General features: G+C 45.1%; 1 protein-coding gene across 2 annotated transcripts; it reads right to left on the bottom strand.

Moving 5' to 3' along the window:
• Window positions 1-33,765: 33,765 nt before the first annotated feature.
• On the bottom strand, window positions 33,766-71,506 carry LOC147683579 (myosin light polypeptide 6-like). 2 transcript variants are annotated; one of them, XM_086944876.1, is made up of 5 exons: window positions 71,392-71,506; window positions 54,920-55,109; window positions 39,563-39,736; window positions 36,906-37,001; window positions 33,766-34,377 (listed from the first exon to the last, which is right to left on the bottom strand). In XM_086944876.1, the coding sequence occupies exons 2-4, from the start codon at window positions 55,095-55,097 to the stop codon at window positions 36,919-36,921; spliced, it is 435 nt and encodes a 144-aa protein (XP_086801002.1). In that variant the 5' UTR covers window positions 55,098-55,109; window positions 71,392-71,506; the 3' UTR covers window positions 33,766-34,377; window positions 36,906-36,918. The 2 variants fall into 2 exon arrangements, with proteins under 2 accessions (XP_086801002.1, XP_086801003.1); XM_086944877.1 differs by having other exon boundaries at window positions 71,437-71,494.
• Window positions 71,507-72,089: the final 583 nt, after the last annotated feature.

Genomic DNA, 72,089 nt, shown 5'->3' with positions numbered 1-72,089 from the left:
GTAGCTATATCAGTAACTATATGGGTTATTGAATGGTTGCCCAAGTATTTGTATGGGAGACTGAGTATGTGTGTGGGTGGCTGGGAGGTGTATAACTCTGTGCATAGATGTGTGAGCAGTTGATTCCCTAGGTGTATGGGTTCAAAAGTGCATGTAGAAACAGCTGTATGGACAGTTGACTGTGTGCATGAGTATATTGGTGAGTGAATGGATATCTCAGTGCTACATGTCAAAGTAAGTACATATGTAAAACACACTCCATGTGAGAGTTGACATATATAAATAACTGAACATAAGAGCCAGTGAATGTGTGAGTGGCTGTATGAATCATTGTGAACTTGTATCAAGGATTGTATAAGAGAGTAAATATGTGTTACTATATGTTTGAATAAGTAAGGTGTGTATAACTGTATAGTTGAGGAAATGGAGATGTGATTGATTCTTTGCATGACTGACTAGGTGTGTGAGTAACTCCATGGATGTGTGACAGTCTGTGAGTGCCTGTTTACACTGAGTGTATCTAAGGTTATATTAGAGTCTGAAGATGTATTATCACATAAATGATATCATCAGTGATGTAATCAGTAATGTCAAATGAGATGTCAGTGATGTCATCAGTGATGTCATTTGAGATGTCATCAGTGATGTCATCAGTGATGTCATTTGAGATGTCATCAGTGATGTCATCAGTGATGTCACTGACCATGTCATGAATGATGTAATATGTGACATCATTAGCAGTGGATTGCGGGTCCGCGATATATAGTTAGTGCAACTAACTATATATGGAATTTCAATGGTTTTGTGCAAATAAAATAAGGTTTTTTAAATGCTAATCCCTAACTATATATGATCTATAACCTATGGTTTTTTCAGTGAATTTTCAAGGTTTTGTAAATGCAAATTCCTAACTATATATGGTCTATAACCTATGGTTTTTTCTGTGAATTTCATTGGTTTTTTAAAAGCTAATATCTATAGCTGTAAAATATATTCTTTATTAAGTGACGTATCACGTAGCCCGTGAGACGCCTCATGATGCATCGCATAACCGTGACGTATCGTCTCTGCAGCGCAAACCAAACCCAAAACGTAAGCGCGCCAGAACACGCTTAAAGATATATATATTTTTTTTTAACCTTAATTAGACAAAATCCACACGTGCACATATCACAAACGTTCAAAAAACACAATATGTCGGACTCCCGTTACGCTGCCGGTTAGCTGCCCGGTTAACGTACAAGGAAGCACCTTTACCGCGAAAAATCGCAATTTTTTTTTCTTTTGCCCCGCAGGGAACTTTAATAGCCCCCTCATCAATCCTAGGGGTTCAGGAGGGGTCTGCCTTACCCCTTTCATTCATTTACACCTTTTTTTTTCCACCTCTTGTCTCTCGATCCTACCGAGAGACAAGATGGCGGCCGCTCTGGACTGTTTACAATGTTGACAGCCAATCAGCTACTCCTCAGGATTTTTTTTTTTTTGGGCCCCGCGTGGTTTTATAATATCCCCCTCATCAATCCTATGGGGTCAGAAGGGGTCTACCTTGCCCTCTTTCCTTCATTTCCCCCTTTGTTTTGGTCTCCTCTTGTCTCTTGATCCTACCGAGAGACAAGATGGCGGCCGCTCCGGACTGTTTACAATGTTGACAGCCAATCAGCTACTCCTCAGACTCCCGTTACACTGCCGGTTAGCTTCCCGGTTAGCTGCCCAGTTAGCTGCCCGGTTCGCTTACCAAGACGCGTCTCTACGGCGAAAAAATCGGATTTTTTTTTTTTTTTTTTGGGCCCGGCGTGGCTCTATAATATCCCCCTCATCAATCCTAGGGGGTCAGGAGGGGTCTACCTTGCCCCCTTTCCTTCATTTCCCCCTTTGTTTTGGCCTCCTCTTGTCTCTCGATCCTACCGAGAGACAAGATGGCGGCCGCACCGGACTGTTTAGAATGTTGACAGACACCGGAGAGCCAATCAGCTTCGCTTTGCAAAGTTCCGATACGCGAAAGGTTCGCTAACCGGATAGCTGCCCGGAGCGCTGTTACAGATATATATCTTGATTTAAACGTTAATTTCTCAAAATCCACTGAAGCACATATATTGAGACCTAGCAAAGGCACATCGGGCTAACAGTCCCTACAATTTTGCCAAGTTTTGTGGAAATCCATTCAGCCGTTCGGGCTAAAAGTGAGTCCAACCGCCCTATGGAAATTAACATGGGAAAAACGCGTTTTGGGACCCCCCTTTTTTCTCGGCCCCCCCTTGACGAACCCCCCCCAAATTTTCAGGAGCTGCTCAGAAACAAAATGTGCCATTTTCCTGAAAATTTCAGCCGATTCCGTCCACAAACGCCAAAGTTATTAGACATAGAATTTTCAAAAGTCCCATAGGAAAAAAATCCTAACTATATATACCTACTGGCTATCGCCAGTAGGTAATATATATATATATATATATATATATATATATATATATATATATATATTCACTGAAAAAAACATGGGTTATAGACCATATATAGTTAGGAATTAGCTTTTACAAAACCTTATTTTACTCACACAAAACCATTGAAATTTCATATATAGTTAGTTGCACTAACTATATAACGCGCACCCGCAATCCACTGCTGATCATGTCACATATTACATCATTCATGACATGATCAGTGACATCACTGATGACATCACTGATGACATCACTGATGACATCTCAAATGACATCACTGATGACATCACTGATGACATCTCAAATGACATCACTGATGACATCACTGATGACAACATCCAGTGACTGTATGTTTCTGAAAAGTCAAAATATGTCTTACATATTGAAGAATGAGTGGATGTATAAGTGTCTGGATGAAGGATTTAGTAGGTGCATGACTGACTGTATGAGTGAGTGATTAAATGTGTCTCACTGAGTGCATGGGTTAGTGACTAAACTGTTTTAATTTGTGCATCATTATATCTGTTGTTCTGTAAACTGCTGCATGTGTTGATCAGTAGCTTTATGATTAAGTATATGGGTTATTGATTGGTTGCCCAAGTATTTGTATGGGAGAGTGAGTGTGTGTGTGGGTGGCTGTGAGGTGTGTGACAATGTGCATAGATGTGTGAGCAGTTGATTCACTAGATGTATGGGTTCAAACGTGCATGTGGAAACAGCTGTATGGGCAGTTGACTGTGTGCATTAGTGTATTAGTGAGTGAATGGATATCTCAGTGCTACATGTCAAAGTAAGTACATATGTAAAACACAGTACATGTGAGAGTTGACATATATAAATAACTGTGCATAAGAGCCAGTGAATGTGTGAGTGGCTGTATGGATCATTGTGAACTTGTATCAGGGATTGTATAACAGAGTAAATATGTGTTAGTATATGTTTGAATAAGTAAGGTGTGTATAACTGTATAGTTGAGGAAATGGAAGTGTGATTGATTCTTTGCATGACTGACTAGGTGTGTGAGTAACTCCATGGATGAGTGACAGTCTGTGAGTGTCTGTTTACTCTGAGTGTATCTAAGATTATATTAGAGTCTGAAGAGGTTCACCGTATTATCACATGAATGATGTCATCAGTGATGTGATCAGTAATGTCAAATTAGATGTCATCAGTGATGTCATCAGTGATGTCATTTGAGATGTCATCAGTGATGTCATCAGTGATGCCATTTGAGATGTCATCAGTGATGTCATCAGTGATGTCACTGATCATATCATGAATGATGTAATATGTGACATGATCAGCAGTGGATTGCGGGTGCGCGATATATAGTTACTGCAACTAACTATATATGCGAATTTCAATGGTTTTGTGTGAGTAAAATAAGGTTTTGTAAATGCTAATTCCTAACTATATATGGTCTATAACCCATGGTTTTTTCAGTGAATTTTCAAGGTTTTGTAAATGCTAATTCCTAACTATATATGGTCCATAACCTATGGTTTTTTCAGTGAATTACAATGGTTTTTTAATAGCAAATATCAAAAGCTTTAAAATGTCAAGTACGTGGTAGGTAAAAACATTTTCGTGTTTATGCACGCTGATGTGCTTTGAACGCTGCCCCCCCCTCCTCTTTCCTTTTAGGAGTATTCTCTCTTTGCAGATAGTGAAGGGTAGGTAACGCAGGCCTTTGCCCCCGTTGTAATCCGTCGTGCCTGCTTCCCTCTCCATTTGATTGATTGTTATCCTAGCATTTATTGTTTTGGAATTGGTTCTCTTTGGTTCATTCTCTATTTACAAACAAGCACAGAGTCGCAATACTCTGTTTAGTCTTTGCAGATAGTGAAAAATCGTTAAAAAAACAAAAGGAATCAAGCAAAATCAGTAGGCCACTAATGGGATCTCTTTTTGACCTCGCTAAAATAGAAACATTATGAACAACCCCTCATGAGAAATACGAAACTAGTGAGAGGAACTGAGCTCGACACCATGATGGCTGCAAGACAGCTCGGCTCCGCCGCCCACCCCACAAAAAATAACGACAAACCCTATGCATATATTATAAATATATACAACACACCAGCAAAGTAACAGGGTAAAACGTTTTATTAAATAACTATTTACATGGCAGCCTGCTGCAACATCGATCCAAACAAGCCTTTGTATTTGGGGCTCAAAATCAACCATCAATAGTAAGATTTTCATAGGTGAGTGTAGATTCATGGTTTTCCATCCACAGACTAAAAGCCTGGAGTGGGAGTGAAAGAACAATAACTAGGTAAGAAGGAAGGCAGAGGCTGTGGGAAGGACTCTGGATATGGTATGTTGCTTGGTCCCTGAGATGCTTCGATGTCACTGCCTTGCACAAATGGCATAAGTCCTGGATGTTGGGTGCCATAGTTGAGGGTTCCGAGCAGCGCTTGTAACACTCTCTGAAGCTTATTTGCACCTGCTGCAGCTTCACTATTCTCAAAGTAAGTGGGGGCTGTTTGTGGACCTGACTGCATTGGAAAACAATGTGATGCGGTGCCTCCCTGAACCGCTTGACGAAGGCCCCCGAGGGGCGGTGTGATGGCGCGGACTCGGAGGGGGCGTTTGGCTCCTGCCCCCTCTCCAAGTCTTGTTGCCCTGGTGTGGCCTAAGATCGCCCCCGACATAGGCGGCCGGCTCCCGGGGTCAGGCGGAACTTTTTGCCTTTTAGTGACTCTTCCATTCTGGACCTTGTCCCACAATCCGTTTGACCTGAAGACACGTCCTGCGGTGCTCCAGTCCGACCATCACATATTCCTGCGCCAGGAGACGGTGTGGGGTGCACTAGAAGGGAGAGGCGGCGCGAACGAGCCTCCCCCACCTCCCCAGGTGGAGGTTTCTCAGCTACACCCCAGCGCTTCACGCAACCAGCTGACTTGCACCCGCTCTTCCGGAACAGTGCCTCCCTCAGCCAGCTAAATTGCGCCTGCTCCACACCTTGTCCCACAATCCGTTTGACCTGAAGACACGTCCTGCGGTGCCCTTGTCCGACCATCACATATACCTGCGCCAGGAGACGGCGTGGGGTGCACTAGAAGGGAGAGGCGGCGCGAACGAGCCTCCCCCACCTCCCCAGGTGGAGGTTTCTCAGCTACACCCCAGCGCTTCAGTCGACTTGCTGACTTGCGCCCGCTCTTGCGACACAGTGCCTCGCTCGGCCAGCTGAATTGCGCCTGCTCTTGCTATTACAATGTCTCACCCGCCATCCAACGGAATTGCACCCAATCTTGCGGTACAGCGACAGACGGCTGCTACGGAGCTCACGAAATGGCGGTCGGCTCCACAGACTTGGGCCTGGCCTGCAAGGATGGCTCTGGGCAACCGTGGAACTCGGACGCTTGACTGCTAGGGCATGGGCCCATTCCCAAAAGAGTCCCCTCAGCCTTAAAGATTCTACAACAGTCACCGGGACCCCCGACTCCCGCAGACTTCCGGTGGGGAGCGACTGCCATGATTGCTCGCGGAATGGCCACGACGTAGCCAAGGGGTGCTCTCATGCTGACTAGAAAAAGAGAGAGTTTTCCCTAACAGACCCAGAAAGGACTGGGAAATATTATGACAATAAAAGGGGGTTCCTTTCTGTGGTTCTTAGATAGAAGCTTGAGTATAATTCATAAAGCAAAACACCAGCCTATACAACTTTTCTGTCCTCAATTGCATATATACTAAACATAACATAAATTATATCAAAAGAGATCATATTCATTAAAAGCCATATTTATTAAAAAACAATATCCTTTATCAAATAACATAATATAGACAAAGTATTGTACTTAAAATTTCCTACATATATCATAAATCACAAGCACATTTCAATATATTTCAATATATCAACATGTAGAGAAACAGTTAAAAATAGCCAGTATTGTTGACGCGTTTCGGTGCTTTGATCGATGAAACACCTTCCTCAGGACTACATTAAAATTTGTTCAATCTAAAAAGGTATATGGAAAATAGATTAGTATACATCAAGTGAGGAGTTCTAGGTTTTATACAGAAAAGTTATTTTTTACTTTAAGGAACTTTCGGTGTCTAAGCTACAAGAAATAGTTTTCTTACATTTTTCGCGTATTTCAATTTGCGGTACCAGTCTTGATCCTGGAGATGGAGTAACCTTATATACTGTTCTACGTCTCTGCAATTTCGTCAAAGGACCTATATATGAAGTAATACTCAGTATAAATTTCTCATTCAACTACTGCTCTGTTGCTTTAGATAAACATAATGATATCACGCTTACTTTATATCTTGCGCGTAGAGTCATATGTCATAAAACATTTACTTCAAGAGGCTTTGCATATTGCCGGTTTTTCTGGTTTAAGGCGTCTTCCCTCTTCTTGGTTTGTGTAGGGAAAGTGGAGGTTGTCACTTCTTTTTTAATTGAAGCCGAACCTCTTTATCTAGATAGACAGTAAATGCAAATTGCAGGGTTTAGACAATGCTTTATTGTATTCTATTTCAAACAAAAAAAGGGGGGGTTTGTTTTTAAGCCATTAAAAAACGCATAAGGAGCAAAAATGCGATTTTGGGCATTTAGAAGGAACAATGTGTTTGGTTCCCTCTTTTAAGGAACACTAAGCTCCAGCAGAGGCTATGGGTAGTTCACAGTTAAAAGTTAAAAGGTGCTTTTCAATGCACTCACAAGCTTATCTTATCTCAATTAGTGGAAGATAGTCTTGCCACTACCATTTGCCTCGCATTTCTTACCTTCAATATCGTAAGGACGAGCTGCCTGCCTGGTCTCCCCGGTCTCCAGCGTCAGTATGGAGACTGTGGCATAGCGGTTCTATTTATATGAGGGACGATTGTATGTAGTTAAACGATTGTCAGCACCTGAATCGGATTTGGCAACAATACATGGTTTCGGAGCGCCATTTTAGTAGTTTTTCACGTCCCTTCGTTACTAGTTCTTTACACATCCGAAGACGGACTAAACATGTAGAACAGCGTATCTACATGCTGATATGCAATAGTTACATATTTAGTCAGTTTAAAGATCCCTTAGGTAAAGTTAATAAGATGGGTAATTGTTAAGAGACCCTGTATTATATTTCATTGTGTCGAGGTGCCCCTAAAATGTCGGCCCATCACTCGCACTCGAACATTTGAACATTAAATTTCTCCATTACAGTTGGAACATTGTGCGTATTTGGCATATTAGCTAGTGTTAATAATTCCCAGATAAAAATAGGCTTCAGTGCAGTGCCCACATGTGTATCTTCATTTGCACCGTTCTGTATATTGTGTCACCTGCCAAAATGGCGACCACGCTTTTGGCAGGTGACACAATATACAGAACGGTTCAAATGAAGATACACATGTGGGTACTGCACTGAAGCCTATTTTTATCTGGGAATTGTTAACACTAGCCAATATGCCAAATACGCACAATGTTCCAACTGTAATGAAGAAATTTAATGTTCAAATGTTCGAGTGCGAGTGATGGGCCGGCATTTTAGGGGCACCTCGACACGATGAAATATAATACAGGGTCTCTTAACAATTACCCATCTTATTAACTTTACCTAAGGGATCTTTAAACTGACTAAATCTGTAACTATTGCATATCAGCATGTAGATACGCTGTTCTACATGTTTAGTCCGTCTTAGGATGTGTACAGAACTAGTAACGAAGGGACTTGAAAAAATACTAAAATGGCGCTCCGAAACCATGTATTGTTGCCAAATCCGATTCAGGTGCCGACAATCGTTTAACTACATACAATCGTCCCTCATATAAATAGAACCGCTATCCCACAGTCTCCATACTGACGCTGGAGACCGGGGAGACCAGGCAGGCGGCTCGTCCTTACGATATTGAAGGTAAGAAATGCGAGGCAAATGGTAGTGGCAAGACTATCTTCCACTAATTGAGATAAGATAAGCTCATGAGTGCATTGAAAAGCACCTTTTAACTTTTAACTGTGAACTACCCATAGCCTCTGCTGGAGCTTAGTGTTCCTTAAAAGAGGGAACCAAACACATTGTTCCTTCTAAATGCCCAAAATCGCATTTTTGCTCCTTATACGTTTTTTAATGGCTTAAAAACACCCCCCCCCCTTTTTTTTGTTTGAAATAGAATACAATAAAGCATTGTCTAAACCCTGCAATTTGCATTTACTGTCTATCTAGATAAAGAGGTTCGGCTTCAATTAAAAAAGAAGTGACAACCTCCACTTTCCCTATACAAACCAAGAAGAGGGAAGACGCCTTAAACCAGAAAAACCGACAATATACAAAGCCTCTTGAAGTAAATGTTTTATGACATATGACTCTACGCGCAAGATATAAAGTAAGCGTGATATCATTATGTTTATCTAAAGCAACAGAGCAGTAGCTTAATGAGAAATTTATACTGAGTATTACTTCATATATAGGTCCTTTGACGAAATTGCAGAGACGTAGAACAGTATATAAGGTTACTCCATCTCCAGGATCAAGACTGGTACCGCAAATTGAAATACGCGAAAAATGTAAGAAAACTATTTCTTGTAGCTTAGACACCGAAAGTTCCTTAAAGTAAAAAATAACTTTTCTGTAATAAAACCTAGAACTCCTCACTTGATGTATACTAATCTATTTTCCATATACCTTTTTAGATTGAACGAATTTTAATGTAGTCCTGAGGAAGGTTCTTGTTGCCTGTCCCTTCTGTTGTCATTTAACAGAACTTTTTGGACTGCTGAAAGGGGTTGTGTTCCGACCGCTGGTTGGTGGAGACATTTTGACTATATTCTGGACCTGCGTTGTCGCGTAATGCATCATATGACGCGCCGCGTTAGCGCACCCGGAAATGCTCCGGTGCGCGAGGCGCAGCTTCCCGGAAGCGATCCAGGGCGCGGCGCGCAGCGCGTAACGTAAGCATAACAGGTCATGTGACTTGTTAATAAAACTTTTCATTGGTTCATTCTACTTTTGTTTTTCTAATGATGGAAGGCTTGGTCAAATGACCTAAAAATAACACTTTTCATTGGTTTAGAACATTTTTTTTCCCAAATGATGAAAGCCCCACCTTTTTTTTTCTCACTCTGACTTGTAAAGAAAAGGACCCAGATGCATTTACAGTTTATCACTAACAATGTTCCAGGCTATTGTATTTTCCCGGGAAATTTACAACTGTCCTGCAAGTAAAATATTCCTATTTCGAGAAAAAGGGCGTTTCTTCGTCCCATGAGGGAGCCGTTGAACAAAAGAGGCTCGATCTGCTGTCTTAGTCGCTGATAGGCATGAATATCGGATTCTTATCGATCACTTTATGTTGCAGGAGTGGAAAACACAACAGCCCTTGACCATTTATCTTTACTGCTTTCCTGCGTATTATACCTTTTAACCGTCATGTAATCCGGCTGCTTTATTTCACTTGCCTTTTACTGATTCGAAAACAGTGGCTATTATTCAAAACTTTACCAATCTAGGTACTACTACCATGTTTTGTTTTAAAAACCTTTATTGTGAAAATGTCAGTATACAAAATACGGGCCTATAACCACTTGGGCCGGCCACGGAGCAAACTGTAATAGTATATGATGAGGGGACATTTACACTGTAGAAGAACGTAACGGGCGGGCCATTAGTTTGCAAGAACTAAGGTGTCTAACAGTTGCGGAATCGGTAGACGTACATTTTATAATTAAAGTACGACAGGGCCAGTTACAATAAAAATATCTAGATATACATTTGCGGGCAAGTACCATGGGTGACGTTAATTCGAACTTTCAATAGTACAGTAATCAATAACACATCAGAACTTAATATCAATAGGGATGTCCAAATGTTCAATCAGTACTCGTCCCCGCCCGCCATGGTCTTCAAAACTGCATACGTATCTCGTGTTATCAAGGCTGGGCAACCAGTACACAACAAGGAGTTACGAGTAGGGGTGGGCGGCCAGCTACGCTCCGTGCACGGAGTGTGCGTAGTTCCGCCCACTCCGCATTTTGCGGAGCTGGCGGAGCCAGGCGGCACTACGCACGCTCCGCAGACGGAGCGTAGCTGGCCGCCACCCGCCTCCCTCCCGCCCTCCCTAAATACTTTAAAATAAAAGAATGCTATAATTTAAAAAGCACTTACCTTGCCGCCGCTGGCCGCCGCGTTCCCCGGGGCTCGTTATCTTCCGTCTTCCGTCTTTATCAGTAATGCGCATGCGCGGGCGGCCGCGCATGCGCATTTTCACGAGAAAATGCGCATGCGCGGCCGCCCGCGCATGCGCATTACTGATAAAGACAGAAGACGGAAGATAACGAGCCCCGGGGAACGCGGCGGCCAGCGGCGGCAAGGTAAGTGCTTTTTAAATTATAGCATTCCTTTATTTTAAAGTATTTAGGGAGGGCGGGAGGGAGGCGGGTGGCGGGGCTGGCGGCCAGTGGTTTTGCGGAGTGGGGCTACGCGGAGTGCGGAGGTGGGCGTAGTTTCTCGCCCACTTCGCGTAGCTCCGCGAAGCCCCACTCCGCGAACTCCGCCCAGGGTTAGTTACGAGTCCCATTTATACCGGCGCCATTTTGGGCGAGGCCGGGCAGGTCCAGGATATAGTCAAAATGTCTCCACCAACCAGCGGTCGAACCAGAACCCCTTTCGGCAGTCCAAAAATGTTCCGTTAAATGACAACAGAAGAGATAGGCAACAAGAACCATCAGTCAAAAGAGGGGACGCTTTCGGGAATGGGGCCCATGCCCTAGCAGGCAAGCGTCCGAGTTCCAAGGTGTCCCAGGGCCATTTTAGTGGACCAGGCCCAAATCCAAAGAGCCGGCCGCCATTTTGAGAGTCCTGTTGCAGCCGCCTATCGCTGCACCGCAAGAGTGGGCGCAATTCAGCTGGATGGTGGGCGAGACGCTGTATCCGCAAGAGCGGGCGCAACTCAGCTGGATGGCGGGTGAGGCACTGTGCCGCAAGAGCGGGCGCAATTCAGCTGGATGGTGGGTGAGGCACTGTGCCGCAAGAGCGGGCGGAACTCAGCTGGAAGGAGGGTGAGGCACTGTGCCGCAAGAGCAAGCGGAACTCAGCCGGATGGCGGGTGAGGCACTGTAGCCGCAAGTGCGGGTGCAACTCAGCTGGATAGCGAGTGAAACGCCAAGGGGCGCCCCACTGCAGCTGAGGAGCCTCCACCTGGGGAGGCGGGAGAGGCCCGTTCGCGTCGCCCCCCCCCCCCCCCGGGGCACCCCACGCCGTCTTTCGGCGCAGCATTGTAGGATGGCCACACCAGTGCAACTTGCTGGACACCACCTCGGTGCCATCTGGATCTCGGCGCGTTGTGCTGCCTTCGGCCTATTCGCACATAGGTCCGCTACTGACGCCGCCTCACAGGCCAACGGATTTTGTAGGCTTTTTATAGCCCAAAGCCGCATAACAGGTCATGTGACTTGTTTATAAAACTTTTCATTGGTTCATTTTACTTTTGGTTTCCTAATGATGGAAGGCTTTATCATATGACCTAAAAATAACACTTTTCATTGGATTGGAACATTTTTTTTTCCCAAATGATGAAAGCCCCACCTTTTTTTTTCTCACTCGGCAGTCCAAAAAGGTTCCGTTAGATGACAACAGAGGGGACAGGCAACAAGAACCATCAGTCAAAAGAGGGGAGGGCAAGTTCTTCCCTACCGGGTCACGTTGGGGCTCCACCAGAAGTCTTCGAATTGGTAGTCTACCGTGTTTCTGGATGTTTCAGACTGAAGCTGGCGTCAGCATGAGAGCACCACCATCTCGTGGCTCCGTCGTGGCCATTCTGCAAGCAATCATGGCAGCCGCTTCCCACCGGAAGTCGTTGGGGCCCGATGACTTTTGTAGAATCTTCAAGGCTGAGGGGACGCTTTCGGGAATGGGGCCCATGCCCTAGCAGGCAAATGTCCGAGTTCAAACGTGTCCCAGGGCCATTTTAGTGGACCAGGCCCAAATCCGAAGAGCCGGCCGCCATTTTGAGAGTCCTGTGGCAGCCGCCTATCGCTGCACCGCAAGAGTGGGCGCAATTCAACTGGATGGTGGGCGAGACGCTGTAGCCGCAAGAGCGGGCGCAACTCAGCTGAATGGCGGATTAGGCACTGTGCCGCAAGAGCGGGTGCAATTCAGCTGGATGGCGACTGAAACGCCAAGGGGCGCCCCACTACAGCTGAGGAGCCTCCACCTGGGGAGGCGGGGGAGGCCCGTTCGCGCCGCCTCCCCCCCTGGGGCGCCCCACGCCGTTTTTCGGCGCAGCACTGTAGGATGGCCAGACCAGTGCGGCAACTTGCTGGACACCACCTGGTTGTCGTCTGGATCTCGGCGCGTTGTGCTGCCTTTGGCCTATTCGCACAACGGTCCGCTACTGACGCCACCTCACAGGCCGATGGATTTTGTAGGCTTTTTATAACCCAAAGCCGACTAAAAGACAGACCAAAGCAGCCCATTGTTGCTACTCCGGGGAAGGAGGGGCAAGGACGATATCAAGCGGACGGTAAATGCTTTGAGATGGATGTTGCAGCAGGCTGCCATGTAAATAGTTGTTTAAAATGTTTTTTTTTAACGTGTTTACTTTGTTGGAGCGTTGTATATATTTATAAGTTATTAAAGTGTTATAATCCTACTACTTTGTTGGAGTGCTATATATTTTTAATGTGACACATAATTGTGAAGACTTTGATGTACAAAAAGGCATCCCTGGAATCTTCCGCTTCAGGCTCGGTCCCACACACCCTTACAGTGAGAATCCCCTCCCCAATCACAATACAGGATCGTTATCAGATAGTAGGAACGCGTGTGGTGTGACGGATCTCATGGGGTGGGGGCCTTGATCTACTGTAACTCCTTTGAAGAGGGGTGATTCTTTACAGTTGGGGCCATAAACTACATCCGCAGGGCTAGGTGATAGCCTGGGACCGGCCTGGACAATCGGACACAGAGGAAAAGGAGTGTCAGAGGGTGCGGTAGTGAATAGGGTGAAAGGGAGGTGTCGGGCGGGCACAGGGTGTGATTCTCAGGGAAGAGCAGCGCAGATGGGGGGAGGTTTATGGCCCATGCATGAGAGAGAGAGCGTGGGTGACCAGTGCGTGGGGGAGATGCTTGCGAGGGTGGGGAGCCATGCTGAGGATCGGCGGCGTGCAGAGAGTGGGTCTGGTCAAGGCATCTAAAATGGCTGCCGTGCACGACAAAAGTGTGGCATTGGAAAAAAGGCAAGATGGTGCAGACAATGTTTATCAATACGGATTAATTTATAACAATTATTTTTAACAATATATTTACTCGCAGTGACAAAATGGCGGTCAACACTTCCTGATTTCCTTCGAATCGAACGTTAACAGACGTCACGCAGCAAAAAAAAAAAATCCGCTCACGCGCAGCCGCTGGAAGACATGTATCAACATATATGAGGAAACGCGTCAGCCAATAAAATAATTCTGGATTACAGTCATCATGGAGTGCGAGTCTCACTCTCCTGTGGATAAACTGAACACAGGGGATTTTCCTTTCATTTTCAGCCGGGATCCGGTGTTCCGAGAAGCGCTGCACCCCCATGCCGCTTTGTACCCCCTACGTCACTGGGGAGGAGCTGTTCAGGTGCTTTAGTGTACTAGAAGAATTGCCGTAATTTCTTGAGACAGCGCTCGCGAGCGCTATTGATTTTTATGGTTATTTAGGGTGGAGCGGCCCCCACTGAGAGCAGTGTATTTTATGTTTATTAAGCTATTGCTTTGTCTATGTATGCACGCGCGACATGTTCCCTGCACGCGCTACCTGCCGGTGCATTGTGACGTCAGGGTTTTCTACCTGACCACCGGCAGGTTGACAGTTACAATGACAGTTGCTCGTTAGTGGCGATTGCAAGCAGATGTACTGTGGTGTCAGGTATTTACTTGAATAAAGTCTTTACCACTTACCTGCATCCTGGTCATCTTTACAAGTGGCGACGAGGCGGAGAATCCACAAGAAGCCACCTAATCTGCTGTTGGGTACGTCTTGAACTGCAATGTTTTGCGTTAAGTAAGTAACAACAAACCTCGCAAAATGCTCGGGTGAAAACTCGCAGAGCGCTTACTTAAAATTGCCTTGTATTAACGTTGCAGTAACCGGCCAAACCATAGAGGCAGCGCCCCTGAGACAATGATGGCGTCCCGTTAAATAAAGCAAAGCCAGAAGTAAGTAAAGCAGTTTATTGCCCAAAATGCTGCACACGCTAAACATTGTGAGCCCCTTTACTAAACTTGCGCTGTTATAACATTACAGCACCTGACGAGCTTTCTAACTGGTTAAACCTGCACTGGATCAGCAGAAAGGACATGAGGTGGCAAAAATACGAGTCATTCATAAATGTAAGTTACCCTAATCATTTTGAACAAACTAACATCAGTAGCAACATAGTTTTTTTCCCCCACACTAAAGAGACACATCTTTTGTCACTTTATTTGCAGAGTAAAATTTAACCGCCAGTCAAGAGTCTTAGACAAAAACAACAGACTCGACCATACAGCATAAGAAGGTAAAAAGCACACGCTAAATAACGTAGTTGTAGGTGACAACATATGTGAAGGTCAGACATTAAAACATGTCCTCCCCTTACTCCAACACAGGTACCCAGCCATTAAGCCCTGAAGAAAAGTCCAACAAATGAATGACGGACTTGGAAACGCGTCGGCTTAGAGACATTCGTAAATAACGAATGCGTTTTTTCGCAAAAGGCTTTGACAAACATCTCCATGAGTCCAATGGTTTATAAATAATACACATTTAACATACAGCCTTTTGTGTTACCAGGTACACAATAAATTCAAAAGGTTCTTTTCAAAACCTGGTGGAACTATTAAGCAGGGTACAACCTTGAAGCCAGAAATATTTGTTTGTGTTAAATGTTTTGTAGAAATTGTGAAAAATGTATTTACTTATAATTTCCTATTGTGTTTATTGTGAATGAGGTTCGAGTATATGTAAATATATGTTCTGTGCACGACAACGTAACCTCAGACTTGGTTTCAAATTTTCTAAAAAAATGTGAAAAAAATTGTAACTACTTGAAAGTTAAAACATCCAAGGATTAATCACCTTAGGGTGTGATTCTGCGTAAAATAAAATATAGGCAGAACAAAACAGTGATCGGGTCCTTCTCATTTTTAAGCGTTGAAAAACTTGGCACTTACTTGTAGATTTGGGGCATTACATGACGAACTAGTTCGTGACCAGGTCGTTATGAGATACTCAAATAAACATGTACAGGAGAAATTGTGGGCAAAGGGTGAATTGCCTTTGGAAGAAGTAGTAGAAATAGTAAAATGTACTGAATTAGCTGGAAGGTGTTCAAAGGCTGTTTTACTAGAAGAAAAATCCTCAGTTGAGGAAAAATCTATGGTGGCGAAAGTCATAATTTCTTGGAAAAGTTATAATAAACCTAAATCTGGATATGTACAGAATAGAGATGCTAGCCATAAAAATAAGCTTTCAGATGACAGGAAATGTTATAGATGTGGCAGTAGATACCATTTAGCCAACAACAGATCGTGTCCAGCGGTGAGACAAAAATGTTCTAATTGCAGTATGGTAGGACATTTCAGTGCTATGTGTCCAAAGAAACAAAAAGGGAGTAGAAATGTAAAAGCTGTAATTTCTGAAGAAGAATAAAGATTTGCATCTTCAGATGAAGATGATACGAACTTTTTTGTGTTGAATGTGGAAGATGGGGTAAACAAAAAGAAGAAACCGATTTGTGACATGAACATTGGTGGGGTGGATATGTCAATTGTGGCAGATTCAGGCTCGCCATATACAATAGTAAATGAAGAAGTATGGTTGGAGAAATTTGGACCTGTCATAGGAAAAAATTTGAAGAACCCAGATATTTTCCCTAAGTCATTTAATTATGAACCTATTGAAACGTTAGGTTACAGGGAACTTCAGTTCCAGTTTAAATCCCGTCAAACTGTTGGCAAACTGTATGTCTCCAAGGTCGGTCCATCTGTGTTAGGGTGGATTGACCAGGGGGAACTAGGTATAATTCTAGATCCAAACAGTCTGGACCCCGTCCTCATTTTGCAAACAGAGGAAGAATGTAACAATTTTTACAAAAAAATGTATCCCATGGTATTTTCAGAGAACATTGGGAAACTAAAAGGTTTTGTCCATGAAATTAAACTTAAAAGGGACGCTGTGCCCTGCATACAGAAGTCCAGAAACATACCGTTTTCCATCATTGGTGAAGTGGAAAATGAACTTAAAAAATTGCAGAGGGAGGGCATCATTGAGCCGGTGGAATCAGCAGAGTGGGTTTCGCCTTTGGTTGTCGCGAAGAAGCCAAATGGCAAGTTCCGTCTATGCATTGATCTACGCGATCTAAATAAAAACATTCTAGTGGATCAATTCCCTTTGCCCAAGATTAGTGAGATACTGTCCCTGACTAATGGTGCCAAATGGTTTTCAACCATTGACCTAAGCTCTGCCTACCACCAAGTAGCTTTACATCCCAAAAGCAGAAGCCTTACCACATCTGTAACCCGCTGGGGTGTTTTAGGTTCAAGAGAGTACCTTTTGGACTGGCCTCTGCCGCGGCCATGTTTCAGAGGTTGATGAGTGAACTCTTCAAAGGCGAAAAAAATCTCTTAATTTTCCAAGATGACATCATGGTAACAGGCAAAAGCAGAGGTGAACATGATGCAAAACTCAACAGAGTCCTAGGGTTGCTAGAACATCATGGGCTTACAGCAGATCTGCGCAAATGCAAATTTGCTGCAAATAAAGTCACCTATTTGGGACATGAAATTGATGGGAAGGGTATAAAACCAAAAAAAGTGCTGCTGTCAGCTATTAGGGAAGCCCCTTCACCCAAGAATAAGGAAGAGGTCAGAGCATTCCTAGGCCTCTCAGAATTTTATGCTAAATTCGTAAAGAACTTCTCTTCTAAAACCTTACACTTAAGAGAACTCATTAAACAAAAGAATAAATTTGAGTGGAATGCTACCTGTCAAGAGGCATTGAACAGGATAAAAGAGGACATTTGTGATGCCCCAACCCTTCAAGGGTTTAACCCCTCTTTGAAAAGCATAGTAACCTCTCTCGCAAGCAACAAGGGTTTGGGCGCAGTACTCTCGCAGGTCAATGGGGAAGGTAAAGTGGTAACTATTGCTTTTGCCTCACGATCAATCACGCCCACCGAAGTAAAGTATTCGGTGATTGAGAGGGAGGCACTAGCATGTGCATGGGCGTTGAACCATTTCAAACAATAAATTTGGGGATACAAAATCACCCTTAGAAGCGATCACAAACCTTTAGTAAAAGTGCTTTCCACAAAGGGTCTCCAAGTTGCTTCCCCCAGATTATCACGGATTTCAATGAAACTGTTAGAATATAACTATGAGGTTGAATACCTTCCTGGGGTGAAAAACAAGGTGGCGGACCGCCTAAGCCGTCTACCTCTACCTAATGATGAAGATCAGGTTTCAGAAATAGACACTTTCTGTATAGCTAATGTCATAGAAGAAGTGCAATGTATTTTTGGTGCAGAATGGTCAGAAAATATGGAAAAAGATGAGGTTCTACATGAGGTAAAAAAATACATAAGAGCGGGCTGGCCTGATAAGAAAAAAATACCTGCTCCGTTACGTCCTTTTTGGGAACTAAGAGACGAAATGTCAATTGAAGGTGATTTAATTTTAAGAAATGGGAAGGTTGTTCCACCAAAAGGTTTACGTTCTAAACTCCTTGATATTTGCCATGAAGGGCACCTTGGGATTGGTAAAACCAAGAGTAGAGTAAGAAATTCATACTGGTGGCCAGGGTATGACCTAGATATTGAAAGAAGTGTCAGAAATTGTACAGCCTGTGAAAATTCGGATAAGACAAAACAAACATTGAGACCACCTCTTCAACCCCTGTCTTGTTCAAACATGCCATGGGTCAGACTAGGAATTGACTTTTGTGGGCCCATCAGAGAAAATGGAGAACTGTTGTATCTTATTGTACTGGTAGACCATTTCTCAAAATGGCCAGAAGTTGAAGTAGTGCAAGATGCTGATACCAAAAGTGTTGTAGGTTTTTTGCGCAAACTTTTCCTAAGAGAGGGCTTTCCAAAATGCATTGTGTCGGACAATGGCCCACAGTTCACATCAAAGGTGTTCAAAGAGTTTCCGAAGAAACATGGGATAGAGCACAAAACTACGTCTGTCTACCATCCTGCAGGAAATGGTGCAGTTGAAAGGTTTAATCGGGTGGTTAAAGGAATAATCCAACTTGCCAATCAGAATAACATGTCATGGAGAAAACAAATAATCAAGAATCTTTTTTTTTATTTTTTTTTATTTTTTATTGAACCAGCATTCAACAGAGGGTAATACAAATTACAAACTTAATGTGATACATCGATTGTTTACATTTAAATTCAGAGGGAAAAAAAAAAGCAACACATTTCAGAAATAACATATGAGGCCAGAAAAATTTCCATTAACCAATTCCACTGGGACAAAGCTCTTCTTTCCATAGTAATATAGGGTACCACAATTCTTTACCACGTATTTTTGCATTAATTCCTCTAGTTGCATATATTGCCGATTCAAAAGAATAAACTGCGAGAAGTCGAGCTAGCCACATTTGAAAGGTAGGAGGAAGAGTATCCTTCCAGCGCGTGGACAAGATTAGTCTCAATACAGCTGTACCTATAAATAACAGTCTTTTTTCAGATTTATTTAGCTTCAGCGAGCTATCATATCCCAACACAAATAAGGTATCGGACTCTGGAAGTTTGCGATGGAAGACTTTCTCCCAAAATGTAGCAATCATGTTTTTTAATATACGTAGCTCGGGGCAGCTACTGAAGAGGTGAATTAAAGTCGCTGGGCCTTGTGAACAGCGTGGGCAATGATCATTTTCCCCTTTCCCCCATGCAAAAAGTTTAGCAGGGGTAAAATATAGATCATAAATGGTTTTGTATAGTTGTGCCTTTAAATTACTAGCCATAAATAATTTGCTACTCATTTCCAATGATTTATCTATATCGACGTCGGGATTATTTAATTTTACCATCCATTTAGTTTCTGTTTTCTCGAGATCATCGTTGACATTAGTTAATAAAATATTGTATAATGTTCCAATCTTAGTTTTTGCAAGATGACTTACTTCTATTAGATCGTTCTTCTGAAGATTAATAACATCTTTTTTAGCTTTTAGTTTTGCCTGTAATTGTGCTAATTTAAGAAAATCACCTTCTGGGAGACCAAATCTTAGTTTAACATCATGAAATGTAGTTTGTGGCCCATTTATCCACACTTCGTTAATTGTTTTTATGCCTAGACTATACCATTTCTTAGCTGTATGTTCAAAGTCAAGGTCAGATGTAATGGTAGAATGGAAAATGGGCGTATATCGGTTGAATTTGCCAATCTGTGTATGTTTAAGTATCTTATTCCAGATCAGCCAGGCACTTTTAATAATTTCACTCTTAGTTCTATTATAATAGGCTTTCTCAGTTTTTCTTAATAACAAGCCTTTCGCTTCTTGCCCTAGCATTAATTCGTAGATTGTTGGTATATTTATGTTAGAAGTGTCAGAGACTAAGGGTGTTCCTAGAATCATGGGTTTTAGATGTTTTAAAAAGGCTGCCCAGTAGTATAGAATTAAATTTGGAGCAGTAAGCCCACCTCTGTTAAGTGTGATAGATAGAGTAAAGATCGTCTGATCTTCCCATTTTGCCAAACAAATTTGGAAGTAAGCTTATTAATTAAATTAATTATGTTAGGATCTATAAATAAAGGAATGGAGCGAAAAAGATACAAACATTTCGGTAATATATTCATCTTTAAATAGTTCACTCTGCCTATGATGGAAAGATGCAAACCGTTTACCCTATCCAAGTCTGCCTTAATATTTTCTATTAAAGGATCCAAATTATTTTTGAGTAATATCTTTATGTCAGCAGATAATATCACTCCCAGATATATCGCGTTATTTGCTCTTCTTGCATCTGAACAGATAGTATTGTCTGTGCACAGCACAATGGTCTTTCCCCTATTCAAAGAATAACCCGAATATTTACCGTATTGTAATGCGAGTAATTCAATTTCGCGTATAGCTTCGATCGGGTGGGATGTTAGTACCGCGATGTCATCAGCATATGCTAAAACTTTGGTCTCATGGTGATTATATACAATTGGCTTAATCTTGTTACTTTCTAATAGTTTTAAAATAAGAGGATTAATATAAAGGGCGAAAAGTAAAGGAGAACAGGGACATCCTTGCCTTGTGCCTCTTGTTATATTAATAAAATCTGATTCCAGTCCTGAAATTAAGACTTTTGCTTTGGGTTGATGGTACATAGATTTTATAGATTTAAGAAATTTGGGGCCGAAATTAAGACGTGTCATGGCAGCCCACAGAAAATTCCATGAGACACGGTCGAAGGCTTTCTCAGCGTCAAGCAGGATCATAGACATCTGATCCCCCGTGACCGACATGGCATCGAACAGAGCGATGGTGCGACGAATATGATCCGTTGTCCCCTTGCCTGGAACGAAACCATGCTGCCACGGAGAGGCCAGATGCCCAATGACCCCGCTGAGTCTGAGAGCCATCACTTTGGCATATAATTTGGAGTCCGAATTTATCAATGAAATGGGACGGTACGACGTTAGCTGTTCGGGCGATTTTCCCTACTTGGGAAATACTATAATACTATAATACTATAATACTAGCCTCATCCCAAGCCTCATCCCAAGAAGGTGGGGGAATGCCATTGTACTGTACACCCAAAAATAAATCTAGTAATAAAGGGCTTAGTAGGGGGCTTAGAATCTTATAGATCTCAATTGGCAATTTATCCGGGCCCGCAGCTTTACCCGAGGATAAAAGTAATAATCAAGTATTTCTCTCATTTCATCATCCAGTAGGTTAGTAGTTGCCGTGTTGTTAAGGAATCCCGCCAAAAACATATCTATATCTTGTTCGGAATTAGTCCCTTCTTCAGAATATAATTTTTGATAGTACTGTTGAAACTGGGCAATAATATCTGTAGATTGAACATAAGTATGTCCACCTTCTATAATAGAAGTAATATTATTATGCACGTTTTTTTGACGTGTGCGCAAGGCCAATTGTTTACCAATTTTCTCACCTGTTTCGTAAACCTTCTTCCAATGGCCCACAGTTCACATCAAAGGTGTTCAAAGAGTTTCCGAAGAAACATGGGATAGAGCACAAAACTATGTCTGTCTACCATCCTGCAGGAAATGGTGCAGTTGAAAGGTTTAATCGGGTGGTTAAAGGAATAATCCAACTTGCCAATCAGAATAACATGTCATGGAGAAAACAAATAATCAAGAATATTTGGTCATTCCGAGTTACACCCTGTGTATCTCCTGGAACTAGTCCCTTTGTACTTTTGAGAGGGAGGACTCCTATCACAAAGTATAATGTAAGTTGGGCTACAACAGAAAGAGTGATGTGGTCCTCAGAGGAGATACAAGAGAATGTACGAAGGTCGCAAACCATAAGTAAGAAATACCATGACAATAGGCATGCTAGTAAAAGGGTTAACATCAAGGAAGGTGACAATGTGACAGTGAAAAATGCCAGAAGCACCAGCAAGGGAAAAAATCAATACTCTCAACCAATGGGAGTAAAGAAAGTGTTCTGTAATTCTGCCCTTTTAAGCGATGGAAAGACTTGTCATTTTTCTGCTTTATCTTTATGCAAGGAGGGGAAAGGAATGTGTGATTATAAATCCACTCTGGAAAATAATGAAGTTTCCTGTTCTCAGGACTACGATTGGATTCTGGACTGTGATGGAATTGTGGAGTCTCGGCCAGAGGGTACCAACGTTGTATCTTTAGGTACAAACGAGGTGTCTTCTGAGAGTGAGAACACTTCAGATGCCTCATGGTTGGAAGACAGTAGTAGTAGGCAGAGCAAGGTAACATTGGAAGAGTACAGTATCAGACCAACAGTGATACAGATTCTGATTCTGATGATTCTGTTTATGAAGATGTTACGTCACAGGACGTCAGTTGTGAGGATGAACCTACGGTGAGCAGATATGGAAGAGTAGTAAAACCTCCAGCTAAATTACAAGATTTCATTTGTGATTAGCTGTGGTTTCCCCTCCTCATCCGTAATCTTCTGCTGTGCACCCTTGGGCTCCCTGGTTGTTTTAGGAAGGGAGATGTGTTATGTTTATTAAGCTATTGCTTTGTCTATGTATGCACGCGCGACATTTTCCCTGCACGCGCTACCTGCCGGTGCATAGTGACGTCAGGGTGTTCTACCTAACCACCGGCAGGTTGACAGTTACAATGACAGTTGCTCGTTAGTGGCGATTGCAAGCAGACGTACTTTGGTGTCAGGTATTTACTTGAATAAAGTCTTTACCACTTACCTGCATCCTGGTCATCTTTACAAGTGATGACGAGGTCATCTTTACAGTGTACTCCGCGGAGCTTTGCCTACATTAACAGTGCGGTTTAACTCCCCCGATGGCCTGCGGGCATGGTAGTTTTTTCCGGTTATTTGGGGCGGAGCGGACCCGCTGCGAGCGGTGTACTCTGCAGAAGCTTCAATTAATTATCAGTGCGGCCCCTCCGGCCAGGTTTGCCTTCCCTCGATGGCCTGCTTGCATGGTGGAGTGCTCCGGGGAAGCGGCGTACTGGTGTTGCGCCTTCTCCCGCTGCAGAGCCTGTGGATGGCTCGGTGCACGAGGCTTCATGGCGCAGTCAGACAAAAGGGCAGGTGCACGTCGCTTTGCGTCAAGCAAGCTTCAATAGCTCAGTTGGGAGAGCGTTCGACTGCAGAGCTAGAGGACCCTGGTTCAATCCCGGGTTTCGGCACAGTTGCAACTTCTGCTTTTATTTTATTTATTTATTTATTTGTGCGATTTTATATAGCGCGGACTTTACCCGAAGGTGTCAGAGCGCTTCACAATAGGACCAGTAATGATACAAGAGGAAACAATTACAAATGAACAAATTACAAAAGCAAACGTTAAGTTACATGGATCAAAAGTGACAATAGGGAGCAACCAAAATACATGAGGTAGCAATCGGTACATTACAGGAGAAAAAAGTGATATGTGTGCAGGTTACAAAAACATACAAAGTACAAGTAGAGGTATAATACTGCAATAAATGGCAGACAAACGTTACGTAGGCAATGGTGGCACTTGTGCAAGTATCTAAAGCAAAAGAATGTGAGAGGTAGCAAACAGTGTGTATTCAAGAGAAAAGTGACATGTGTAAGTTACAAAAGGGTACCATAACAGGTACAAGGATAATACTGGAAAAAATGGTAAACATTCAAACTATCAGAACACACTCGGAAGGAACTTCCATAGTCCTGGACAATGGACTTTTCAATAATGGGAGGTCTTCCTTCAGATGATAGCGAGGGTGTGAATTAGATTTGGAGGTGTCTTTGGAGGAGGAGTCAGTCTTAAGTCCAAATCAAAATCAAATTAAGATCAAAATACGGCGGTCTATCTGCAACCCGGGTGGCCTTATTAGACTTATTTTTTATACCCGTTTTACACCTCTTTTACAATAAAGGCCTCACGGATCTCTGTTATATGTGTTCATATGTATTTCCACTTGTTATAGAAGGGACCTTGCAGCTTTTCTGTGTTATTTACTGTCCCTTGGCTTCTCACGCTTACTAAGTGTTCCTGCCAGGAATTGTTTTCGCCCACGGGCGGGATACTTGAAATGTTCCTTGACCGGTGGGGTTTTACCAATGTGCGCTTCTAGTTGCAATGCCTGTGCAATTTGCTTTATAAGCTTCATGCCTCAACTGCCTAGACAATGTCTTTGTGTCATAACACGAAATGGTTAACACTTCCGGTCACGCAGCCTTAAGACGCTTACATTGGTGTGGAGATGGCGTGCTCTCATTTTATAGATTGACTCTACATACGTTGGCCCAACTGGACGCTAAATCCAGACGCGGCTGGGAGAGCTTGGCCCCGCTCTGGGGTTCCAGCGTTACTACTACGCCACTGTCGGGTGATGGTAAGGTATCTTACTAATGCCAAGGGTTACGTATTCAGTGCAGGTAGGTACTATATATTGTCCCGAACTAGTACCTTCACAATGTACTTCCATGGGTACGTCGAGGACTACTTCCTATCATGGCGCAGTTTCGCGCTTATCCGCTACAGGCCTTCCCTAGTGGCTGAGTGCGGATTAGAGCCGATTACGAGCAGGGGGGCGTAACCCAATCAGGTTCCACTTATACCAGTTTGGATTACGCCCTTCGCTCGTGTTCCCAAATTGCTCCTAGGCTCCTAATGCCTCAAGTTCAGACGGAGCAATTTTTTTACTTACGCCTTACCAGCTGTAACAACAGGAGGGCCGTCGGAGTGCGCACACGCTCCTTATAACTAGACATGGCTCTTACTCCCTTGTGGGCTGCAATGATTTGGACTACAGCTCTGCTGAGGAGCCGGTTATATTATTAATTTCACTTCTGGTGTGCAAAGGGTTGGCTCCCCCTCTTACTCCTCCGTGATTGGTGCCTTGCACTACAATATTACATTATGACACCCTTACACGGGCGTGATTGGTGCTTGGCACTACAATATTACATTCGGACACCCTTACACAGGCTGGGTGAGTTACAAGGAGGATGAAACGTACATTAAAGGAGCATTCGCCCCAGAATGCACTCGGTGCCAATCGGGATTTTTCCGTCCCAGTGTAGGTCACCAGGGCCCCAGGTATACAGTCCTCAACACAGTGTGGTAAGCCCCATGACCGCCCATCATTATTATTTACGCATATCCTTTGTGCGTTGTTGTTTTGTCTTGTTTCTTATCCTTTTTCTTTTTTCCTATTTCATTTCTCCTACCGCCAAGGTCGGTCTTCTTCCTACCCTTGACATCCACTCCCGCCTGATTCTACATCTTAAATACGATGGATTTTTCCAGCACTGTCGTACGAGATAGTTCAGTCTCTCTAGGGACTCCACGGGTTGCAGGGTCCACGATACGGTTTTGGGTACGTCTTTCGCCCCTTCTCCTCCAAGAGATGTAAATCCCTTTTCTGGAAAATGGATGATTTATCCATGTCACATGGGGGGTTGTTCACCATTAACTTTGTGGCAAGGTATCTGGAGTTTTTGGGGCAAGTTTAGCCTTCCCCTAGACCCCCGGGGATACGTCATAATAACGGTCCTTTACATTTGCACCTTCTTATGGCCATTTTCGCCTATAATCCCTTATGCTTCAGGGTTTCTGCTTCCGGTTCCTTTTTTGGGAATACACAATATCAGGGCCGGTTCCAGCTGCACACCCTTTCCCCTATGCCTCAGGGGGTTCGTCCAGTATCTCGTTCTCTGGCATTCTCTGAGGGTGCAATCCTTCACATACTTCCCCTTGAAGCTCACTCTGGAGCTCTCCGTGCAAGGGTTCCTTCGGGCGCTTTGGTGTGCTGGTATTATTACCTTTGTTCCCATTAGCCTCTTTGGCTCTTTACAATATATTGTAAACGGAGCTACCGCCAACTTAGGAGGTTCCTGTTCCTCCTACTAAAGGAGGGGTTGACTCCTTTTCCCTTAGACACCCTTCTAAGGCCATATATTGGCAAGGGGTGTGGCGTTAAGGCGACTGACGCTGGAATCTGGGCCAGATTAGCCCGGCACCATGTGACTCTGGCAATAGCTTGCTTAATCTTCCCGACGACCCCTACAGCTCGAGACCCTTACAGGTGATCGTTTGCGCTTTGCCAATGTGAATTATTACACCTTCACTGTCAGCAGAAACAGATCCTAGCATTTCTGATGTATGAAGACCTCCATGCCGACTTCAACACCCATAAGTATCAAAAAACAAAGAGCGCCAATGCTGCCTCTGAATGATTCTCACTATCTTCTCATCTCACAATCGATTTAAACAAAAAGTGAGGCGATCAATGTCTCTTGAGTGAATCTTCAATTTTATTGTTTATATATCTTCATTTAGAGATTTTTAGTTTTTTTTCCGGGTTTCTTTTTTTCAATTTGAAAAGATATATGACATACAAAATATGAAACACATTATATACATTTAAAACAATCCCCCAACCAACACTCTCGCATACACTCAATTGTGAATCACAAACAATCACAGTCAACCACTCTCACACACTCTCAATAATACAAACATATCAACAGTTCAATCCAGTTCAATATAAATCGCATTTCCAATAGTGCCATAGACAGTATTTTCAGCCTATTTGTAAACTTTTTTTTAGCAATTCAAAAATTCTTTTAAATTCTTATGGCATCATACAATACAGGGTCTACGCGTTTCGAACTCCTCCTATTTGTCGAGTTCTCATCAGGACCATACTGTAAAAATGGAGGGAGATCTAGATTAGATTCTAGTATACGACCATATCTCAAAGCTACAAGTGGCTCAACATCCGTCTTTTACCTCTTACCTTTATAACAGTGTATATTAATCACTGAATCATGTTCGTCTTGATACCCGGCGTATGACCACCTAAACAACAATAACATAACAAAGCTCAGTCGAGCTGTTCATAGGAGTTCTATTTTCCACTATATTGTTATCCACTCACATATTCTCACTCACCGGTGTATTTGGTTTGGTGTGTCTCCTATCTGTAAGTAAACAGGGGAATCTCTGTTAGGCACTAAGGGCTTGTTTATAATTGGCCTAGTGCCACGACTCGAGAAATCTCTTACCTCTATTTTTCCTGGTGTTGGCGGAGGATAGAATGAATTGTTGTGTCTCCTGTAATAACAATGGAGTGTCCTATAACTGCTGTATATAATACATCAGTATAATTGTCCAGACTTAGTGTGAAGCTTATCACCTTACCTTACGTGTAAGGAGTCATTCCAGGGGACCGGAGCAAGTTATTTGGCGGTATCCTAAAATGATCAAATTGGAGGTTATTTTCTATCCATTCAAAAATCAATCTAGCCGGTGTCTATCTCGTATTGAAGCCATCGGGGTTTTTTTACCGTTAATCAAGGCTTGGTTTATCCGTGCTCCAGGTCCAGGGGGTCCGTACGTTCTCCTGTGTTCGCACACTGTGGTCTGTCTCCACGAGGTTTTTATACTACTTCCGGGTTGCGCCATCTTGGAGTGGGGTGGTTTGTTCATTTCTACACCCGAATTCTACTCCATATGGATGAGTATTGTGTTGCTTTGTAGGTAATTGAATTCTCCTTATTGTTTTCTGAGACATCGTAGTATGAGATCGTAAGATTAGTTGAGTCTATTGTGTGGTGGGGTCGCCATCTTGGAATGGGTATCAAGGTGATGGATATCTCTTGTTGTTAACCTGACATCTTCCTGCTCTCTTAATACAGTCTCTATGACAGTTTAAATAGTTCAGAAATTTCATTTAGTCCTTCGGTTGCCGAGTTGAATTTGACAATCATCATTGCTTCATAGCGTGATAGCTTGGCCTCGAGGTCTCCTCCTCTTCTGTCTGGTTCGACCTTTGTGATCACAGTCCAACGAAGGGATTGTTTTAAATGTATATAATGTGTTTCATATTTTGTATGTCATATATCTTTTCAAATTGAAAAAAAGACTAAAAAGCTCTAAATGAAGAAATATAAACAATAAAATTGAAGATTCACTCAAGAGACATTGATCTCCTCACTTTTTGTTTAAATCGATTGTGAGATGAGAAGATAGTGAGAATCATTCAGAGGCAGCATTGGCGCTCTTTGTTTTTTGATACTTAAGGCTGTGGCTTGGCCTTGCTGCTTGGGAGCCTATGCCCAGTAGTTTTTCTTTTGGACTTCAACACCCATGGCCAAGGGTTGTGTCCTGATTACCAAGGTTTCTGGCATGTCCGCCGTCAAGTAAGCAATCACCTTTTTTGGGTTTAGGGTTTCCGATAACAACGGAAAACTGTCAGGCGCTTAACTGCGTTGCTGGCGCTCCCCTATAACTCCAGGTTCTTCAGTCCCTTGCGATTCTTTCAACGTGGGAGGGCTAGGTTAGCTGGTGGATATATGACACGGGACTCTGCTGTGGGGTTCATTTTCCCCACATGGCGGGCGCTCTTATACCAAATGTGTGCATATTGATTTTTTGCTCGGTTTTTCCAACGGCCGTTGGACCGGGTTTTCGACTATTATTTTCCAACAGAGGGTGAATGGATAGGCTTGAGCCAATATTTCTCATTAGGTATTCCGTTCACTCCCTCCCAAATCAGAATATTCCTTAGGGGAAGGGTTTTTCTCTACTTTCCCTTATTGATAATGGCCTATTCATACATACTATCCGGTGATGATAGGCCTAATCTACTTTGCCAGTGTGCGTTGTGTACGGTTTGGCTGGCGTTGATGGGGAGCAGGTAGTATTTATGCTCCCCGTGGTTTTCTGTACCCCCTAAGTCAAAAGGGAGTTTATACATGCCTGTTCTAGTTGTTTGTTGTGCGTTGGCTAGGGTTCGGCTGGCGTTGAAGGGGAGCAGGTAGTATTTCTGCTCCCCGTGGTTTTGTGTACCCCCTAACTCAAAAGGGAGCTTATACAGGCCCAATCTACTTTGCCAGAGTGCGTTGTCTAGGGTTTGGCTGGCGTAGATGGGGAGCATGTAGTATTTCTGCTCACTGTTGTTTCCTGTACCCCCTAACACAAAAGGGAGCTTATACAGGCCTGTGTTTGCCAGTGTGCGTTGACTAGGGTTTTGCTGGCGTTGATGGGTAGCAGGTAGTATTTCTGCTCCCCGTTGTTTTGTGTACTCCCCAAGTCAAGAGGTAGTATTTCTGCTCCCCGTTGTTTTGTGTACTCCCTAAGTCAAAAGGGAACTTATACAGGCCTAATCTTGGTTGACAGTGTGTGTTGACTAGGGTGATGGTGTTTGTATACCCCCTTTGCAGCTCCTTAATCATTCTAACATATAATTTCTGCACTATGTTTTCAGTTTTGGACAAAAGACTGTTACCCCAGTGTCTTGTCATCAGGTACGATATCTTTTTCACCTTTTTAGGGCTTGCAAGCGAAAAGCACTTTTACTAGGGTTTCAAAAATGGACCTTGAAATTCCACATAGTTCGTGCATGTGCATTTCAAGGTCCATTTTGATTGGGCTTTGCATGCGTGCTGTTTTGTAACAAAACACGCAATAGGCCATAGGCGGTCGCTTAACTCCGCCTATGGCCTATTGGTGTCTGTTATGCGCACCAAAGCCCAGGTGTCTTCAATTATGGCGGCCAGACGCGGCCGCCCTAATTGAAGACATATGCTCGCAGTGGCGCGCGCTGCGCCACTCAGGAGCTTCTTTTTTTTGTTTGGGATCCATTTCACTGTCGAAGGAACTAAACGCTGGATGGTGCCTGGTTGCCCAGGGTGGTCACTCCTTGGCCACAAGGGAGATTCTTCAGTCTTCAGCTCAGGTGAATGTCGAAGGGTCCAGAGTTTCGTCTCAAGTCGATTCCAGGATTAATCTAAAGTCTCCTGGGTCAGCTCCTACCTTTATACAACTAAAGGGGGCTGGTTCGCTAACTAGGTCCCTCCTATGGGTGGGACCAGGAAGGGGGGTGGTTACACCCCCTTTCCTTTGTCCAGTTTGGCACCAGAGCTGGGGCTATGCATGGAGCACCTAGTGTGCTCCAGGCAGTGTCTGTTTCTTGTCAACCCTCCCTGTCCCAATACAGAAAGCCCTGTCTGGGGTGGTGCTCCCACCTCTCCAGGCAGGAAACCTATTGTCCAGGCCTCCCTCGCTGGAAGGACTCCCAGCAGCAGGACGCCAGACTTGTGTCTGTGGCAGCAGCATCCATTTTGTGATGCTGGGTCTCTGGTTAAATTTAACTGGGTAAGTACGTTCAACATGTCTTCTCCCTCTAGAAGGGTGGAATGCTACCCCCGTCGCCAGAATTGGCGAGGGGGTAGTATTCCAAAGTGTATGACACCTTACACGACATGTTTCGATAAAGCCAAACCAAAGTTAGCATTAACCGTGAGGATTATAATGTACTTAAGAGTATATGGTAAGGCGATATCATAGAACAGCTATAAGGACATAGTTCAGAAAGCTGCAGACAGGCTCAGCTCATGCTAGAGCACCATCTCACATATAACCAAGCACTCTGCCTCCAGGATTGTTAAGGCCTGCCATAGGAGTGACTTGAGTCTATATATAAGTAGGTATAGGGATACTACACCTAAGCAAGGGGTGATTACACGACCTTGCCCCAGCTGAGTGATCAGCCAGTTGTGTCTATTTGAGTGGCCAGCCAGGGGTGGCATAATACATGCTGCAGCCCCTGGTAGGCCTTAGTTACACCTATGCCCTGAGTACCTAGGGTACACTTATTACAAGGGCTGACAAGGTGAACCAATTCCGAATTGTTGTTGTACCTAGGGTCCATGTTGAATTTATAGAGAGTGCATCTGTGCTGGGGGTATGATTAGCAGGCCCACAGCCATATCTAAGTCGAAAACCAGTAAAGCAAAAGCAAAAAGGGGGTGACCATAAATGGAAGCAGACTCTCCTACAGTGCATAATTAATATAGCACTGTTTACCCCTGGCGGGATGTAAGGCACTATCTTCCTCGCTCACTCTTTTTCTACCCATCGTTTCCTCTTTCTGCCGCTATCTCTTTATTCCCTCACTCTTCTTCTTTCTCTCACTGCTTCGCACTCACCCCCTCACTTTGTTTCTCTCTGCCTCTCCCTATCGCTTATCTCTTTTGCTCTACTCCACTTTTCAGTTTCTCTGTCTTTGCTTATCTGGCTGTCTCTCTGCCTTCTCTCGTGTTCTTGTTCTTTCTCTTCCCCTATCCCTCTACCTCAGACAGTTATTGGTCACTTGACTTTATTTGTTCTGTATTGCAGAATTAATGTAGCACTTTATACCACTAGCGATGATGTAAGGTGCCCTCTGATTGCCAACACGGTCTAGGGAGGCTCTTTCGGTGTGAATGGCTGAAAGAATGTGGGATGTAATCTGGCTTTTATGGGAAGTACTGAGCGTGGTTTGTGTGAGAATCAGAGACATTGTAAAATCATTGTGCGGCAAATTTGTACCTGCCCTGAAATCTGAAATTCTGGAGAAAGATGTGAGTGCAGATAGGGTCGTGCATGCAACTGCACAGGGACGTACCTTCGGGAGGCAGGGTGTTTGTGGTGCTACAGCCCCCTAATAAATGCATTTTCTGGTAAATAGTTGGGTACAGATGCTTTAAGTCGGGTATGGTGAGGTGTCAGTCGGATTTCACCAGGAATGTTTGCATACACGCAGACAAAAAATACACTGTCTCCCTCTCTGTTTTAAAAGTCTTCATAAATGTTGGTTATTTTACAAAATATTGTGTTTTCTCTCACTTAGTACTGCTACCCATCCTCATTTGTCTCCCTTTCCACTGCCACTTTAGCCCCTCTCATGCACCCTGCTTGTTGTATAATGTATTATAACATTAAATGCCAGCACAATTGTTGGGAAATCTGAAGCTCACACCCCCAATCTGTGACTGCAAACCTGTGCCCCCTGTGCTTTAGCAGCATGCTGTCTCACAGCTTCAAGAAACTATAAAAAGCAAGGTTTGAAGGCTTTCAAAATTTGAGGTGGTTGTCAATTCTTCTTGCAAGAATTGAGTTTCAGAGGTGCCGCCCTGGACTGAGGAGCTTGCAGCAGTGCAGGACTTCCTGAAGGAAGTCATCCTGTGTGAAGTTTATACATTTGTTGGGGGGGGGGGGGTGGCGCTCGAACTGGACCTGAAGGCATCAGAGCGCTTTACATGAGCACCAGTTGTGTTACAGACGGACACATTAATTGTTAGGTCTCGCTAAACCAATGCATAAGCATTGTTCGGCGAGATTATAGTAGGGCTTCCGAAAAGTCTCCCCAAACTGCGGATTCAATTCAGTTCATGTGAGCCAGGCGCGTGCACATCGCCAGCCACATCCCACACCATGCCTCGGCATCAGACTTGAAAGGAAGCCGCTCCCCCGCCCCACTCCGCGCAATGCCAGAGCTAGTTTTTCTCGCTTTTTTTTGTGTTCTTTGCGGCCCATGCTTCATTCCACCTACCACTGTACACTGACTTGTTCACTTTCCTCCCATTTCTATCTCCTTCTCTCAGTCTCCTCCTTCATGTATTCCTCTGTCAATCTCCCCATCTCCCATTCTTCATCTTCGATGCATCTTTTATTTTCTTACATGCTTTGGTGTACTTTCTCCTTTCTTCCCCTTCCTCCATATTTTCTACAACTTCACCTGTATTCTCATATATTCTTAATTACTGCCTTCCTTATTTGATTTCCTCTTCTTCATTCCACCTTCCTTGTTCTCGCTCCGGTTTTCTCTTTCTTACCTCATTCCTCGTTCTTTCCAACATTGCCCCATCCTCTTCAGTCTCTTTCTCTGTGCGTCTGCCTTTCTCCGTCTCTACTTCTGCTCATTATGTCTTGTGTCCCCAATGTGCAGCTTCCCGTTTTTATTCCTTCCATTCTCTTCTTTCTATCCTGTTGATCTTTCCCCTCTACTCCTTCCACCCTGCATGCCCGCCTCTACTGCTTCCTTCGTTTTCGCGTTTTATTTCCGTAGTCTTTATTCTGTCAATCCACTTCTGTTCTCCTCCCTCATAACCCCCTCCTCCGTTTATCCCTCTCTTCGCCCCTCCTCCTTCTTCCTTATCATATTATTTTCTTCCTCCTCTCCTTTCCTCCCTCGTCTTCCCCGCTCTTTCTTGCTTCCTTGGTTCCTCCGTTCCTGTCTGTGTCCAGCCCCCTCTCCCTGGCACCTCCGACCTTTCCTGCTGCTTCCCGACCACCCTGACAGTCGGGAGCTGGTGCCTGTGGGTGCAGAGTCTGGCTTGGCGTGATTTATGCCATTGGTATAACAGCAGACACACTGCAGTCCATCACTGCAGTCTCCCCCCTGATTAAAATTCAGCTCCGGCCCCGACTGCAGCACTCCACAAATGGAATATTCTACATAATTTCCGAAAATGCTTGTTTTTCTTGTTTAAAAAGTGACCTTGTGTGATGTAACTAGTGTTCATTTAAAGCCCTGCAATACCTTCCGATAGAGTTCGCGCTAAATAAAAGTGCAGAAAAAACACAACACAAATCGAACGCTTTAAAGCAAGAAAGGAACACCTCGGTGGGTGAATCACCCAGCTGGTGTCACAAGGCCCCCATAGGTAGAGCGGATGTTTCTTGCCATCCCCACCTCTGCTGATTATCTAGAGGCTACCAGGCCTTACAGTGACACCTCGTCACCCAGAATACCCTCGGCCCCCTCTCCAATCTCACACCTCAGCAAAGAACCTTTGATCAGCATTAAACAGGTGAGTGCTCCCCCCTGGGGCGCTACCTCCGGGCATAAAACACATTATACACCACCTTGAGTGTACCCGTTCTTTGAGGTAGACAGTACCATATAGGAGAGGTGCAAAATAAGTGTATAATCTTGTTGTAAGCCTTTAATGCTGCAGGACATAATCAGGGTTTCTTTGCTACAACAGCTTGAATTATGTACAACACTACATTGGGCGCTAAAAACTGGAAAAATCACATTGGAATGTTTAGAACCCCAACTGGTCAGAATTACTCAAAACGTAACCATGAACAAATCAATTTACACTGGAAGAATACTGAGGCATTTGCTGTGCGTAATACAAGCTTTAGTTTACTAAAAAAACAAAACTTAAAACCGGTTTGCCCATAGGCAATTAAAACAGAAGTGGAATGCATGCAGGGTGAACGAACTGCTCAACTTTGCGGAAAATTGTTCTTTAAGTCCACCAATGCAGTGTGCTAAAGTGTTTGGTCTTTCAGGGCAGTTTCTCAACTAGTTTTCATCAGTGGTGGTTAAGTCCCCAGAGTAATCATTTGGGTCAGCAGCATCATCCGCATCTGCACTTTCTGCCTCCACATTATCTGCTCCTCATTTTCATCGTTTTCACCATCAATGTCCTCCTTTTCGTTTTGCTCATTGTCTTCATCATTCGCATCAGTTGTTTCCTCAACTACTGATTCTCCCGTTTGTTCAACGATTTCAAAGGGATTGTCACCCTAAAAGTAAACACAAGTTTTAAACCATCTTTAGCAAAATTTTCCAGAACAAATGCACACTAACTATTACAAAAGTAACAGCAAAAGTCTTGTGTACAGTGCAAGTAAAGAACTCAGATTTCAGGTCACAAAATAAGCAGAAAGAATATATTATTAGAAAAGGCATCTTACAACGGGGAGAACATATGCAGGACTTCTAAATTTTAGAGTATGTCCAGACAGACCATAGGATGGAAAAATCCATGCCAGGTCTATGAACGCCCATGAGCTCCGAGGAGTCCTTGTACAGAGGGGGCGATGACTGGAATATTGAGGGTGGGCATCACATTTCCAAGAAATTATTTTCCTGCGAAACTACAATTTTTTCGGTGAAACTCAGTACGGAAGAAGTGTTATTTGCAAAGCTGAGGAAGGAGTAAACAGATCTGAACATTCAATATGCAGTGTGAGCCCTGGTGGCAGGAAGGGTGCAAGTGCATCCACAGCATTACAGGCTGCAAGCTAATTGTTGATGGTAATTAACTTATCCGTTTGCAGCATGTGTACCTGTTTGATTTAGTTAATGATTTTATTTAATTTGTATAGCGCTTGAATCACCCCCAGGGGGGTATCTCAGAGTTTGGAAGCACAGCATAGGTCATGGGTACTCACAAACGTTCTCTCAGGGGCCAAATTTACACTGTGGTTTGTGTCCGAGGGCCGCACCAGTGGGGGCGCGGTCAGTGGGGGAGGTGGCAGGGCTAGAGCAACAAAAAAAACAACTGACCATGAGGTTGATCACTGGTCCCTGCAGCGGACACCTTCGTCCACTGAGCCACCAGACCCGGGATACACACATTTCTTGCTCTCTCTTTGTCTCTCTCCCTCACTCTCCCTACCTCTCCCATACTCTGTTCCCCTCCCTCTGTCTCCCTCCCCCTGTCTCCCTTTCCCTCTCTCACTCCCTCCCTCCCTTTCCCTCTCACTCCCTCACTCTGTCTCCCTTTCCCTCGCTCACTCCCTTTTCCTCCCTTCCTTTCCCTCCCTCCCTTTCCCTCTCACTGTCTCTCTTTCCCCCTGACACTCCCTCACTCTGTCACTCCTTTTCCCTCCCTTTCCCTCTCACTCCCTCACTGTCTCCCTTTCCCAGTCTCACTCCCTCACTCTGTCAGGGCAGTTTTCAGGAGTCTTCTGAATTTAAGATGGTCCAGACACTGTCTTAGGGCCAGCTGTAGTTGATTCCAGATGAAGGGGGCGAGAAGGACTTGCCTCCGGGTCTAGCCTTTTTTATGTTGGGGCTTTTGAGGAGCGATTGGGAGCTGGCGCGCAGAGTCCGAGCCGGGTAATAGCGGCGAAGTTTCTCTACTACATCGGGAGGGCCATTGCCCCAGATAGCTTTGTGTGTGAGACAGCGGGTCTAGAATTTCACGCGCTGTCGTATGGGCAGCCAGTGTAGCTGATGAGGGAGGGGAGAGGAAGCTGATCTGGGGGGAGCATTCAGAAACGTGCAGGCGGCTGTGTTCGGTATCATTTGCAATGGGTTTAAGGAGGACTCATTTGCTGCGATCAATAGGGCGTTGCAATAGTCCAGCTTGCTTGGGATCAGGGCCTGTGTTAGGGTTTTCCTTGTTGTGTCGGGGAGATAAGTAAAAGCTTTCCTTAGTAAGCCACGGGTGTGGAAGCAGGATCAGACTGTGTGAGTAACGTCTTTCTTCATGTTTAGGGACTGTTGAAGGTGAACACAGAGGTTTTTGACTGTGGATGCCGGGGTCGGGGTGTGCCTAGTTCTGGGGGCCACCAGGAAGGTGACCAGATGAGGGGGCATCTCCAAAGAGCAGAACCTCAGTTTTTGCAGCGTTCAGCTGGAGGAAATTGCTTTCCATCCAGTGAGATTTCCAGCATTCCTAAAGAGAAGGTAGATTGGGCAGATTGAGAAGTTTTATTGAAAGAGAAGGTAAGCTGTTGATGCTTTTATGCCTGTGGCTGAAGGGTTACCCATGTGTGGTGTGAAATTCGCTTTTAAGTAGAACTGCAGAATGGCCATATTTCTGCAACAGAAATATACTTACTCGAAATACCAATAAAGAATTTGCTGGATTACATTTATATTTAAAGCAGACATCTCCAACGGATAGCTCTGAATCTACTGGCAGCTCACCAATACCCTGGAAGATTGGGGGTTTGACAGTGTGAAAACACAAGTCAGGATACAGGTATCCTGAACCTATAGCACACATTGAGGGACCCCCTCATGGGCAATTGCTTTTTTTTAAAAAACCTATTAAAATTTTAAGTGCTGACTTTTCTATGGTTGTGTGGGCAAAAATGAAACTAACGTCCCTGGAACCTTTGACTTTTTCAGGGGGTAGTAAAACTTTAATTGTGACAGACATCTGAGTAGTCAGAACAATAATTCTGGAAGGCATGGTCACTCACCATTGTGGTAGCTCTCATAGAAAAAGTTGGACTGCCGATTTAACTGGCCAAGCAATTATTCAACTTGAGGCAATAGGTTCAATGTCTTCAGATATGGCTCCTAAAAATCTTACCTTTGCAATCTGTTCATACCGGGACTTGACTGTTGGGTTGTTTAGGATACTTGTAGCAGTGAGTATGCTCTCCCTTTTTATTTGTTCCTTGTAAGCCTGGAATTTGTTTTAGATAAATAAACGTTAATTTATACACATACTGCTAGTTCAACTACAATAACTTGGTTGGAACCTAGAAGAGAAGGCATTCAATGTGGACAGAAACCCTTTAGAAACTACTCTGCCACCAGGGTGTGCCAGATAAGCATTTAAAAAACACCAGTGACTCTTATTAGGGAATGACCCGCAATCTCGCTCCCTCCACAAGCAAGCAATCAAACCCCACCAAACAGGCAGTGACCTGAAACCCCCAAGGGAAAAGAGCACAGCCAAGAGACCAGGCGAGCAGGACTCCAAGGCAGACTGCAAGGCAACGGGTTACACCGAGTCTGATTGAATGGTTGGAAAAACCTCTGGTAGATTTTCTGAACACAAATAAAAAAACATTGTCATTTACAATGCAAATAGATCAAAGTCTCTCAAATGCGAGACCTTTGACGCACTCGTGCTTTAGCTGTAAACATCGTAAGATAAAGACGAGGAGCAGCAATTGCTTCAAAAGCAAAGATATAGAAAACAATGCAATTTGCAATGCAATAGGTCTCGCAGCATTTAAGTTTGAGTTACTGGCATTGTAAATGACAATGCTTTGCATTCATTTTTTTTTGGGTGTCCGTGTGTGCATGGCAGTGGTGGTGCAGAGATGCAAATCAAAGTATCATGAAAAAGCAGCCTCTGATTTTAATGGAATGTCGGCAGATAACAGAACCTAGCCAGAGATGAACTCCCAGCAGTGTTTGGTCCACCAACCATGTTTAGAGGCAATGTATTCAGGTTTACTCAAGAGAAGTGCCTTGTAGCTCACACAACACACTTCGAGGTGGATTATGAAATGGAGAGGGAACTCATGTAATTATTTCAAAGAAGGGCAAACAAGCTCACATTGTCTGTTGTTGGCGATTAGAAAAGCGACCGCGTAAGAGAAACTTTGACAGGTGTTAATGAGAACTGTGTGAGAGTAGTGTGGGGCCTCATTGGGCAAATGATAAGACAAGTACCTGGAACGTGAACCACAAATATTTAAGATGAAGGGCAAGCTTGATAATGTGCTTTAATGTAAGCTGGGACTCCGATGTCTGTGCTATTTTCTGGACATGCCCTTTGAAGGACACAGATTGGTCAATGAGAGAGTCGAAGGATTTGGAAAAAAATGAAATAGGGAGAAGAGGCCATCCAATCTCAAAGACATGCCCTTCACATTGACAAAGCCTTTATTTTGAGATACCCATAACTAATATTATAACCACCACACTGCCCAATTATTTCAACTATCAAACCAATGCGATGTAAAGGTCTGTAATTGTTAATGACGTGATGGGTTGCACTGACATTCATATAGAGCCACTCTCACACAGACAGAGCCACCCACACACAGAGCTACCGACAAAAAAAGCTATCCACACAGAGCGCTACACACAGAGCGCTATGCGCCACACACACACAGAGAGCCACACACAGACAGAGAGCCACACACACACAGACAGTGCGCCACACACACACAGACAGTGCATCACACACACACAGACAGAGCACCCCACACACACACAGACAGAGCGCCCCACACACACGCAGACAGAGTGCCACACACACACCGAGCGCCACACACACACACAGACAGAGCGCCACACACACACCGAGCGCCACACACACAGACAGAGCGCCACACACACACAGAGTGCCACACACACAGAGACAGAGCGCCACACACACACAGAGCACCACACACACACAGACAGAGTGCCACACACAGACAGAGCGCCACACACACACACACAGAGTGCCACACACACACAGACAGAGAGCCACACAGACAGAGCGCCACACACATACTGGCAGAGCCACACACACAGGCAGAGCCAAACACACAGACAGAGCCACACACACACAGAGCCACACACACAGACAGAGCCACACACACATACAGAGAGACAGAGCCACACACACACAGAGAGCCACACACACAGACAGAGCCACACACACAGACAGAGCCACACACAGACACATCTTCTCACCTGCACAAAGGAAAGGACAAAAATACACACAGGCTTCGATCAAACGCCTTCCAGATTAACTGCCCAGAATGCAGCAGCACGCACAGCTTCAGACCCAGCACTTACCCACCAAATACACTTCCGAAACAGAAGCAACACTGGCTGGCGAGACTAGCCAGCCACCATGGTAAAACCAGACAGAGCAGATGTTCTGAAGTGGCCGCTACCCACAAGACAAGGACGCCACCAATTTGCAGGACATGGCTCACCAAGACTAACTATTAGTCAGTCAAAGCTCTAGCCTGTAGAAGGGGCAATCCAAAAACCACTTGTAACCCAACCGTGTCCCCGTCCTCCCTCGCCCCAAAAGAATGTACAGTTAAATGAGATTGATAGGACACTTTGTAAGGCTGAAACAGGGCACATTACCTGTAATATCCAGACGCGGACAGAAATCTAAGCTCGGAATCAGAAAGGGGGGCCCTGAACACTGCAGGGGGGCTGGGGAGTTCAGCAGTCAATTATACTCTGCCTTGAAAATAGTACTGTGCCAAAATGGCCTCTTACCCAGAGTGACTAGTACATGTCGCAGCTCAGCGCCCATCACAGAGCCATTGGCTTCTTTGTCGAAGACCCTCAGCCCCTCCACAAAGTCATCGTAGGTACCCTGGTCCTTGTTCTTCGCAATTGTCTGCAGCATGGGCAAGAACTCGTCAAAGCCAAGCATCTTGGTGTTAAGCTCTGGGAAGGAGAGAAGAGTTCAGAGGAGCAGTCACCGGCTGCAGCAGCGTGCCAGGCTGGCAAGTACACATTAACAGTGACAAACTTTAAACAATGTGATCGTCCAAGTTCCCCAAAACCCCCTTCCACCTCCAGTCACGTTTTTGTCCCATCCCAGACTGCCAATGAATATTACTGATATGGTCCATCTAGCAACTGTGAACGAGGCAGAGATCTCCAATTCAATGTGTGGCACAGGGCAGGGTAAGAGCTGAGGGCAGAGGGGTAAGAGCTGAGGGCGCAGGTGTAAGAGCTGAGGGCACAGGTGTAAGAGCTGAGGGCACAGGTGTAAGAGCTGAGGGCACAGGGGTAAGAGCTGAGGGCACAGGGGTAAGAGCTGAGGGCACAGGTAAGAGATGAGGGCACAGGTAAGAGCTGAGGGCACAGGTAAGAGCTGATGGTGAAAGGTGAGTAGAAAGCTGGCGTGTGGGGAATGAGTAGAGCACAGGATACAGATTGCTTAGTGGGTGTGTGTGTGTATTCAAAGGATAAGTAGTATGTGTGGACTTCTGTGAGCTCCCCATTCCTATCGCAATACATAATGCCTTACATACTAGAGTCACATTTTCTACAGCGTGTTCCTCCTGTCACAAATCAATATTTCAACTATTTATTAAACAATTATTGCTTGAAATAGCCTGGAGGTAGGACAACAAATGCGCATATATACCTAATTAACGGGACCGTTTCCAGTTTCCCTTTGCTGCTGCGGGGAGAGTTGCATCATAAATACCAGAAATCATGTTTCCACAATTTAATCGCCAGTAACTCCTGAAATATTTAACAATGTTAAAACCAGATCTGCCACGATTGTCACATTTTATGTAATATCCTAAATCAGATACAAGCAACACGTCGCGTCCAAGTGAAAGGGGCCCATTAGACTCTAATGCAAGCCTAAGGTTTACTAATAATAGCCAACTAGGATATAGTGAGCACTTCTGACTTGCCCCCTAAGTTCAATGCACCACAGACATAATAAGCCCCTGGGTCTCATCGTAACAGACTGTGCACTCCGAAATAAACCTTAAAATGTAGCTCCTTCAGATTCACCCAAGTTAATTTTCAACTGGGGGGTGCTCTGGCCCACGGATGAGTGGCATGTGCTCAGACCCAGGGGTGAGTGGCGGGTGCTCTGGCCAAGGGTGCGTGGCGGGTGCTCTGGTTCAGGGGTGCATGGCGGGTGCTCAGATCTAGGGGTGAGTGGGGGTACTCTGGTCCAGGGGTGAGAGGCAGGTGCTCTGGTCCAGGGGGTGAGAGGCAGGTGCTCTGGTCCAGGGCTGAGTGGCGGGTGCTCTGGTCCAGGGGTGAGTGGCGAGTGCTCTGGTCCAGGGGTGAGTGGCGGGTGCTCAGGTCCAGGGGTGAGTGGCGGGTGCTCTGGTCCAGGTGTTGTAAATTAGCATAAATGGGTTAGCGTTAGCAGAAGCCATCTAGCATTTAGAAGTTATCTTATCCACTTTTTAGAAGCCATTTTAGTTTCTGGAGGCCATCTTGGCTACCATGTGCTGCCATGTGCTCACTATGTGCTTTGTCCTACCTTCCTTTTAGCTGCGCCTGAAGTCTGCCTAGTAACAGGATATATTTAGCCTCCTCCACTTTAACGCATGCTCAGAACTGCCTGGTAGAGTCTGCATCTGTTACTGATTAGTTTTACATAGGAATGTGTTAACTACGTTCTGAAACTGTTAGCTCCTCCCACTTGGTTCTACATGTCCATATTAGGTATTCTTTGTGTGCTCACAGGAGCCAAGACTTCCCCTTTTCATGTATGCTTACTGTGTAAGTCTGAAATGTATATAAGGCATCAGCCTTCTGAATTCCTCAGACTGCCTCATTCATTTGCCATGGCTTTTGGGCGACGCAGCCTCACCTCATATGAATGTAATAAACTGTCCTTTGATATTTCAGAATTCTGTGTCAGTCTCTTACTGCTTTTATTTGAATACCACAAATGGCGAGCCAGCCAGGAGTCATCAGAGAGGTGGCTATCTGAAGGAGTGATCATCTTGCCAGGAGGCAGAAAACTACTGAGCAGCATGGGACTGGTTTCTGCAAAGGGGTATGCTGTGCACGGCGCTTCTTGTGATTCCTTGTGTCTGCGGCTCGGTGTGTTTCTGTTCTTCCTGATTTCTGATCCTCCCCAGGAAGTCACCCCTGACTGAGAACACTTTTGGCGTGAGTATTAAAATGTAACATAAAAAGATAGACTGTTAGATAAAACTTGGCAGTTAGAATTTGGACAGCTTATGTTTGGTAAAAGTAATTTTGCGGCGCCTGCTCTAAGTTTGGATGCCTTTGTTGGCATATTTGAATTTGAGATACACTTGTCTACTTTGGATTGTGTTTGACCTTTGAAGAATATGATATGAATATGATTTGATATGATTTGATTTGATATGTATGTGTTGCAACTCATATAGGCAGGTCATGCGAGGATATTTCCTCAACCTTTGATAATAGTGTATATGTTGCACTATTTTTGGCATGCCTGTTGTCTTTGGTTAAGCTCACATGTTAAAATGTGTTGCTTCTGTGAAAGGTACCATAATGTGATGTGAAGTAAATGAGCCGGCTTCCCTTAGAAGGGATACCTAAATAGGTTTAGGTGTGAAAACATATTTCTTCCTTGGTGATTTTGTATCCCCAGGGAACTGAAATATGACCATAATACATGTAAGGATCCTTTGTTCTGTGCACTTTTATGAATGGGGAATGCAGAGCGATTTTTGGTGCTCTGCCAGTCAAAAACTTGTGAATTGAAACACCATTGCCAAATGTTCCTTGTAAATATGACGTACATCTAGCATTTACAATTGGTTTGGTTTAAATTCCGTTTGTGGGTTGTCTTTTTGTTTCAGTCCTATGTGTTGACCTGTGGGTTCAATGTGTGTTTAAATGTGGGGTTTTTGTTCCTGTTAGTGTAATTTCTGTTTGTGAATAGCGTTGGCGCGAATTTATGAAATACATGCCTTAAGCGCTGTATTGTGTGTCCTGCATGTTTGAAATGTTTCTGTTTCTGTGTGAAAGGAGCTCAATGCGTGATTGTGGATTTCTTCATGTTTTCAGTCTGTTAAGGAAAATGTTGGATTAATTGATATTAGGTGGAAATTAAATAAGAAAGCAGTAATTTGCCATGTTACCTGCTAAAATAGCTATATGTTGCTTTTTAATTTATAGACTAAGCAAAGGCGCATGTGTGCAAAATGTTAAAATGCTTAAATTAGATAAAGTTAAAATTTACATTCACTAGGAACATGAAAGGCCTCAAAATGAATTGTGTGTTTGGTAGGGAAAACGAAATTGTAGCTTTTTTTACTTACATGCATTTTCATACATGTAAAATGTTGAAACTTCAGCTAAAGTGAATTTTTGCTACGTTTAAATGCATCTTGTGACACACACGTTTCTGAACAGTTTTTGTTTTCAGTAAGACTGGAAGTTCTGGGGTCAGCTTTGTGCAGGCCATTTCCTGCCTTGAGAACGGCAGCTGTTGTGTTTTTTTTATAGGCCATAAATGACATTGGAATGTTTATTTAGCATTTTAGAATAAGGGTTTTGGAGGGTTACAAAAGTAAGGTTCATTATTTTGTATCACAGGAATACATTTTACTTGCGGTTTTCCTTTCTTTTAGTACTTTTTCAAACTATATTCTTGGGTTGTTGCTCAAATGTCCTCTTTTAAATTCTGGCACGAAAATCTGTCTTGTTCTAAGTTAGGCTTTTGTGCGTAGGCTCATACATGACTGCATCTAAACTGATAGGCAAAAGATGCAGTTTGGTTTTTAAATGTGGATTTAAGCCAATTCAGATTGGGTTTAGGAAAAATAAATAAAAAAAGAAGTTATTAATAATGGAAAAATTATTTGAAAAAAAAATATGTGTTTTTTAAAATCGTTTTTAGATATTCATAAAGCTTAATACTCATACTATGACCTCCTAAAATTAAAATTTGATTTCAGTGATGTGTGAATGCATAATTAGGATATTTGCATGTTAAGGTTTTACTTGGCGCAGGCTGAAGGCTCATTCTTCTAAGCCATTACATGCGAGATACTTCATGTTTGCTCTTTGTAATTTGTAAAGCACATTCTGGGGTTGATTAATATGTAATGCAACTTCAGGATTTTCATTTCTAAATGCCCCAAAGTTAAGAGTCGAAATTCAGTTAAAATGGACTTTTTACATAGCACTCTTGTAATTTCCCATAGCCTTGCAGTGTTTCTGGCTTTCAGAAAATGCATATTTGTGTATATTACAAACTTGTGGGTTGTTATTAGTCAAGGTTGTTCTTCATAGCTTAGTGAGCCACTGTGCCCGGTGCAGAGGTTTATGTTTAATATAAGGATTGAAAATTCAAATTTTGGCAGGGCCTATTTTGCCTTTTATCTTTGTAGCGTTGATAAATGAGTACCATTGCATAGGGTGGTGGCAAACATTTAATATAATGCTGGTATGCTATGTTATTCTGTTCTGCAAATTGTTCACAGTAAATGTTTTACTAAATGAATTTTATCCCTAAAAGAAATCATGTATATAACATGTGTTTTTCAACAGGGTTGATTTTTGGAGCTTAGAAAGAGAGGGGAAGGGTTTCTGGCTGTGTCAGTTTGAGTGAGAGAATAGGAATTGGGGTCTGAAGGGCCGCACGGTTCGCCTGGCAGAGTTTGACCTTAAGGTCAGTGAGAAGGGGGTTTAGGAGTAAGTGAAGACAGATGGAGAAATGACTGCTTGGTGCAAGCTTCTCTGTCTCACAGAAAATTCAAGCTTGCACATTAGATGGGTTGCACGAGGCTTTTGTTTTTGAGAAGTGCATTCTTGACCAGCCTTGAAGAAAGGAAAACAGCAGGCCGTCAGGGGCTTTGGGGAGAGAGGGGGCCATGAGGGGCTGGCAGGCTCCCAGGGCCATGAGGGCCTTGCAGGCTCCCAGTGCCATGAGGGGCTCCAGGCTCCCAGGCCATTGAGGGCCAAGGGTCAAAAAGGGCCGCAAGGAAAGGCTGGTGCACGGGACGCAGTGCATGTCTGTGAAAGAGCTTTATTTTTGGACAGTCAATATTAAAGTGGGTTAGCATGTTATTGAAAGAAGGATGGTTGGTTAACAGTTGAAATTTTCTTTGTTATGCGCTGTGTTAGTAGTATGTTAAAAAGAGATGGGTTTTTATTATGATTTCTTTGAAATGAAATGTTGTGTGTTTTTTTCATGATTTTACATTTTCTCCCTTATGAATGGTTCTTGCTCATCCTATGGGTCACAAGCGACACTGTAAGTTGTATTTGCCAGTTTTGATAACCAGCAACTGGTGATAACCTGGCAAAAGCGGGGTGTGAGTAAAATGAAAGCGTAATTTTGGTGTAATTTTTGATTTTGACAAATTAAGCAGGTTTGGATTTTGGGTTTTGGGTCGCATGCACGCATGCGTTTCTGCTTGATTACAAGTGCCATTGTGCTTTGTCTATGCTTTTTGTGCTTACTATATATGCATGTATATTTGAGCTGCTTTTTGATATTATTACAAATTTGCCTGTGTTGTGAAGAGACATGTATGACGGTATGTGTCGCTCTACACCACGTGGTTAATATTTTCGTTCATACTAAATTTCATAGGTATGATGTTTGCATACTGTGGACATGAAATACATTCGCCTCACCAGTGGATGTTAAAATTTGACCATAATAGTATTGAAGTAAAATAAAAGAGATATACAAGACGCCACAATACTGCCCTTCTCCCTCAAGGAACAGGCAGGCCTAGATTTATATACCTATCCTTGATTGGACCTAAGGATGCAATTATAGATTTGTGGCTCTTGTTAAAAGGTGACCTAACTTTTTCATTTTTTCTTAATTTTTCATTTTTTTCCTTGAAAAAGGAACTGGACCATTAGCTGAGATTACCGTATATGGTAGTATTTCTCCCCAGATGTTGCATTGTGTCCAGACTGCAGAGATGTAATAGGAACATCCACATTATGTATAATTCCGTTTAGTATGACCTGACCAGACTGTTTCTTTCTCTTAAGACTTTTTCTTTAGGCCTATATTTTTGATGCTTTCCAGTCTGACTGTCAGCTTAGTGATAGACTGGTTCATTGATTTAAAGTAAGAAAAGTATCCCATCTCAATAGGAGACACTGTATATTCATTTTTGAAATGTGAAAATGTAATGCCCATTCTAATTAGGTTCTCAGTCCTTTTAGCTGCTGTTTTAATATTTGATGGACCACATGTGTTCTAATAATGGAAACATAGGAGTTTTGTAGCTCATGTTTTTCTCTGTTCTCACATTTTGATAAATTAGCCTTTTTCTGAATGTCCCTGATCATCTGTTTTATGTGATTTCGCTTTTGAAGTGTTCTAGATGAGGGATTTAGGACTACTTAGATTTTCTCATTGAGGAAAATGTTTAGCCATTAGATGATGCCCCTATATGTAAGGACTTCCATTCAGATAGAATGTTTATGTAATTATTTAACCTTAGATAGCAGAAGATATGCTCTCATATGGAAACCCAATTGAAGAGGCTAGAATGATTGTTTTGAGAATGATAGTGTATCTTAGATCATGATAGTCCCATGGCGTATGAACACTCTCTTGAACATTGCAGACAAACTGTTTTACAGTCCCCTTGTTAAATATTGAATTGTTTTTTGTGCTAAATTGAATGAAACTAACAATTGTGTCACATCTTCTACATCACTAGGTTCTGCAGGATATTTCAGAGTCAAAGGGAGAGTGTCCCCCTGCAGAACGAATGACCAAGACGAATTTTAACTCCTATCCTTGACAGCCATAGATGAAAGCAGGAAGTTTTGGTCTATAGTCCCAGCACCCAGTAAGGAATCTGCACGCCATCAGTGGTATTTCCAAGTTCTTTGTTCACTTTATCAGCCAGTGTTCCACGACAGAAGAAAAGGAGCCTCTTTGGTTTTGCAACAGAATTTGAATTGGAAGAAGGGCAAAAGCTACCTGTTATGTACTGGCAACCTCTGACAGTGTGTAGCCCCTCGAGCCTTTTTGCCCAAGTTTGGCCTGAGCCTTGTCCTGAGCCTTGCTCTGAATTGGCCACATCGTTCCCTTTTTCCCTTTTGCCTAATGGAAGTGCAGTGCAATGGAGAATTCGAGATTGGCAAGAGGCACTACATTCTGGTGCCCATGAGAGAGCAGCTTGAGCGTCCTCTGACACTGAACAAGGAGTGTTGGAGTTTGAAAGTGCTGCTGATTTGCTAAAGGTGTTTCTTGACAGTGTTTGGACCTGCACGAGATGCTTTGTGCCCTTGATCACGAAGAGCACATCATTTGTAGTGTCTGCCGTAGTGTCTGCCGCAGATGAGAGACACTGGTGCACTGCCTTTGAGACGTTGAGACTTTCAACTGAACTATGAGTGTTTGCCAAAAGGGGCACTCCAACGGATGCTGAGATACATTTCTATGGAAGGCCTGAAATGAAGAGGCCCATGCAGCAATGGGAGAAGAGAGTCGATGAACAATAATAGTCTGCCAGAGGGACTTGGATGGACACTGGGCATAAGTCGCGGTTATAGAAGTGATTCTTGAAAAGTTAAGATACTGGGTGTTGTGGAATTAATTTTTATTATCTTGCTTGCAGTATTTTAGAGTAGTATTCTTTTTAGTACAGGTAGAATAGAAGTTCATTCTCTGTGGAAGAGTATCCTTACACCATTTGAGAGCATTGAAGGATTGCATTGCCACTGTTTCGTATGAGTATATAGTGTTTTCTGAAAGATTTTAGGATTTGCTATTGCTTAGGGTTGTGAAAATGCTAATCTTCTCTGTAATAGTGGTCATTATTTTCTCCTACTGTTTGTATGTATGCTTATGACCTAATGTCCCGTTCTTTAGTATTCCTGGTCATACCCTTGCTGAAATGTTTAGAATGGAAATGCTTATCTAAAAATGAATTGGAAAATTGACGAAATTATGTTCAAATTAATGAGCACCTGTTTTCCATGTTCCTACTGAATCATACGAATGTCTTCAGCAAACGCTAAAACGGCCGTCTGTTGTAAATTAGCATAAATGGGTTAGCGTTAGCAGAAGCCATCTAGCATTTAGAAGTTATCTTATCCGCTTTTTAGAAGCCATTTTAGTTTCTGGAGGCCATCTTGGCTACCATGTGCTGCCATGTGCTCACTATGTGCTTTGTCCTACCTTCCTTTTAGCTGCGCCTGAAGTCTGCCTAGTAACAGGATATATTTAGCCTCCTCCACTTTAACGCATGCTCAGAACTGCCTGGCAGAGTCTGCATCTGTTACTGATTAGTTTTACATAGGAATGTGTTCACTACGTTCTGAAACTGTTAGCTCCTCCCACTTGGTTCTACATGTACATATTAGGTATTCTTTGTGTGCTCACAGGAGCCAAGACTGCCCCTTTTCATGTATGCTTACTGTGTAAGTCTGAAATGTATATAAGGCATCAGCCTTCTGAATTCCTCAGACTGCCTCATTCATTTGCCATGGCTTTTGGGCGACGCAGCCTCACCTCATATGAATGTAATAAACTGTCCTTTGATATTTCAGAATTCTGTGTCAGTCTCTTACTGCTTTTATTTGAATACCACACAGGGGTGAGTGGCGGGTGCTCTGGTCCAGGGGTGAGTGGCGGGTGCTCTGGTCCAGGGGTGAGTGGCGGGTGCTCAGGTCCAGGGGTGAGTGGCGGGTGCTCTGGTCCAGGGGTGAGTGAAGGGTGTTCTGGTCCAGGGGTGAGTGGCGGGTGCTCTGGTCCAGGGGTGAGCGGCGGGTGCTCTGGTCCAGGGGTGAGTAGCGGGTGCTCAGATCTAGGGGTGAGTAGGGGTACTCTGGTCCAGGGGTGAGAGGCAGGTGCTCTGGTCCAGGGACGAGTGGCGGGTGCTCTGGTCCAGGGGTGAGTAGGGGGTGCTCAGATCTAGGGGTGAGTAGGGGGTGCTCTGGTCCACGGATGAGTGGTGGGTGCTCAGATCCAGGGGTGAGTGGCGGGTGCTCTGGTCCAGGGGTAAGTGGTTGGTGTTCTGGTCCAGGGGTGAGTGGCGGGTGCTCCGGTCCAGAGGTGAGTAGCAGGTGCTCAGATCTAGGGGTGAGTGGGGGTGTTCAGATCCAGTGTTTAGTGGCGGGAGGCAGACACGGTGTAGTTGTTAGTGATTCCTGCAGAGGTCCTGTGGTGATGGCAATGTCCAGTGTAGGGGTGAATGACTGGTGCCGAGGACCAGTGCGGGGGTGAATAATGTGTGCGGGGTGCATAACGTGTGCGGGGGTGCATAACGAGTGCGGGGGTGCATAACGAGTGCGGGGGTGGATAACGAGTGCAGGGGTGAATGAGGGGCGCTCGGGTCCAGTGTAAGTGACAGGTGCCGGGGTCCAGTGTGAGTGACGGGTGTCGAGGTCCAGTGCAGGGTGAGAGATTCAGGTTCATCCCAGCCACTCGTTCGTCTAAACCTCGCTCTCATCCAGCACGACTCCGCATCTCACCCGCCCAGTATTACAAAATATTCCTGCGCCCACCTGTTCGTGAGCCGGAGGGGTGACAGCGAGGGGGTGAGCTCTCCGTCCGGCATATCCCGGCTCAGGACGCCTCCGACAGACAAACACTCACTGAGTAATTACAACACCTGGCTGCTCCGCTCCATCACAACAAACTTCGCCCAACCGGAAGTTGCATTCTGAAGGAATCCGAGCTTGGAGCCGGCCCGGCCGGGTCTGGTTCCTCTGGAATGCGGCTCCACCGGCGCAGCCTCGACCCAGGCCTCGGGGGGATGGACGCGGGCGGGCCACGGGCGCCTGCTCTGGGCACCAGGTTCAGGCAGAACAGGGAATGGCGGGTTCCGTCTGAACTCAACAAGAGAGCAGCCGCTGGGCGGCGCGCCTGGCGTTTACAAGAGAGCGCCAACCTGCCAATCACTCCCAAAAGACAATGAGGCATTGCCCTGGCTGCCGTAGCCTGCCAGGGAGAAGAGCGCAGGAGAGCATGGCAGGCAGGGGGACACAATAATCGAGTGAAAGCTACAGACGTATGCCAGCTGCACCCTGGCCATCAGACCCATCTCTGCCCGCCAGCGACATAATCTTCGAACTTCGCCCTCTAGTAGCAGCGCACACACCCGGTCTACCCAGCCCATCATCATCCCAGGCTGCGCACCTCACCCATCGGTGCCAGCTAAACGAAAACTGTTTAACCGGACCCCACATACCCTGTCGTCGGACCTACCCTCTGGTGCCAGCCACACAGCGGCGGCTGACCGGCACCGGCTAGACTTGGAACCGCATTCTCCCTTACGAGCCAATCTCTTGAGAGCTCCACGTTTCTTGGGGTAAATCCGGGACATTCAACAGTCACCCACCTCGAATCATCCCACCCGCCCGAGCTCCATGAAAAAAATGGCGGCCGCAAACATCTGGCCAAAAAAAAAAAATTAAACACCCACAATGGGCCCACCTCTTCGTGGCGGCAAAAAATGGCGGAGAGAGAAAAAAAAATCACAGGAACGCCCACGAATCTGCTCGGGCAATAACAGACAGATGTCCCTTCCAATGGCTAGCCTCCATTTATGGAGCTAGCCAATGGAAGAGCAGGCGGGACAAAGCACCCATACTGCTAAACAAAAGTTTTCGCCTGCGCGAACGCTGCTGCGCAGCGGATCGCCAGGCGAAACCTAAAAAACAGAAGCTGTCTATCTAGAAACATACCTTTTTTTGACCGCATTGCCATTTGATCCAGGTTTTCTCAATTTAGTTTTTTTGCCAACAAACGCCCCTCCAACGGGTTTATTAAGCGATTGCATCATCTTTCTTTTCATCCACCTTCCAGCAGGCCCACCAAATACCAGACTTGTCTGGTAGTCGACAACAATTCCAAGTCTCTTGCGATCCGCTCCTTGAGATCTGGCAAGGCACCGGGCCCCAATGGAATCCCGGCTGAGCTCTACAAGATACGGCCCGATGTGATCTCCCCGCGTCTTCGTGCTATGTTCCTAGAGGCGAGAGACGCCGGCGTCCTCCCACTCGATCAGAGGGTGGCCACTATTGTGGTCATTCACAAGGACGGTAAACCAAGGGACGTGTGTCGTTCATATCGGCCTATCTCCCTGCTGAACACCGAACCAAAGGTTCTCGCCAAATTGTTGGCTAACCGACTGGTTGGGATTATTGGCGACCTGGTGCATCCGGACCAGTCGGGCTTTATTCCACACCGTAACACTGCCCTCAATCTGAGACGACTTCACGGCGCCCTGGCTAGGGCGCATACTCTCACGGAGCCAGCCGTGCTGGCGTCTCTAGACGCCACCATGGCGTTTGACTCCATTGAGTGGAACTATCTCTGGGCGGTGTTAGCTAAGCTCGGTTTTGGCCCGGTCTTCCTCGGCTGGGTGAAGCTCCTATATGCCAGCCCAATGGCTAATGTATCTGTGAATGGTCGCCTGTCGACGACCTTTGTCCTCCACAGGGGTACCAGACAGGGCTGTCCCCTGTCGCCTCTACTATTCGCCCTGGCTCTCGAGCCCTTGGCGGCCACTCTGCGCTGCCACCCCGACCTCCATGGTATCACCTGGGCACCGGACTTTGAGGACCGTATCTCCCTCTATGCGGACGACATCCTCCTATACCTGACGTCCCCATACCAGTCACTCATCGTCGCCTGCGACGTGCTTGAACACTTTGGGAGATACTCTGGCCTGATTATCAATTGGGCCAAGTCCTCCCTGTACGTATTGAAAGGGGACACGCCGCGCCTCCCTAGAGGCTGCAACATCCAGGTGGCCACACAGGGCTTCAAGTACCTTGGGATCTACATCTCTGGGAACCCGAAGGTTCGATACGACCAGAACTTGCTCCCTCCACTGCAACGCCTTCGACGCGACGTGGAGGGTTGGCGTAAGCTCCCGCTCTCCCTACTTGGCCGAGCGGCCCTGTTTAAAATGATGTCCCTACCCAGATTCCTGTATGTCCTACAAAACACACAAGACCCGGTACCGGCCCAATATTTCCGAGAAGTTGAGAGTCTTCAGCGGGCCCTGCTCTGGGATGGCCGACCTCGGGTGGCGATCACGAAGCTTACGCTCCCGTGGTATGACGGGGGCATAGCACTGCCGGATGTACGTAGATACTATTGGGCCTCCCAGCTTGCGGCACTCAATCACGGGTTTTACGGGCCGGTAAATAGCCCCGGTTACGCTATGGACAGGTGGCTCATGAGTGGAGGTAATTACTACCGCGCCCTTTACTCCAGATCTCTGGATCGGCGTATGTCAGGTCCCACTAAGACGGCAGTCGATCACCAAGGTGCAGGGATGGCAGGGCAGACTGACCGGTTTCACTCCCCTCTATGAGTCCGATATGTTGGGCAGGCTATGGCACACCAAGGGCTTTGACAAATGGGACCTTATCGGCATCACCAGGGTGGAGGACGTGATTTCCAAAGGGACTATTAAGACCTTCCCCCAGCTACAGACTGAGTACCAGCTGGGTGACTCGGAGTTCTTTCGATATGCGCAGCTGAGGCACGCCTTGCTCTCTGCTATGACCCCTGGGGAAGACATCCCGGAAAGCTCACCGCTGGAGGACAGAGTGCTGGATGGCCATATGCCAGATAGCGCAATCTCGCTGTCCTATAAAAAATTAATTAATGTTCGCACTGACCTCCTCCTTGGGCTACGTGACCAGTGGGTGGCGGTGGCCTGGAGATCGATGAGGAAGACTGGCAGAGTGCAGTGTCCTCCCCTAAGGAGGTGGCCATCTCATCCCGGCTTTGTTTGGTCCAATTTAAAATCCTGCACAGGGTGTACATTACTGGCCCCCGCCTAATACACATGGGTTACTCGCCCGACGGCCTATGTCGTCGAGGCTGTGGTGCCCTCGCCACCTTCTTGCACATCCTCTGGGAATGTCCTACTGGAGGAGGATTCACAGGGTCATGAGTGAAGTGTCGGGTGTGGGGATTGTGGCGGAAGCCCGTAGGTGCCTCCTTAATATTTGGGAGCCGACGGATCACAACACAGCCCAAACTCAGTGGGTGACCCTGGGCAACATGGTGGCCAAGAGAGACATCGCTCAAAAGTGGGGGGCCAATACGGCACCCTTGGTGGTGCAGTGGAAGGCCAATATGGACTGGTGTATGCTCCGGGAGAAGACTGTCTATGTTGCCAGGGGTAAGCCCAACAAATGGAACAGGGTGTGGGGTGCCTGGAACTCTTACCGGGGTGATGTGTGTTTACCGCCTGAGCCTGCCTCACTGGATGAGCACCTGTCACTGTGACCTAGGACACCAACTGTATACGATACCTGAGTAATCCTGTCTTTCTTCTCCCCCCTCCTACCATCCTCTACTCTTCTGTGCTTCTGAAATGCTGGTCTCTTTCTCCTCCTGGCCTTATACTCCTTGCTGTATTCTCCTCCCATTGCCACTTCTTAGCGCCGTTTGGCGTTTCTTCACTGTTATAAAATATAAAATAAACCTGTAATTTCCTGCTGTACCTGAACTGCACTATTATGCTCTGTCTATTATGCTGCCTTGCCTCCGGGATGTCAGGCTGAATAGCTGTGTGCTTTCGTGAAATAAAGGTTTTCAAAAATTAAAAAAAAAAAAAAACAATTCCAGGTCTCTGCATACCGCCATAATCCTGCAAATTGATAACATAAAATTAGCAGAGAGTATGCAGATAAGGCAAGTTACATAGTGTGCAAAAATGTGTTAACAGTTTTATAATAATGGCAGGCATAATACAAGAACCAATGTTGGGTGGTCAAGGAATTCGTAGGCTAAGCAGCAGTTGTTGCCATTCTGGTAGGTGTAGATACTTCTTGGCTACAATTCTGAAAACTGCAGTAAGGACACTGCTGTACAGGTTTTCATTTGCATTAGTGAGCTTGAGAAATAAAGAAGATAAAATGCTTATAAACATGTGTGTGGTTGGGTCTGGTTACGCGTGTGGTTTGGTTGTGTGTGGTGTGGTTGTGTGTGGTGTAGTTGTGTGTGAGAGAACAGGGAGTTAGAGAAGGAGGCGGGGTGAAAGAGAACAGCAGATCAGCACAGTAAAAGAGAACAGGGAGTTAAAGAAGGAGGTGGGGTGGAAAAGAGCAGCAGATCAGCACGTGAGAAGAGAAGAGAACAGGGAGTTAGAGGAGGAGGCGGGGAGCAAGAGAGCAGCAGTTCAGCCCGTGAGAAGACAAGAGAACAGGGAGTTAGAGAAGGTGGAAGAGAGCAGCAGATCAGCACGAGAGAAGAGAAGAGAACAGGGCGATAGATAGAGGGAGGGCGAAAGATAGAGGGAGGGAAGGCGATAGAGTGAGGGCGATAGATAAGGAAGGGAAGGAGGGCGATAGAGTAAGGGAGGGCGATAGAGAGGAAGGGAGGGCGATAGAGAGGAAGGGAGGGCGATAGAGTAAGGGAGGGCGATAGAGTAAGGGAGGGCGATAAAGTAAGGGAGGGCGATAGATAGAGTGAGGGCGATAGATAGAGAGGGAGGGAGGGCAATAAAGTAAGGGAGGGTGATAGGTAGATAGATAGATAGATAGATAGATAGATAGATAGATAGATAGATAGATAGATAGATAGATAGATAGATAGATAGATAGATAGATAGATAGATAGATAGATAGATAGATAGATAGATAGATAGATAGATGGATAGAGGGAGGGCGATAGATAGAGAGGGAGGGCGATAGATAGAGAGGGAGGGCGATAGATAGAGAGGGAGGTCGATAGATAGAGGGAGTGCGATAGATAGAGGGAGTGCGATAGATAGAGGGAGTGCGATAGATAGATAGAGGGAGTGCGATAGATAGATAGAGGGAGTGCGATAGATAGATAGAGGGAGGGCGATAGATAGAGGGAGGGAGGGCGATAGATAGATAGAGGGAGGGCGATAGATAGATAGAGGGCGATAGATAGAGGGCGATAGATAGATAGAGGGAGGGCGATGGATAGATAGAGGGAGGGCGATAGATAGATAGGAGGGCGATAGATAGAGGGAGGGCAATAACAGACAGATGTCCCTTCCAATGGCTAGCCTCCATTTATGGAGCTAGCCAATGGAAGAGCAGGCGGGACAAAGCACCCATACTGCTAAACAAACGTTTTCGCCTGCGTGAACGCTGCTGTGCAGCGGATCGCCAGGCGAAACCTAAAAAACATAAGCTGTCTATCTAGAAACATACCTTTTTTGACCGCATTGCCATTTGATCCAGGTTTTCTCAATTTAGGTTTTTTGCCGACAAATGCCCCTCCAATGGGTTTATTAAGGGATTGCATCATCTTTCTTTTCATCCACCTTCCAGCAGGCCCACCAAATACCAGACTTGTCTGGTAGTCGACAACAATTCCAGGTCTCTTCATACCGCCATAATCCTGCAAATTGATAACATAAAATTAGCAGAGTATGCAGATAAGGCAAGTTACATGGTGTGCAAAAATGTGTTAACAGTTTTATAATAATGGCAGGCATAATCCAAGAACCAATGTTGGGTGGTCAAGGAATTCGTAGGCTAAGCAGCAGTTGTTGCCATTCTGGTAGGTGTAGATACTTCTTGGCTACAATTCTGAAAACTGCAGTAAGGACACTGCTGTACAGGTTTTCATTTGCATTAGTGAGTTGAGAAATAAAGAAGATAAAATGCTTATAAACATGTGTGTGGTTGGGTCTGGTTGCGCGTGTGGTTTGGTTGTGTGTGGTGTGGTTGTGTGTGAGAGAACAGGGAGTTAGAGAAGGAGGCGGGGTGAAAGAACAGCAGATCAGCACAGTAAAAGAGAACAGGGAGTTAAAGAAGGAGGTGGGGTGGAAGAGAGCAGCAGATCAGCATGTGAGAAGAGAAGAGAACAGGGAGTTAGAGAAGGAGGCGGGGTGGAAGAGAGCAGCAGTTCAGCACGTGAGAAGACAAGAGAACAGGGAGTTAGAGAAAGAGGCAGGGAGGAAGAGAGCAGCAGATCAGCACGTGAGAAGAGAAGAGAACAGGGCGATAAATAGAGGGAGGGCGATAGATAGAGGGAGGGAAGGCGATAGAGTGAGGGCGATAGATAAGAAAGGGAAGGAGGGCGATAGAGTAAGGGAGGGCAATAGAGAGGAAGGGAGGGCGATAGAGAGGAAGGGAGGGCGATAGAGAGGAAGGGAGGGCGATAGAGTAAGGGAGGGCGATAGAGTAAGGGAGGGCGATAGAGTAAGGGAGGGCGATAGATAGAGTGAGGGCGATAGATAGAGCGAGGGCGATAGATAGATAGAGAGGCAGGGCAATAGAGTAAGGGAGGGAAATAGAGTAAGGGAGGGCGATAGATAGATAGACAGATAGATAGACAGATAGATAGATAGAGGGAGGGCGATAGATAGATAGAGAGGGAGGACGATAGATAGATAGAGAGGGAGGGCGATAGATAGATAGAGAGGGAGGGCGATAGATAGATAGAGAGGGAGGGCGATAGATAGATAGAGTGAAGGAGGGCGATAGAGGGAGTGCGATAGATTGAGGGAGTGCGATAGAGGGAGTGCGATAGATAGAGGGAGAGCGATAGATAGAGGGAGTGCGACAGATAGAGAGACTAAGAGGGAGGGCGATAGATAGAGAGAGGGAGGGCGATAGATAGAGAGAGGGAGGGCGATAGATAGAGAGAGGGAGGGCGATAGATAGAGGGAGTGCGATAGATAGAGGGAGTGCGATAGATAGAGAGACTAAGAGGGAGGGCGATAGATAGAGAGAGGGCGATAGATAGAGAGAGGGCGATAGATAGAGAGAGGGAGGGCGATAGATAGAGAGAGGGAGGGAGCTAGATAGAGAGAGGAAGGGCGATAGATAGAGAGAGGGAGGGCAATAGATAGATAGAGGGAGTGCGATAGATAGAGGGAGTGCGATAGATAGAGGGAGTGCGATAGATAGATAGAGGGTGTGCGATAGATAGAGGGAGTGCGATAGATAGATTGAGGGAGTGCCAGAGATGGAGGGAGGGAGGGCAATAGATAGAGGGAGGGAGGGCGATAGATAGAGGGAGGGAGGGCGATAGATAGATAGATAGAGGGAGGGCGATAGATAGATAGAGGGAGGGTGATAGATAGATAGAGGGAGGGCGATAGAGTAAGGGAGGGCGATAGAGTAAGGGAGGGCGATAGATAGATAGTGAGGGAGGGCGATAGAGTAAGGGAGGGCGATAGATAGAGGGAGGGCGATAGATAGATAGAGGGAGGGCGATAGATAGAGGGAGGGCGATAGATAGAGAGAGGGAGGGCGATAGATAGATAGAGGGAGTGCAATAGATAGAGGGAGTGCAATAGATAGAGGGAGTGCGATAGATAGAGGGAGTGCAATAGATAGATTGAGGGAGTGCAAGAGATAGAGGGAGGGAGGGCGATAGATAGATAGAGGGAGGGCGATAGATAGAGGGAGGGCGATAGATAGATAGAGGGAGGGCGATAGAGTAAGGGAGGGCAATAGAGTAAGGGAGGGTGATAGATAGATAGAGAGGGAGGGCGATAGAGAGAGGGAGGGCGATAGATAGAGGGAGGGCGATAGATAGCTAGATAGAGGGAGGGCGATAGATAGAGGGAGGGCGATAGATAGAGAGTAAGGGAGGGTGATAGAGTAAGGGGGGAAATAGATAGAGAGGGAGGGGGGCAATAGATAGAGGGAGGGAGGGAGGGCGATAGAGTAAGGGAGGGAGATAGATAGAAAGGGAGGGCGATAGAGAGGCAGGGCGATAGAGTAAGGGAGGGCGATAGAGTAAGGGAGGGTGATAGATAGATAGAGAGGGCGATAGATAGAGTGAGTCAGGGAGGTAGAGTGAGTGAGGGCGGTAGAGTGAGGACGGTAGAGTGGGTGGGAGCTGCAGGACACTCCAGACCTGGGGGTCCTGCAGAGACAGGGACTGTTGCAGAACAACGGTGGGAGCTACAGGACTCTCCAGCCATGGGGGCCCTGCAGAGGTAAGGACTGTACCAGGGCCATTGTGGGAGCTGCAGGATCTCCAGACCTGGGGGTCCTGCAGAGATAGGGACTGTACCAGGGCCTTGGTGGGAGCTGCAGGACTCTCCAGACCTTGGGGCCCTGCAGAGGAAGGGACTGTACCAGGGCCACGATGGGAGCTTCAGGGCTCCAGACCAGGGGGCCCTGCAGAGTAAGGGACTGCACCAGGGCCACGATGGGAGCCACAGGACTCTCCAGCCCTGGGCCCTGAAGAGGAAGGGACTGTACCAGGGCCACGATGGGATCTGCAGACCTGGGGCCCTGCAGAGGAAGGGACTGTACCATGGCTATGGTGGGAGCTGCAGGACTCCAACCTTCATATCAACCATACACCTGTCCGTGCAGGTCACCGGCTACCGCTTGGTAGTAACGTGGAGTTCACTAAATTCAGTGTTTTTAAAGTTGATATTTAAAATGAATGTCTAGATCGACAAAGGGAAGCTGCAATAGTACAGTTTGCACAGTAATGGAATCAAAGTGTGTGTGGCTGTGTAGGGTAGTGAAACAAAAGTGGATTTTGTTTGTGGGATCAGCCCTTTAGATCTAGAACAGGTGATAAGGCTTTCCTTCATAATAAACCTCTGACTTCTTTTTCCAGTGTAATGGTCACACTGACTTCTTCTGCACGGGTTAGTGCATTACCAAACAAACTGTTAATAGTAAGTATACATGACGCACACTTTATACAATTTTAAGAATGACGTTGTTTAGTTGTAAAGATGCTCTGGGCTTAAGCATCAGTTAAAGTATAAGGGGTCTAGCAGACGAATAATTTATATTTCCAATAGTGGGACATGCAGTGTGTAGTAAGAACGCACCACACATTAAAGAAGTTCAAAGGGTTTTATTAAGTCATAAACCACATGTGCTCCCAGCTGGACGGCAGGTCGCGTCGTCAACATTCCAATGCTGCCTTCGGTTGACAGCTCGGGCAGAACCAAGGGGGAAAAGGAGGGAGGGGGGAAAACAGCAGGTGGGAGAAACCAACCAGTAAGTTACAACACATCTTCCTCCCTGGGGAATAGGGAAGGCAGGAGTGGGAACAGGGGGGAACAGTAAATCATCCTATACTTGTGGTCCGCATTGCAGACTCTTTTCTAGGTCAGGGCCTAGGTAACTGATACCTGGTTCACCCTCAGGACCCAAAGTGCGTTACCTCATGCTATACTGCCCATGCCAGGACGGGGTGGTTCTTTTCCTGTGACTTTCTCTTCTCAGCCCTCGTTCTTGCCCTCTATCTCCTGACTCTGCTATCCCCTCATTAACCAGATCTCTCTTAGTATTGACTGTGACAACCCTGTCTTGGCTCCACACTTTTCCGTCCTGCATAACTACCACATTGCTCTTGACCTCCCTTATCCTCTCTGGGGCGTAGAACCTGTCTTCCTTTTTTCCCATCCTGTCCGGCCTCCTGATGTACACCATCTGTCCGCTGTTGAGATTCTTTTCTTTTGCACCCCACCTCCTGTCATACCACTCTTTGTATTTGCATTGCTTGTCTTCAATTCTCTTTCTCATATCCTCCGGATCTACCTCACAATGACTTTCTCTCCCCATCCACTGAGGGGACAACTTTGATCCCGCCTTTCTTCCTCTCTACAGCTCGAACGGTGAGTGTCCTGTGGTGGTGTTGGGGGTGGTATGGTAGGCCCATAAGGTTTCCATTACAGCATCTTCCATGTTTTTCCCCGACTTGCTGGCCAGCTTGATACTCTCCTTCAGCAAGCGGTTCGCCCTTTCTACTTTGCCATTTTCTTTGGGACAGTACAACGGCGTGCGGATATGGGAGATAGAACAGTCTTTTAGAAATTCTCTCATTTCATCTGAGATCAGTTGGACCCCATTGTCCGTTATTAACGTTGCTGGAATGCCCTCCCTCGAGAACACCTCTTTTAGGAATCGTATCAATGACTTTGTGTTGATGTTCACTACAAACTTGTGAGTTATCCAGTTGGAATAATAGTCTATCAATACCAATAGGTACCAATCTTGTGAGCCTCTTCCATGAATGGGTCCCGTTATGTCAAAGCCCAATTTTTCCCACGGTGCCAAAGGTACTTCCACTGGAATCAAGGGAGAATGCCTGGATACTTTGGACTTGTCACTGATGCTGCAAGCGTAACAATCTCGTACCTTCTCCTCTATTTCTCGGTTCATCTCCGGGAACAAATAGTCTGCTCTTATTCTTGACTTGCATAGGCTTCTGCCCAGATGGCCTTCATGCGCCAAGGTGATAACGTGCTGTCTCAATCCTCCCGGTGGAACAAGTTTTCCTGACTTCATGACAAAGTTCGCTTCCAGTGACAGATCATCCCTTACATTCCAATACGGTTGGATTTCACCTTCCACCTCTTTGCATTTTTTGTGGCCACCCAGAGCAGATGTACCCCTTCACTTTTTTCAATGTTGCATCCTTTTCCATATGCTTTTCCCAATCTTCTTTCGTAACAGCTGTTACACTTATCTCCAAGATGGTGTCCTCCACCTTTTCATCCTCTTTTCCGCTGTGAACCGGAGACCTTGAAAGAAAATCCGCCACTCTGTTCTGTTGTCCTGGTATGTATACCGCTCTAAAATTATATCCCTGTAGGCCCAAGACCCACTTAGCGATGCGCGGGGTCATTTCCTCCATGTTCTTCTTTGTGAACAGAGGCACCAATGGTTTGTGGTCCGTTTGCACCTCGAATGGTACTCCCCACACGTAGAACTTGAAGTGTTTGATGGCCCAATAAACAGCAAGTGCCTCCTTCTCCACTGTAGAATAGTTAGCTTCTGGGGAAGTAAGTGTTCTGGATGCAAAAGCGACCACCTTTACCTGCTTCTCTTCTCTTTGCTATAAAGTTGCGCCTATTCCCCGGTTGCTGGCATCTGTGGTAATTATTATCTCTTTTCCTTGATCAAATTTACCAGTAAAGGGTGCCTGTATGATCGCATTTTTTATATCTCTGAATGCCATTTCTTGATTCTCACCCCATTTGAAAATGCTGTCTTTCTTCACTAGTTCTCTCAATGAATAAGTTCTGGTGGCGAAATCTTTAATGAATTTCGCCATGTACTCTGCCAGGCCCAGAAATGACACCAAATCCTCCCTGTTAGCTGGTGTTGGTGCATCTCTGACGGCGTTGACCAAATCACATTTAGGTTTTATCCCTTCTTCGGAAATGGTATGGCCCAGGTAATCCACTGAGCTCACCCCAAATTTGCATTTGCTCAACCTGGTGGTGAACCCCACTTCCATCAGCCTCTTTAGCACTCCTTTTAAGTTCTCGCTATGATCCTCTTCACTTGACCCATAGATAAGGATGTCATCCTGGAAGCACATTGTTTTTCTGCATTCTCTGAGGATGTGCTGCATCACACGCTGGAAGGCCGCCGCCGCCGACGCCAAACCAAAAGGCATCCTTAGAAATTTGAAGTTGCCAAAAGCAGTTGTGAACGCTGTCAGAGACTGCGACTCGGGGTGCAGCTCTATCTGATAGTAGGCCGAGGACAAATCCAACACACTAAAACAATTTGGCCCCTTGTATGGTGCTCAACATCTCTCCAATTCTCAGGAGGGGGTACCGGTCAATCAGAATATTTGCGTTCAAGTCTCTCAGGTCTACGCACAGCCTTATATTCTTTCCTCCATCCTTGGTTGTGGGAACGACCGGAGCCAACCAAGCAGAAGTCTCTATCTCCTTGATTACCCCTTGGCTGACCAATTTGTCCAACTCGTTTTTCAATGGTTCTTTCATACGCAGAGGAATAGAACGTGTTTTATGTATGACTGGTACTGCCCCCTCCTTTAGCTGTATTCTGTGCATATAGTTCTTTAGCATACCCAGTTTTTTGCTAAAAAACACCTTAAACTCCTGAGTGAGATCTTCCGCAATACTGGGGGGCTCTACTAACAGCACTTGCTCCTTGTTATTGGGATCTAGCTTGATTCCTAGTTCCTTCTGATGCTTCCAACCCAGGAGATTTGAACCTCTCGTGGTTACATACACTTTCCCTACTGTGTGCCTATCTTTAAAAGTAATTCTCATTTTTGTCATTCCCGCTAGTGGTATTCTTTCCTTGAAGTACCCTACCGGATTTATGTCTGCTTTCTCTAGCTCCACCCCATGTCCAGCAAATTTCTCATCAAACTCCCTTTTTTCTATAAGCGTGTAAGGAGAGCATGAATCCGCATAAACATCAATTTTTTTTCCATCCAAAGTAATTTCGCACTTGGGATAATCATTAGACTCATTTTCCTCATCATCTCCCACCTGGAAAATGAAGGTTTTCTCTCCCCCATCCTCCATTTCAACATTATCCACCATATGTACTTTTTGGTTGAAATTCTTACACACCTTGGAAAAACGCCCCCTTTTGTTGCATTTTCTACACAATACATCTCTGGCTGGACACTTCCAGTTGTTTGCTAGATGATTAGGGCTACCACATTTGTAACAAAATAATCCCTGTGGATTGCTGCGCTGATTGACCTTTGCCTTGTCCCCTACTTTACAAACAGTCTCCCCTTCATGTGCCCCTTTGCTCTCATTTTTTTCCCTTATAGCTCCTTCGTGTATTCTCATCTCTTTCATGCACAAAGCAGTGTGCTCTAACCCTTTGGCTATGCTCAGCGCCTCTTCCAGGTCAGGATTCCTAGTAAGGAGTTCCACTTGTATCCTTGAGTCATTCGTGCACCTAACAATCTGGTCTCTTATCATGGAGTCAGTCAATGCCCCAAATTCACACGTTGCAGATAGGCCTCTCAGGACCGCTACATAATATGTGACCTTTTTCATCTTTCTTCTGTGCCCTCTTGTAGAATTTGTGCCTTTCCAACACTACATTGAGTTTAATTTTAAAATGTTCTTCCAATTTCATTAATGTATACTCAAAGACATTTACCCCTTCTACCTCTTGTTGCTCGTCATCTACTTGCCTGCCCGTTATGTCTTCAAACACTTTTCTCCCATGTATGCCCAAGTTATGCAACAAAATATGTTGCTTCCTCACACTGTTATAATTACCACCCCCAATTGCTATGAGATAGGACTTAAATATCCCTTCCCATCTTTTCCAGGGTATATCCGGCCCCCCCAGTTCATTTAGAAAGGGTGGGGGCTGGCTCATTCCTGCACCCGCCATGGCCATTAACAGTAACCTTTGTACCTTTGCACTGCTGAGAAGGGTAGTCCTAAACACGAGCTTAAAGGGTGGAGTGCTTCAATACTTTTGCCCACTAGTAAAATTTCCTGTGCTGCGGCGTGTCACTTTAATGAATTAGCATTACCTCCACCCGCCCCACACAGATCAACAGAATGCTTAAATCGACATCACGAAAAACTTCACTTCATCTGACTGAGGAAACTGTGCAAGTCCTCTTTCTGTCTCTTTGTTTTCTCTTCATACGTTCGCTCTTGGCGGGAACTTCCTGTGGTAATCGTCAGATCCCTGAAGGAGCCCCTCCGAACACCACACAGTTCCACACGATGCAACGGTGGTTGCGCTGTACCCCCTCAACGACGTGTGGAGACAGAGTCAAAAGGCCCCTCTGATGTGGCACAGTCTCGTGTAGGTGCCGAACCTACGTCTGAGGAAACTCACTCGCGCCTCTCAGGTGCCGCTCACACGACTCACGCTTGATTCATCGGCACAGACAGCAGCCGCTGTTCCTCTCCTGCTCCCAGCGCCTGCAATTACCTTCACTTTCTGACACCACTAAACCTCCATGGAAACGCGTCCAGAACCGCTCCCCGCACTCCATCGATCCTCGTCCCAGCGATGAGGTTCTCACAGCCAGTGCTTGCACTCTGCCATACACGTCTCCCTCACTGTGGAAATGGACGAGTCTGTAGTTCGCCTCGTAGGGTCGCTGCCACCACAATGTTCGTCAGATGGTGGTGAGTTGTCCAATACAGCGCTGGAATTCACTTCATATCGGCGCTCCTGATGTCGAAATATTCTTCTTCAAGGGTAAGTTATACTACGTTTATTTCTCATCCGTCCAGCATCATCTGCTCCAGGGGGGATGCACAACACTGACCCTGGCTCAGCTCCTTCTCCGTCGTCGCCAAAAAGTGTAGTAAGAACGCACCACACATTAAGGAAGTTCAAAGGGTTTTATTAAGTCATAAACCACATGTGCTCCCAGCTGGACGGCAGGTCGTGTCGTCAACATTCCAATGCTGCCTTCGGTTGACATCTCGGGCAGAACCAAGGGGGAAAAGGAGGGAGGGGGGAAAACAGCAGGTGGGAGAAACCAACTAGTAAGTTACAACACAGTGTTAGTCTATTAATGTGGTAAAACACGACACCGGTAACGTTGTGTGCTAAGTTTGTAAAACAATAGAAAACGTGTCTATTTTAATTAATCTTGAAAACTTGATACTTCCGATTGCGGGCCTCATCTTTACAGGAGGGTGCACGGTAGCGCCTCCCACCCCACCCTTAAATCGCCCTCCAGAGCAGCCACCACTGCTCCGCCCGCCCCGCACCTCGAGCCAGGCATGCTTCGGGGTCGGACAGCAGGTCCCCCGCCCCAGGCGCAGTCTGCAGATTGAACGACGGCGGCATCCCCCGAGTAGGAGACACAGGTCGGGGGATGGCGATTGGGACACACTGGAGCCTTCTCCCCAGCGTGAGGATAGGGACGCCCGCGCCACCCCAGGCCACACGCTCAGGGCAGCTGCCGCTGCGCTGCATATTGGGGCGACACTGGAGCCTTCTCCCCGGCGGACCAATTGTATAGAAAGAGGATAGGGACGCCCGCGCCACCCCAGGCCACACGCTGCCCCTGGTGATTCGCTCTCTTGGCTGCCATAGCCCGGTGCCCAGGTACCCGAGGGGTGAGGCGCAGTATCATGGAGTGCCAGCACCTTCCCCCGCGCTCGCTCGCGCGGCGCCTCACTCACAGCTCCAACCCTCACAAGTTCGGCTGTCGTCTAAAGAGAGCGTGCTGACTAGCAGTTGATGAGCCAATGAATGAAGTGTTTACACATGGCAACGTAGAACAACTGGCCCCACCCACACTTACGTAAATGTGCGAACAGGGGATACAGTCCCTGATGGGCGGGGTAGTGAGACGTCATGAAACGTCATGAAAATGAATATGCGCATGCGCACCATTAGTGCGCATGCGCACAACGATGGGGGGGTCCACTGCCACATGGGGGGCGGTGGATTATGGAACACCGGCACCCGGAACTTGTACCGACCCGAGAGGAGTGGAGCCCGTTTCTTGTCGGAAACCTTTCCATATATAAACAAAGTTACTCCTATTGGACCTCTCAGGACCCATGAAGAGTGGCGCACATGCTGGAGGAGATAACCGGCTGTTAAGTATTCCAAATTTCAATATATCCAGCGCGCTCTCAGGAAAAAGGACACAGAAGATCCAAGGAACTGTTAATGGATGTTTTAAGATCATTAGAACAGAACTGCATGCCGATTTCATGACACAGTATGTGAGGGCAGGGAAGATACCGATAGGTCTCCAAATACGCAATGAACCAGGGTTATTTGTAGACAATCCAAAGTTCCTGGAAACATGGACTTTCATTTGCAATAGATGTAGCAGGGATCTGATGCTGCTCATTATCGAAACCGCACAAGCTACTGTTCTGATAGAAATAAAAGAGATGGAGGAATTGGAGAAGGTCTTATTAGACAGTAATGTTGTAGAGGATGCAAAAAAAAGGTTAGAAGAGATAAATCAAGATATGAAGGGATACTGTGAATACTTGACCAACAGGAAAACTCAAAAACTTAGAAAGGACATAAACAAATTCAGTCAGGAGGTGGTTTATCCATTTCTGAGGAAAGATTATTACACAGATAAGGCTGAGTACAACAGGAATGAGGGACCCAAACCTAGATTTCAAACAAGATTCCAGCCTAGGAAACCAAGACATGTACACTTCTCAGGTACATCGGAGAGCAGCATAGAGGAAGAGGAACTGTGCAGAGAAGACGGAGATTATACGGGACAGAATAGGGAATATGAAACCCCTTTTTTAGATCAGCGCCCACAGAAAAGCAGAGGGAATTTTCGGGGCAGAGGGAGAGGCCAATACCCGAGGAGACCAGCCCCCAGAGAACAGGACCAGGAGTACCAACAGACCCCGGCCCCTCAAGAATACAAGAGAACCAGGAACAAAGTCTATTGGCATTAGATAGGACACCCATCATAAATCTCTCCAACAGAACACTTACATACACTGAAAAGCAAGTGTTAGGGATGGGTTTCAATTTTGTTCCAACTACAGGCATCAACAAATTCCAATTGGAAAAGGACCTGAGGGCCTTTTTTCGTAAAATACGCCTACGCCGGTTTTTTGAGGACAGACCTGTTAGAGAGCAACCCCAAGATTCGGGTCTGAGAACGAAATCAACCTTTACCCCGAGTTTAGGAATGGTCGATAAGAACTTGGAGATCTTTGAATCAATTGTAAAAATAGAAATAGGTCTCCTACTAGAGAAAAAGCACTTCCAACAGCATAACATCAGTAAAGATCAGAGAGAGGCCATCAAATCCCTGTCCGAGGACAGCAGTATAACAATAAAACCCGCTGATAAGGGGGGAGGAGTAGTAGATTTTGACACATCTGACTACGATCAGAGAGCACTCACCCTCCTTACCAACGAACTGCACTACTAGAGAGTTTCTCAATCAAGACTAAACAAACTGAAAAAAGATGTAGAGACATTACTCCACAAAGCCCTAGAGGAGAATAAAATTACTGCGGAGGAGTGGAAATTTCTCAATAATACTAACCCAAAAATCCCCGCATTCTACGGACTACCCAAGGTCCACAAGAGTCTTAATGACCCCCCCCCCCTTAGACCAATAGTGGCGTCGATCGATTCTTTGTTGGAACCCTTAAGTCAATACGCGGACAGATTCCTTAAGCCCTTAGTAGCTGAGCAAAAATCATATATCCGAGACACGGCGGATATGATAGCCAAAGTGGAAGGGATCCCCTTCGATGAAGAAAATGAACTGATGGTGACTCTCGACGTAGAGTCACTCTACACTAACATACCACAAAAAGACACCATTGTGGCAGTTAGGAACCTCCTGGAAGAGACAGACATACGAGGTGGTAATAAAGAGTTCATTGTCCAATGTGTATCGATGGTTCTACTTAACAACATTTTCCTCTTCAAAAAAGACCTCTATATCCAGAAGAAGGGGTACAGCATGGGCGCAACATGTGCGCCCAGCTTGGCCTGTATATACGTGAGCCTATTTGAGAACAGGCACGTATACAATGATGTGAGTCCATTTTTTGAAAATATTCGAAATTGGGCTCGCTTCATTGATGATATATTTTTCATATGGCAGGGAACCGTAGAGCTATTAGAAGAATTCCTCAGTTGGCTCAACTTAGGGGATCCAAACCTCAGATTTACAGCAGTGCACAGCAGGTCCAAGGTCAATTTCCTGGACATATGTATTAAGAGCCAAGATCAACAACTGAAAGTGGAACTGTATAAGAAGGAGTCCGATAGGAACACAATCCTACATTACTCCAGTTACCATCCCAAGAGCCAGAAGGACTCAATACCATTTGGCGAGTTTCTTCGGCTCAGAAGAAATTGTACGGATCTAGCAGATTTCCACAAACATGCCCAAGAAATGAAAAAGAAATTTAAGGACCGAGGTTATCCCAAAAAACTGATTAACCACTCGCTCAAAAGAGCACAATGCTACAATAGGGATTGTCTCATCAAAAAAACAGACAATAAGAAGACGCAGGACAAAATAGTGATGGTGAGCCAACACTCAGTTATAGCCAACCAAATCAAGAATATCATCAATCACAATTGGAAAATCCTAAACAATGACCCAGACGTTACTCCCCTGGAGCGTCCCTTGTATGCATACAGGAAGAATAAGAACCTGAGGTCCAATCTTGTGCATACCTATAGAGAGGACAGGATAGAGACCCAAACCACCCTGAGTGGACAGAAAGCAACAGGTAACAATAAGTGTGGAAACTGCTGCATCTGCGAGTTATGCATAGTGACTAAAACAGTGGCACATAATGGTACCACACATACAATCACCACCCTGAATAACTGTAAAACAAAGAATGTAATATATATGATCCTATGCCCGTGCATCCAGGCATATATAGGTGAAACTGGCAGAGAAGTGAGGCTAAGGATAGGGGAACACAAATCTGCGATAAATAACAACAAAGAAAATGCCCCTCTGGTGTCTCATTGGAAAGAAAATGGACACGCAATAAAGGACCTCAGATGGGTCATTCTGGAAAGAGTTAGGGAACTCACAAGATCAGGAGATAGTACAAAGAGACGAAAACTACAGGAACAATGGTATATGGTTAAATTCAATACCATCAGGAAAGGATTAAATTCTAGGGAAGAGTGGGAGGCTCTCATTTAGGCAGCCGATCCCACCATGTACCACCTTTCTACTACTCCAACCCAACAAACTGAACCATAGGCAGATAGCCCTACACTCAAAAGAATCAAACTCTGAAATTAACAAGTTTACAGACTGAATATAAAAAGCTGGCAGAACCATTGACATTAGTGAGGGACTCTTTCCGTATGTACACATGGGTGACTGAGGACAAAGGTATCACCTATAGGGAAGTTGCAACTCACGAGCACTTAAAATTGATTCGAAAAGCGCTGTAAAGATGCATATGAATCACTAGTCCAAGATGGCGCCCATAGTTAGGGGACACATCGGGGCGGCCCATTGGTCTAAATAATAATATTCATTGGGAGACCTGGACCCTCGAGACTGTCCACGATGATACTACTTCGGTTAATGTATAATAAATCGAGACCGGAAATGAACACGAGAGCAATTCACTCTATGTTATGTAACTGTACCATAATATGGCACCCATTACCGATTTGGCGAGCTTCGGCAATTTAAATACACATCGGCGGTTTATATTACCTGAACAATCGGAAGACATATGTACATATATCTCGGGTGACGTGTTTACATACACAAACAGCACACGGGCAGATCTTATGGCATAAAAAGCGGCTTCCAACACCGTTCAAAGATGATACTACTTCGGTTAATGTATAATAAATCGAGACCGGAAATGAACACGAGAGCAATTCACTCTATGTTGTGTAACTGTACCATAATACGGCACCCATTACCGATTTGGCGAGCTTCGGCAATTTAAATACACATCGGCGGTTTATATTACCTGAACAATCGGAAGACATATGTACATATATCTCGGGTGACGTGTTTACATAAACAAACAGCACACAGGCAGATCTTATGGCATAAAAAGCGGCTTCCAACACCGTTCAAAGATGGCGCCCACGCTGGCGGTGTTTACCGAAGCGCGATATCGGCGCTCCTTTTGACAGGTGCGAGCACTTTAGCAATTAGGGTCAGATATAAATACATGCACCAAACACCACACACTAGAGCGAGTGAACGAACGAGGCAGAAGCACGACCACAGCGCTATTCTGGTAAGTGTATACCAAGCCCATATGCCCTTTAAGTAGGGGAATCCACTTAGAGTATAACTTAAAACAACAGGATATTATGTCCTGTAGGTAGCTTAAACAGGGGATAACTTTAGCCCCACACCATCTAATGGCATAGAGGAGGTATAACTCTTTGAATTCATTCCTGGTCCTAAGTGGGGACTTTAAGTTTTAGACTCAAACCTCAGCTGTACAGGGAGAGCTAATACAATAATAATGACGTGGTTCCTCCCAACAGTAGAAAATAGGGGCAATAAATAGGAATTTGGGCACTATGGGTGTCAATCAGAAGAGAGGGCGCATAACAGCAGCAAACATAAGAGAGTATTAAAAAAGAGAGGCGCAAGTTAAACTCCAGGGTCAACAACAGAGTTAAGAGCAGAGTATCTTGCAGTATTTAAAAAACAAGAAGCAAATGACTGTGTCACATTTGTCTTTATTCAACAGAACATATCTAGTTCTGGAATAGACCAGCGACATTGCATGCCCGTTCAAAGAACGTTTTAAAATTATATGAGGTAAGACACTCTCACCATAAAGCTTTTTGATTAGATCTAGGTGTATACTCAAGAAACTGTAAGGTAAAAATATGTGATGTACATTAATACCACAGATACACGAAAATTGAGCAAACGCCTGACAACTTCAAAGAAAGGAACCCCATGACAAGGAGCTCCCAATTTAGGAGAGAGGTAATTATGTGAACACAGAGACCCGCCTAGCTGGTAGGGTACAGGAGATTCCATCTTATCCCTAATAGAAGTATTTGGTTATTTGACAGAAGGCTTCAAGAACAATATTTGCGGAAGCAAAGTGAAATTTTAAACAGACCCCATCCTGGAACGTCCCCCACACGACTCTAAGGGTGAGAATTCATATTTCCTACCTCCCTCGGATCCTTGGGTGTAACAGTCCCCCCTGAATCAAAAGGTCTTCCACACTGAAAAAGACTCGGAGGGATTGTTGTGCGAGTTGCCCAATTGTTTCATGGCAAATGGGATTGTCCTAAAGTAACAGCAGTGGACAATGCAAACAAAATTGAGTTGTTAGATGTACCGGTCAACACACCAAGAGTGACCAAATGTGTATTCTTTGACTAACTATATCAGTGCCATAAAATAGGAATTGTCAGACAACAATGGTAGTTAAACACAGAGTGGGGAAGTCATAATGGGTATTTGATAAATTAGAAATCCACCCCTAAAGAGAAAGAGAAACAGGTATTATGCACGATAATTGATTTCGTACATCTCTCCTAATATATTTACAGATACGGTGTAACCATCCGTTCCCCGAAACCCCAGAAAAAAGAAGTCCTGAGGAAGGTGCCACAAAATCAACTGTACAGCACCGAAACACGTCGACGCACTGTTTTTTTGTTTAAAAGAATCCAGTCAGGGCCGGGTAAAACTTTAGATGGGTATCTCATTTTTCCACTAAAGCTTTATAACAACAAAACTGTTTCAGGCCATTGGATCTGGTTAAATACAGTGGCATAGATATCTGGTGGGCCACATATGTACTAGGGGTTTTTGTGATTATGTATAGTTTGCTGTCTATTTACTGTGAATATACCTTGATTGTGTCCCTATTTATCGTGTACTGTAATATCGTGTTGGTGTAACATTGTTTAATATTTATTTTTATCCCTCCAAGGTACCTTTCCCTTGGATTTTAAACTGTATGGCAAAAAGTGTATGAATTTGCTTTGCTTTTTATTGTTTAATTGATTGTAATTTTAATAAATATAGACTGTTAACGATTCTATTTCTTTGTGGAAACCTATTTTTATGTCCGTTTAAATACCCATTGCATTCTGTGACCTTTTCTCCTCAAATAGGAAAGGCCAATAGTTATCAGTCGACCAGTCGACTCCAGGGATTCCCCCTTTTGACTAACTGTTTTAATCACAACACGTTTCACCACACAAAGTGGCTTGGTCACGTGATTGTGAAGCTGACACTCCTCATTTTTGTAGTTTACAAACGGACTTCCCATGGAAATCAAAATGAGACTGACAGTACATATAATGCATCATGTAGCAGCCTAAAAATGCCATAAATATCAGTTTTAAACGCAAAATGCAAATCGGCGACGTGTAAAGCATTACAATGAATATTTCAAACGTGGTATAGCGCAGTACATACTGAAAGTAAAAATACACCCGATTGCTGCGCCACATCCTCACTCAACCGTAAGGTCAAATACCTGTGTACTGGTGGTTGATCATGTTTCAATGCATATGTTGTATACCTCGAATGCCCAGTAAACGCGTAATAAAACCGGCAGTCATAATAGCTGGCATAGCGAGAATCATGTCGTCACAAAAATCACGTGATCGGCAAATAAACAGTCACGGCCCCTGTCAAGGTTCCCGCATCGGGAGTAGTATCTCCAGCCAATAGTGTCAATAAAGTTTTGCGAAACAACCATGGCAAAGTTCAATAATGCTGACAGTCCTGCACGTTAATCATACACTGGTGCTGCAAAAAATATATGTAAATCACACTCAATGACGTGTTGGACAAAACGGGCTTCATATTGCAAAAAGTATCGGCAAGTGCCATAATGAATATAATCATGTGATACTAATTGCCTAGATCAGAGATACAAAGCAGGAATATGTGATACACTTTTGAAAACATGCTAACAACCCAGTCACTGCCAGGTAAACATACCAAGTGGTGGAATAGGGCGGCATGGCCAAAGGTTAAAATGTCAGTGAAACCATTGACAATCATGATAAAGCTAAAGTTCAGTCCATACATTTGTACATTACCCACAGTCATGAGGAGGTGAGAATAAGTGCAAAAAACGTCCTGGTGCTTGTGATACTATAGAGGAGAAGGTGAAACCGCCCATGACAGGTGAGTGCAGGTGACGTGGACCCCTATCTTCCCTCCTAC

This window comes from Lissotriton vulgaris, chromosome 11, assembly GCF_964263255.1.
Source record: "Lissotriton vulgaris chromosome 11, aLisVul1.2, whole genome shotgun sequence".
Classification (NCBI taxonomy): Eukaryota; Metazoa; Chordata; class Amphibia; order Caudata; family Salamandridae; genus Lissotriton; species Lissotriton vulgaris.
The sequence above is the reverse complement of the archived record's forward strand: the minus strand, read 5'-3'. Positions and strand labels throughout refer to the sequence as shown.

Coding starts and splice junctions, on each gene's coding strand:
- LOC147683579 (XM_086944876.1), bottom strand. CDS start 55,097: ATGAAGAGACCTGGAATTGTTGTCGACTACCAGACAAGTCTGGTATTT. Junction 39,737..54,919: donor TGGCAATGCGGTCAAAAAAG/GTATGTTTCTAG, acceptor TCTCCTTCCCAG/AGCTTAACACCAAGATGCTT. Junction 37,002..39,562: donor ACATGTACTAGTCACTCTGG/GTAAGAGGCCAT, acceptor AACAAATTCCAG/GCTTACAAGGAACAAATAAA.